At 43.7% G+C, this 72,089-nt stretch overlaps 1 pseudogene; it reads left to right on the top strand.

Annotated features, from left to right (window-relative positions):
* The first annotated feature begins 27,602 nt into the window (after positions 1 to 27,602).
* Positions 27,603 to 28,725, top strand: LOC110194872 (actin-related protein 2/3 complex subunit 1A pseudogene; annotated as a pseudogene).
* The last annotated feature ends 43,364 nt before the right edge of the window (positions 28,726 to 72,089 follow it).

Here is a 72,089-nt window from a genome sequence, read left to right on the forward strand (position 1 = left end):
ACCAGCCCTCAATCTACCTTTCCGGCCTCAGAATTCTTTACTCCTCTACTTGCACTCTGTGGTCCAATGACTGGCTTTTTTGGTCCCTAATACACAGCAACCCATTGCCCAGAATTGTGCCTTTCCCTCAGCTCCTGCTGACCCTTAGAATGTTCTCCTCCCCCACCTCTGCCTCTTAGAAGCCGGAATTTCCTTTAATGATTTCCATCCTTCCCCCTCAGGTGCTAGTGGAAAGGAAGTACACACAAATTTGTTAAGGACCTCCTATGTGCCCTGAATTGTGCTAGGAGCCTTAGCGGCTAGGTGCTCTATAAGCATTATCTCATTTGACCCTGGGAGGTAGGTGCCATTATTATCCACATGTAACAGGTGAGAAAACTGAGGCAAGCAAAGATGAAAGTGACTCACCAGGGTCACATGGGCAGGATGTGTCTGAGGCTCCATTCGAACTTGGGTCTTCCTGACACTAAGCCCTAAGCACTACCTCCTGCACCCCTGGCTATCTTTCCTTGGATCTTTTTTGTAACTCTTTATATATCCCTCTCTCTATGGACATGTTCTCTCCCCACAGAATGTAAGCCACTCAAGGACAGGGACATTTTTTCTCTTTTTCTTCATCTCCCTTCTCCCCTCCTCCAACACTGTGCTTGACACATAATAAGTGCTTAATGGTAAGAGATCTCTTTGGATTTTCTTCCAATATTCACAATGATGATCATGCTAATAATCTGCATCTCAATGGTACTTCAATATGTATGTGTTGCTTTCCTTTTAACTCCATTAAGCATTAATGTACTCATTTTACTGATGAGGAAATTGAGACCCAAAGAGTGGAAATGACTTGTCCAGTGCCACATGTATGGTTAGTGTCGTGACTTAGGATTTGAATCCAGGACTCCTGACTCCAAATCTGGGTACTTTCCCGGTAAAAACACATTTCTCCAACGAGACGCAGGTCTATTTTTAGCACCAAAGACATTCTTAGAAAAGCAGAAAGCCAGGCACATTTTTGAAATTTGACAGCACTGGGCAGCATTTTCCATTCCTATCATAAAACTTTGCCCAATTTTGAGGCTTTGCAAATACCATAGATAAGGCTTTGCTCTGGGCCAGTGGGGAAGGGGTTGAGGCAGTGATCTGGGGAGCATCAAAGTATTGGACACAGAGGCCTTGCCAATGAGTCTACAGTTTTGGGTCCAAGGCCTGAGTTTAGCTTCAGCCAGCCATATCCCAATACCCGAAGGTGGCCATCTCTGACCCAAGGCACATAGCTAGGCTTTTACCAACCTTCCACCTGATGGGGACAGGTTCAGCCAAAGATTTGGAGTGGAGTACTTTCAGTTCTGCCTGGGAACCTGAGTTACATTTGGGTCAATCTGAAATTTCAAAAAATTCTATGCAAATGAAAATTGTCAGAGGATCCTTGTCCTAATGAATTGTATTCACGGGGCTGCTGGAGGCTGTTGGAGCACTGAATAGACTGGGGGACCCTATGATTCTGGACTGGAAGGGCTATTAGGAAGTAGAAAGTGGAATGCTACAGCTGGGAAGGACCTTAGAACAGAGAATATCAGAGCTAGGAGATACCTGAACACATGGAATGTGGAATGCCAGATCTGAGAAGGACCTTAGAACCTAGACCAGATAGTGTCAGAGCTGGGAGAAATCTTAGTACATAGGACATAATGCCATTTTTTTTGCCTTTCTTTGTGTCCCTAGCACTTGGTAGAGAAAATTGAATTGGAGCAAGAGCTGAATAGCTGGGTCACAGGCTCTAGAGATACCCTTGAGATAATATCATTCACCTCCTTCTGTTTAGAGATGAATCTTGCATTGTCATCATCTTCTCCATCCCAGGCACAGGTCCCATCCATTCATGTTCGTCTTCCTTTACACAACTCTGCCTAATATCTTTCTTTCCTTCTGCTTCAGAAACTCAGCTATTTTGGGCTCATTCTGAGTGTTAGGACTCTTGAGACCAGGCAGTCCTTTTATAAAATGAGCCCTCTATAATTGTCATTTTCTATATGTGTCTTTAAACATATCTAAGTTGATCAGGGAGCTCCCTGTGCACCCACATCTATCTCTTCCAACCCTCTTTTTCCTACTTATCTGACTAGTTAACCTTTATGGCATCAGGATCCCATTATTGAGAGCTTTCCCTACTTCTTTTTGATCTTCCCTACTGATGGCTGACCTCTCTCTTGTGAACTTTGCCAGTCTGGGGATGTCAGGGTTCCCTTCTTCTCTGCAAGGTGAGCCCGACATCCAGCCCTTTCCTACACCTTGCCCACAGTTATTCTTCTTTTTGTTTCCAAAGGTCAGGAACCAACATCCTGACAAAGGTTAGGATCCTCCCATCCTCCTTCACACCTTCCTCTTTGTACTCTGAAGCATGTTCGTTCCTATAAACAGGACTTAGTTTCCCCTGACAGTCCAGAAGTTGGGAATGAGATCCTTGCACTGACCATTGTCACCTTTGCCTTGTGGAGCTGGTGCTGGTAGATGGAGTGAGAGGACTGAAAAGCTAGGGCTGGCAGAGGACAGCCAGTCCAACCCCTTACTCTTATAGATGAAGAATGGAAGTACCAAGAGGTGGAGGGACTTACTCAGGCTCCTAAAGCTAGTGAGTGTCAGAGATGGGACTGGCAGCCCGGCCTTCCTGATGTCAAATTCAGCATTCTGCCCACTGTGCCATCTCACTGTTAGGTAGTCTCCAGCCTGCACTTTGGTCAGTGGAAGGATCTGATTCCCAACTTCTGGAAGGGTGGGGGTTGCTGGGTGTTACTCATTCAATCACTGCACCCCCCAATTAGCCCTGATACATTTTCAGGTGAGAACACATCTTGTTTGAATCTGCCAATTAGAGGTATGAACAAGGTCTGAACAACTCTGTAGAATCAATCAAATGTATAAAACCATGAAACTAGAATCAAGGGTACAAGCACCTGGCAGTGGAAAGGGAAGAAAACTGTTTCAGGAAAGCCCCTAAGAAGGATTTGTTGGAGGGGGAGGAGAGAGAAAATCCCCTGCCTTGGCCTCAGTTTCCTACCCCTTTACCAGAAGAGGAGCTTGTGAACTTCAGAGGATCTGGACTTTTAAAGTTGTGCCCTTGTCTGTCCCCAGATGGGCAGTGACTGGCCCCGGGGTTTGCCTTGGGAGATGGGGAGAAACTAGACACTCTCAGGAAAGGTGGCTTCAGGACTTTGCAAGGAATCTAGCAACAAACTTCAACACACCTAGGAGGAACTCCATGAGACCCCAATAAACAGGAGACAAAGGACTTCCAACCATTAGGGGCTGTGGGTTAACTCTTGGCCACATGTGCATTCTAAGCTGGAGCCCACTTTTCCCTGGAGTCTGTATGTACTGGTGGGAGAGAATGTGTTCCAGACTGTGTGTCTTGTACCAACAGATCTTATTACACCTTCATAAATATCCTTTGCTCAGGGCAAATTAGGTCTACTTGACAAGCATGAGTGGAAACACATTGGTAAGGGTTCATACAAGTAAAAAGACACTTCCCACTCCTCTCAGGGTCCTCTAGAAATTTGAGGGGAGAATTAGCAGAACTACTCCAGGCATCTAGCTTAACAGTGATAGTACTAATAATAGTCATTGTAGCAGTAAGAGTTATAATAGCAAGAATAGTAGCAAGAGTAATATTAGCAATAATAGTAATAATAATAATAGTAGTAGTTATAGTCATAGCTAGTACTTATATAATGCTTGAAGGTTTGCAAAATGAATTACAGATATTATCTCATTTCATCCTCACAACCACCCTGGGAGGTAGGAGCTATTGTTATTCCATTTACAGATGAAGACAGTGAGTCTGAGAGAGGTTAAATGTCTTCCCAGAGTCACACAGGTAGTAAGCGTCTGAGATAAGATTCACACTCGAGTGTTTTTGACTTCAGTTCTTGTATTACACACCGATAATTGTTACTCGGCCCCCACATAAAGACAGACATGACACATCCTCAGAGCACAGCTCCATCGTTCCCATTGCCCTCATTACTTGCTGGGAATGAGATGCTTAGTTACCTGTTTAAAAACTTGTCAGTTTGTCAGTGACTTTCCTTGAGACCTCTGTCAGCAATCTGCTGTGGAAGCTGCCTGGGTGGAAACCCTTTCTGCCTAACTGGAGGATATGTCCTAAGTGATTCTATTTTTTAAAAAGAATCTCATTGCCATATTTCTAGAATGCATCTTCACTTCTTTCAGATGTTTTGAAACATCAGCTGGGGTACTTTTAGCATTTGATTGTCTGCAGAGGGGACTTCTCTGCCCTTCAGCTCTGGTCCTGTTGCTTTCTCCTGATTGCCTCCTTAGGCATGGTTCTGCCTTCCTCAAATGGCACCTTGGGTCACGAAAGGGGAGGATCCCAGTGAGATTTCTGTGAATGAGACAGATTCTATAGCGATTCTAGAAGTGCTATGCCATCCTGCCTTCATATGGTATTCTCTTTTCAGCTTTATCTAGAATATTTTTGAGAAGAAGATGGTGTCCATAGCCATAGTGACAATCTCTCTGTAGGTCCCCCTCCCCACCCTTATACAAGGAACTTGCCTGGAAGGGAGAACGGGCACTTTGAACAGATTCATTTTGTCTGGCCCAATTTGCCCCTCCCTAAGCAGTGCCCTCGCCTTCCTCCCCCCTCCCCCCTTCTGCTGCACCCCCAATCCTCCCCCAAGGCTCACCCTTTTGGTTCTAGACAGTGCAGATGCATGATTGGCTTTAACCCATGGAACTCAAGGGATCCCCCAGTTTTAGCCTCCCTGGTAGTGGGCACACAGGCATCCTTATAACATCCAGCTTCGCCCTCTTTCACTCAGGGAGAACAGGAGGTCAGAGAGCTGAAAAGCTAGATCTGATGTGGTCCAGCCCAGCTAGAATCAAGGGCTCAGCTCAAGGTGGCCAACTCCTAGCCTGGTGTCCTTGCTTTGGAGCCCCAAGGCTCCTTTGTTATGGCCAGAGTTGCCCTCTCTAGGTCAAGGGAGCCCTCTTCATAAAGTTATCACTGTAGCCCATTAGCCTTCTGGCTCCCTGACTGGAGACATCCCTCTCCTCACCCAGTGAAATACTATGATGTGAAAGAGAAAGCTCTTGCCTTTCTGTCTGAGTTCTCCTCTCAGGGCCAGACCCCACTGGCTGCCACCCAGCAAGTGGAGCTGGAAAGCTTGAAGACTCCCTTGCTCACATTGGGAAAGTTGTCATTGGGTCTCCATAATGTTTTCTTTCATAATTTGGACCTAATTTCTGGGCGTTTCTCACAGTCTGGGTGAACATTTCTGGTTTGCTGCACGAGCGTCTCCTTGGACTTGTTGGGAATTGTTGAGAATTTCTTTGTGGTGACTTAAGATTAGCACATTGAATCACAGAGAGGGGTTTTTTAAAATCCACACATACATGCACATACCTTAGAACTGGAAGCGATCTTTGAGAACATTGTATCCAACCTCCCAATTTTGTAGAGAAGAAAATCACGGCCTGGGAAGGGGAAGGGGTAGGTACCAAAATCACATACGTGGTTAGGGGCCTTTTCTCCCCCAGATCCACCTCAAGTCAATTATCCAGCCAACTGGGGACCCTTGCACTCACTGGACCCCACCCACCCACCCACCTGGATTCCTGTCCCATGTAATGTCTCACCCAGCACCCACTTCTAGACGTGGAAGGGCCTTAGAGGCCACAGAGTATGGCCCTCTCACTCTACAAATGAGAACTCTGTGGTAGAGAGATGCAAGGGACAGAAACAGAGAGGATTGGGCTCCACATCAATCCCTCTTTCCATTGGACTTCTCGTGCTCCCTCCATGGGTGCTACACTCAACCTTGGCACCTGCCAGCTCTGTGACCTCAGACCACCCTCTTCCCCTCTCTGAGCTCCAGTCTATTCCCCTGTAAAAATGAAGAGGTTGTGCTAGGTGACACCCAATGATCCTTCAGGCTCTTACATGAAATGATCTTTGGCGCCTTTTAGCTCTCACTTTATGGGGTAGCTAGATGGCGCAGCGGATAGAGCACCATCCCCTGAGTTAGGAAGACTTCTCTTCCTGAGTTCAAATTTGGCCTCACACATTGATTAGTTGTGTGACCCTGGGCAAGTCACTTAACCCTGTTTGCCTCAGTTTGTAAAATGAACTGGAGCAGGCAATGGCCAACCACTACAGTATCTTTACCGAGAAAACCCTAAATGGAGTCATAGAGAGCTGGGCATAACTGAACTAAAACAAAAGCTCTCACTTTTAGGAAATTAAAAACCCCACCATATTTCTACATTATCCTGATAATTGAGGGAAAAGGGAAATGGGGGGGATGGGTTCTAGAGATTATTCATTATGTCACCTTAAACTTCAAAGAACTGCATATATAGGAGCTACTTTTTGTTTTGTTATCATTGTGAGATTTATTTTTATTGAATGATTGATTTAGCATTGCTTTGTATGCTTGGTGTTAAGTACAGTGCCTGGCACACAGAAGGCCTTTAATGAATGCTCGTTGGCTGACTGCCAGACTATTAACATCCATCATCTTATTTGTCCTACACAATAACCCTGAGAAGTCAAAGATACTTTTATGTCTATGTCACCGCAGGAGGCCTCTGAGGGTCAGAGAGTTAAGGTGACCTGCCCAGGATCATACAGCTTGTAAGCACCACAGGTGGATTTCGAACCCAGTTCTTCCTGGCTCTCTCTACTACAGATCATTTCTATGCATTTGCCTTGAGATCCATTATAAATGATACCTCTCAGCTGAGGCTAGCAGCTTAGGAAGCGGAAAGTGAAGAGTCTTCCAGACAACCCTTTGAAGATATTCTGAGATGGGGAAAGAGGGTTTGGATGAGAATGATTATCAGACTGGTCCTCATGGCCCATTCCACTTGTGATGGGGCTGCATAAACCTGTCCCTGACAGCCCCCGAGCCTGGGGATATAGCAAGGAGAGGCTGTTGTACATGAAGCCCCCCTAATCCTCCTCCCCTGTGCTGGTGCACAGCTTTGGAACAGGCCAGTCATTCTTAGGAAAGTAGAAAAGCTGAGGGAAAGTCATGTAATGTTTCTGTTTGATTTTGTTGGCAGAAGCAGTGAAAATTCTAGACTGAAATGATATTGTATGAAGTCTGGACCAATTGCCTTGTTAAAATAGAATATGTTTCCTCCATTTTTGTTGTCTGGATCAATTGTTGGAGTCCTTAGTGAGCACGCCGTCTCTAAATGGAGGTAACATCTTGTCCTGATGATGCAGGGAAGCCTCTTTTGGTGTATCACTCTGCCCTTTTTTGGGGGCAAAATATTTGAATTTCCAGGACTCCCAGAAAATAAATAGAACTCCCTTCAGCTTTTGGAAAGCTGTGTAGATTCTATCAACCAAGAAAGCACCATTTAATGCTGTTCTGTAGTAAAATTGTGGAATTTGGAATTCCACCTGTTAAATTATTTTTCCTCCCAAGCAGAAATGACAGGCATATATGCTCAGCATCATTTCTGACCCATTTGAGGTGGCCCCAAACCAAAGTAAACATGTGATCCCTGATGTAATTGTTAGCATTAGCACAGGGACTGGGATGTAGCTGAGGCTGTGGGAAATATCCGATTCAGTCCAATTCTCAGCTGGGCTAGGCAAGGCTAAGGAAAAACTGATTCCCCTCCAAAGTGACCAGGGAGGGGGTGGGGGAGCACAGGACTGATTGGCAGGTGCCCCAGGCTTTATAACTTGTGGTGAGGGGAAAGCTTTTCTTCCTTTACTGTGGATGGATGTGAATGACAAATGGTGCCTGGAGGAGAGAGACCCGGGCACCAAGGTGCAGGCTAGAAGGGGATAAGCTTGGAACTGGAAGATGAGGATTCTGAGCAGGGCGGAATGTCAGTCCAGAGTGAGACTCAAGAGTCTTCCCGAGGCAGAAGAATTGGGGAGCTTCCCTTGCTTGGCTTCACAGAATAAGCATTAAATTTTGAGTCCAAAGATCTGGGTTCAGATTCTGTGTGTTAACCCTCCTTTTAGCTGTGGAGAGGGAAGGGGAACAGTCACTTATTATGCACCTACTATGTGCCAGGCACTGTGCTAAGGGCTTAACAAATCATATCTCATATTAGACGCACAGAAAACCTAAGAGGGGGGTGCTGCTATCCTCATTTTACAGTTGAGGAAACTGAGGGAAACACCGGTGAAGTGAATTGCCAGAGCTACAAAGCTAGTAAGTGTCTGAGGCTGGATTCAAATCCAGGTCTTCCTGATTCCAGGCCCAAGGCATCACCCAGCTGCCTCAATCTGTCTGTGCTACCCTGAGGATGTCCTGGGTTTTGTTTTTCTCATTTGTCAAATGAGGGAGCTGCCTTGGAGCAAGGATAATTAGCCTTGTTTTGTCTCTTGAGACCCTCTGTCAGTGTAGTGAAACCCTTTACTCCCCCCACAAAGAAAGCTGGTGAGCACATAAAATACTTAGGGAAGCCAGATAGATTGAAATACAATTGTGTACACATGTATGTGTTTGTGTGTGTGTGCATGCATGTATGAGTGTGTATGTGCATGTGTGTATGAGTGTATATGTGCATGTGTGTATGTGCGTGTGTGTTTGTGTGTGTATGTGTGTGGGTGTGCATGTGTGTATGTGTGTGTGTATATACATGTTCCCAGGTCACAGGTTAAGACCCCTTGGGTTGGAGGACATCCCAGGGCCCTTCAGACCTGCCCAGAGTCACACAGCCTAAGACTAATGCCTTACCTCTGTTGACTAGCTCTGTTATTTGGGCTTTAGGGAGAAGGAGGGGAATCCAAGAAAAAAGAATAAAGAAAGCTTTTCTTCCATTTCTGTGGGGAGTCCCCTGCATGGGTCACTCTCTTTCTTATCCCCACACAAGGCACCTCAGCCATCTTTACCCTTTCATTCAGCATTCTCGGCCCTTTCTTGATGAAGTCCAGAGACAGGATGAGGCGTGGGCTGTCACACTCTGTAGGTGTCTAAATAACACTCTCTCTTCTTCCCTTGAGCCCCAGCTTAGACCCGGGCTTCTCCAGAGGCTTTCATTGTTGAGAAATGCCTGGGGAGGCTTATTTATTTTTAAGGCAGAATGAATTCATCATCAGGAGACCAAAATTGCAATCCCAGGCTCCCTCCTTTTCTTCCTAGAAGCCCTTGGGTGTTCTCCTCTTTCCTTCCTATTTCCCCAGATATAAAATGAATGATTTTGATCAGCCCATCCTCAAGGTTCTACGCAGCTCTAAAATCGATGCCTTCTTAGCATTGTGTCTTAGTCACCTGCAGGGGCCAGAGTGCTGCGCCTGGTGCAAGGAAGGCTTGGATTCGAATCCCGCCTCAGACACTTGCTGGCTACGTGATCCTGGGCAAGTCCCTACTGCTTCCAGACTCAGTTCCCTCTTCTGTAAAATGGTAATAACAACAGCGCCTCCCTCCCAGGGTTGCTGTGAGGATCAAACGAGATTCACATGCAGAATCCTAAGTGTTTTACAAACAATAAGGTGAAATATCAATGTCAGCTATTGTCATTATTACTATAATTATTATGATTATAGAAACTTACTTCCCCAACACAGACTCTAAGAGCTTGGTGACCTCACCTAGACCACTCCTGCCATTTTCATATGGGGAAACTGAGGTCTGTAATGTGTCATATTCTGGTGGAGATAGTAGCAGACGTTAGGGACTGAGCTGAAACCAGAACCCAAGTGGTCTCCTTACTCTCAATAATGAGTGATTCCCACAAGGCTACCCTCCCAGAGCTTCCCCCTCCCCCATTGTCCTGAGGGGTCTTTGATGGCAGGAGTAACAGGAAGTCCATGGAGAGGAACTCTCCTAGAATAAGGTATTCATGAAACACTGAGTGACTGTGGGGCCAAGGACCCGAAGGCAGACCCGAGGTGGCTCTGGCCCCAGTGGAGACGGCCCGCCCACCCCGTCACTCCCAAAGCCCATTCACATCGGGCGAGGCTTTTCTGGCAGGATTGCATAGGAGCCTTTTGGATCTGGGTTTCTCATGTGGCAGTGGAAAGAGTGCTAGCCCTTTAGGCAGAAGACCTGGGTTCCACCTCTCCTACCTACTCTCTGGGTGACCTTAGTTTTCTCCACTGTAAAATGAGTGAGGAGGCTAGATGACTTCTGGCTTCCCTTCTGGTTCTGAGTCCAATCCTGCAGTTACTATGACCTCCCAACAACCCCAGGAGGTATGCAATCCCCGTTGTGAAGATGGGGAAACTGAGGCCCATGAGGTGAAGTGATTTGGCCAGGGACACTCAGGTAGTAAGCCTTGGAGGTGAGATTTGAACCTACATTTCGTGATGCCTGAGGGGATGTTCCTTCCACTGTCTCAGTAATGACTGGAATGGGCTCCCTCCTCCTCATCCCCTCTTAGATGCTCCCTCTGGCACAAGGACATTCCTGTTCACACTGGCTGTTCCTATTCTCACCCTCCTCAATTCTCAAATTACTTTGTTCATACACATGTGCACATATTGTCTCCTTTCCTAGAGTGTAAGATGTTGAGGGCAGGCGTTGATGAGTTTGTATGTATTCTTAGTGCCTAGTGCTAATAGGTGCAACAATTAAAAAAAACTTAATCAATTAATTAACTGTTGCTGAATTGATCTCAACTTTTCCCAACTTCATTTTCCCTTTCAGTAATTGGAGGGAGCTGGCTTTATTTATCTCCCTAGTCCCTGACACCTCGACATTGTACATTGGACATTCCTCAGTCCTCTTGGCTTTGGAGTTAAGTACTCGGAACTCTAAGGTCTCCCTAGCTCTGACGCTCCTCATTCTGTGTTCCACGTTCTCCACCCACTCTGGCACCCTCAACCGGATGTTCCCTCTAAGCTCTGAATTCAACGTTTCACTTTCTAAGATCTTTGCACCTCTGGAAATCAATGTTCTGAGGTCTCTCTCCTAAGCGCTGACAGTTCAAGTGCAATAAAGTCAAAAAGAGCTTATTAAGTGCCTACTGCGTGAGAGATGTGATGCTAAGCCCAGGGGACCCAAAGGAGGGAAAAGACAGTCACTTTTCTCAAGAAGCACACATCCCCATGGGGGAGACAACAGGCGGAAAACTAAGTATAGACTAGCTCTATAGAGGGAAAAAATGAAATAATCAACAGAGGGAAGGCACTAATTAATTAAGAGGCTTGGGGAAGGCTTCCTGTAGAAGGCAGTATTTAGTCTGGACCTGGAGGAAGCCAAGAGGTCAGAGGAGGGAGAACATTGCAGGCCTGGGGGAGACCCAGAACGAATGCCCAGAGCCCAGAGAGGGAGGGTCTTGTTGGTGGAACAGCCAGGAAGTGGGGGTCACTGGATCACCGAGGACATGTTGGGGATTAAGGTATAAGAAAACTGGAGAGGTAGGAGGGGCCAGGTTGTGAATAGCCTGGGAAGTGCGCGTTCACTCTTGTAGATTCCCTTCCAGCTCAGACATTCTGAGGGTCAGTAAGATGTCCTGACAAACTGGAAGCGATCCCATGCCCTTCCAGTGGCAGAGAAGCCACAGGGGGCTATGGTAAGTAGCCCGGGGTCTCCTGCCCACACTATATGAAAGAAACCCTGGTGGCAGCTGGAATGACTTCCCCTCCAGGTCTGCGGAAGGAGCTGCCTGGAGCCTGGGCTCTCTCCCCCAGAACCCCTCTTCAGCTATGTACTTGCAGTTTTTCAATTACTTCGAGGAAAAACAAAACTTTGGGGAGGCCTGAAGTTCAAAGCCAGCTCAGCTCTGTTTTCCTTAACGGGACACAGGTGGCTCATTCATTGGAAACACCTTACCTCGCTTGCTCACTTCCCAGAAAAACAAACATCGCTGACCTCTGGCCTACTCAGGAAAAAGCAACCTTGAAATTTGTATGCTTTCTGTTTTACTTACCCATTTCAATCAAATCCTCCTGTGGGCCACGGAGTGCCTTCATTCATCACGATGAAGACAACACAGACATCTGGGCAGGGCTCATCGCTGTGCAAATGAATACCAGCCACTCCAGCACCAGGGCCCATCCTATAAGGCTCCTGAAGCACCCTCAGCCTACTGGGGGCGAGACTGTAACATGGCAGCCTCAAGGAAACTGGGCTCAGCTTCATGGGGCAGGGAGGGGGTTCAGTGAGACAGACCCAGAATAAGCCACATCCAAGCATGCAGAGCTCCCCAGGTCAAGCCTGCTTGCTCCATCTGTCCTCCTTCCTCTGACATATCCTAGGGACACCCCAGGAATGGACCTCAGTTACCCCAAAGAGTTTCTAGACTTCACAGCTTCCAAGGAAATCTGCTTATCTTTCCTCCTCCAATTCCAATTGTGAATTTATTTGGCCACAATGTATTAAGCCCCCACTATGTGTAGAGTCCAGACCTGGGCACTGGATGAGATACAAAGTATGGACAAGGCACAGTCCCTGCCCTCATGGACATTACCATCTGGTCAAGGGTAAGACACAAGCACAGATAACTATGATGTGTATCAGGTTCTAAAAAGCTTGTTCACCTTCTTTGCACCCTCTCTTCTCCGTTCCCTTTTGATATTCTTTTATGAGGTGTCCTTCAGGTAATTTGAATATCTTTACCCTTTTGCTCTAGAGGAAGATGGGGCATAAAAAAAAATGTCAGTATACTAACACATCCCTTTGCCCTGGGGTGGGGGGTGAGAGGCAGCAAAGGGGCTGTGCTTTGGCTGTTCTTTGGGTCCCCAGCATTTAGTATGGCACATAGTAGGTACTGGATAAATGATTGTTTAATTGGCTGATTACAGGTTCCATGAGCATGCTATTCATGGGGAAACACAAATTTACTGGAGGAGTGGAAGAAGATCATGTTCCCCATGACACCCTAAGAGTCCTCTGCTGTAAGACTTGGAAATTGAGAGGACGCCATCAGTTGGGAGAATGGCTGAACAAGCTGATTGGGATAGAATACTATGGCGCTATAAGAAATGACGAGCAGGGTAGTTTCAGAAAAACCTGGGAAGACTTAGATGAACTGATGCAAAGTGAAGTGAACAGAACCAGGAGAACATGTCCACAGTAACAATATGATGATCACCTGTGAGAGACTTGGCTGCCTCTGATCAAGACCATGATCTGAGGCAATTTCAAAGGACCCATGTCAGAAAATGCTGTCCATCTCCAGAGACAACTGATGGAGGCTGAATGCAGATGGAAGCCTGCTTTGGTCACTTTATTTTTCTTGCTTTTTTTCTTCCAGCATGGCTAATATGGAAATACGTTTTACACAACTTCATACATATAATTGATATCATATTGCTTACCTTCTCAGTGAGTGGGGAGTGGTGGGAGGAAGGAAGAGAATTTGGAACTCAAAATTTTTAAAAATGAGTGTTAAAAACTTAAAGCATTTTTATAAAGAGAGTCCTTTGCCATGAAAGGACTAAGGCTGTGTCACCCAGGGAAACACATGATCATCAAAGGAATAGAGTTTCTCTGGCCCTGAAGCTAAACCTAAGGTGTATTTATAGTTTGAACCCTAGCTAGACCAGACAGAGCCTAGACAGAGTCTAGAGCCACCATTCATGGGGGTCCATAGCTAGATCTAGGTCCCTGAAGAGGGTGATAAGTGCCCCCTGCTGGAGAGTGACAGAGCTAGGGACATAAGCCTTGTTATGAAGACGAGGGAATCAGAAAGCTGATGGTGTCAGGGAGCAGTGACTTCTGCTCCTTGACGAGATTTGTTGAGGGGAACACCAGGTGGAACAGACCAAAGGCACCTGGGAGTTTATGTGTGCAGCATTCCATGAGGAAAGTCTAAAGGAGATGCAAATAAAATACTCTCCGAGGTTAGAGGGGTAAGTCCCAGTCAATCAAGGCAATTGGGGAGGCTTTCTGGGTAAAGTAGAATTGGAGTTGGAATGTTACAGGTGGATCACAAGAAGTGCAAAGAAGATGAAAGGATGTTTCATGCCTAGACAACAACATAAGCAAAGCCATGGAGGAGTAGGCTCATGGGACGTGTCTGGTGCACAAAAAAGAGGCCAGATCTACTGGAGCATTAAGGAGACTAATATGCAATAAGGCTGAATGTTATGGTGGTGCCAGATTGCAGAAGGCCTTGAACGCCAAGCAAAAGAGTTTGAATCTGACACCTAAAAGAGGAAAGATCTCTTTGTAAGCTGTCTGAGTTAATGGACCTTTCTAAATACAGCTTCCCTTTAAAATCACACAAAATCAAGAACTACCCCCGATTAGGGAAAAGGATACAGATCATCCAAATGAAAGGCAAGAATGGAAATCCTCACAAGAGACAAATCTCAGAAACAAACAAACAAAAAACCAGGAGAAAGGGAGAAGAAAAGAGAAAATAAAAGAAGCCTTCATACAAGGATGAAACACCATCGGGTAAAAGAAAGTGAGGGGAAATCTCCAGGAGAAGGAATATCACTGCAATAGAAGTGTTAACGTAAGCTTCCCTCCTCACCAAAACAAGAATGAAGAACTTCAGAACTCTCCAGAGTAGACTAAACATTTAAGAAAAATGTAAAGGGAGAGAATTAATTTTTATTCTGAGCTGGGATTTCATCAGTGTAGGAAGATTTCTAGTGAGGAACTCATTTTACTAATGCAAAATGTTATTCAACTTATAGTCATTTCCCATACTCTTCCTTTTTCTTTATTTAAAGTAAATTTTGTTTTTTAATGAACATTTATTTTTTCTTCCTCCTACCTCCCCCCAGTGAGAAAGAAAGAAAAAAACAAATCCCTTGTAAAAATATGCATAATAAAACAAAACAAATTCCCAGATTGACTATGTTCAAAACCAGATGTCTCATTTTGTGCCCTGAGTCCATCACTTTTCTCTGAGCAGGTAGGCAGCATGTTTACTCCTCAGCCCTCTGGAATCATGTTTGGTGATTGCATCAATCAGAGTTCGGAAGGCTTTCAAGGTTGTTGGTTTTTACAGTGATATTGTTATGGTATAAACTTTTCTTCTGATTCTGCTTGCTTCACTCTGCATCATTTCATATGCATCTTTCCAGGTTTTTCTGAAATTTCCTCTTTTGTAGTTTCATATAGAACAATAATATTCCATTCCATCCATATACCATACTGTGTTCAGCTATCCTTCAACTGATGGGCACTCACTTAATGTCCAATTCCTTACCAACTCCAAATGAGCTGCTATAAATATTTTTAATATATGTATCTTTTTCTTCTTTCTTTGATCATATTGGCATAGGCCAACAGGCAGTACCCCTGGATCAAAGGCTATGCACAGTTTAATAACACATTTCTAAATTATTTTGCAGCATGGTTGGGCCAATTCAAAGCTCAACCAACAGTACATTAATGATAGAGTTTCAATTCTTAAAGAGTTACCTAAAACCTTAATACATTAAGTGACTCGTCCAGAGTCTCACAGTTGATATGTATCAGAGGTGGGAATTAAAACCATGTTTTCCAGACTACAAGGTAAACTCTTTATCCGCTAGGTAACGGTATCAGCAAGAGGAGATAAAGGAGATAAAAACAACAAAGAATAGAGAAAGGGGATAATATTGTCACTACCACCACCACCACTTTACTCTTCCTCCTCCTCCTCCTCCTGATGATGATGGTGATGATTGTTAACATTTATAAATCACTTTAAGGTTTGCGAAGCACTTTATATGTATTATCTCGATCGATTCTCACAATTCCATAAATTGGTGCTATTACTACTCCCATTTTACATATGAGCAAACAGGCTGAGAGAGGCTAAGTGACTTGCTCAGGATCATATAGATACGAAAATAAGAATTAGAAAAGACAAAGAAAGATCATTCACTGCTTAAAAAAGAGAGTGGAGGATAATAATAAAGCAGTGGACATTCTGAAAGAGAGAAGATGGACTACAACAAGTCAGCAATACATCCACAAATATCAGCGCAATTAAAAAAATGAAAGACAATGTAAGGTCTTTACCAATCAAATTCTTAGATATTTAGCTTGGTGGAAAAAAAAAAGACTTATTATCTGTCCAGAAAAACAAGATGAAGCAAAGCACCTGCCTAGCATGCTTCTGGAAATTATATAAACTTAGCAAGAAATATTGGGGGAAGAAAGAGGACAGAAATCAAGAGAGAGAATCTATAGTACACCATCACAGAGGGCTTTCAAGTTGCTTTTTCCCAGTTACATTATACCAAGGTGTCCGAGGTGGAGATTTAACAGAAAAAACATTCAGGCATCCATAAGGTACATACATTCATAAACATCAGTAGCAATTGCATAGGATTAAACATTTATGAGAAATTAAAGAATTTCCTACAACGTGTTACATGGACAATAATAATTGCCTATATTTATTTAATGCTTTAATACCTGTAAAGGGCTTTGTATCCAATCACTTTTGATTTTTCACAACAACTTGTGAGGCAGATGCTGTAATTAACCCTGTTTTGCACAAGAAGACACTGAGGATGTGCAGGAAGCGATTTGCCTTGGATTCTACCCAGGTGTTACACAGCTAGTAAGCACAAATATCAGATTTGATCTCAGGCCTTTCTGTGTGAAGGTCCAGCACTTCTAGCCACTGGCTATGCCAAACCAGCTCGCATTCTTAAATAACATTTTGCAAAGTTTGCATAATCTCAATGAGAAAAATGCATTTTGGCAAGCAGTTAGATGGTGCAGTGGATACAGTGGTGAGGCTAGAATCCGGAAGACCTGAGTTTGAATTAGTCCGAGCAGGATGCTTTCAGAAAGACTTGGGAAGTCATTTCCTTGAATGACTTCATGCAAAGTGAAGTGAGCAGAACCAAGAAAACATTTTACACAGTAACGGCAATATATACGTACGTGTGTGTTGTTCAATTGTTTCAGTCATGTCCGACTCTTAAAGACCCCATTTGGGGTATTCTTGGCAAAGATACCAGAGTGATTTGCCGTTTCTTTCTTTCTTTCTTTTTTTTTTTTTGGTGAGGCAATCGAGGTTAAGTGACTTGCCCAGCTAGTAAGTATCATGTGTTTGGTCTGAGGCCAGATTTGAACTCAGGTCCTCCTGACTTCATGGCCAGTGCTCTATCCTCTTCACCACCTAGCTGCCCCGCCATTTCTTTCTCCAGTTCATTTTATATTTGAGGAAATTAAGGCAAATAGGGTTAAGTGACTTGCCCAGGGTCACACAGCTGTCTAAAGCCAGGTTTGAACTAGGTCTTTCTGAATCCAGGCCCAGCATTGTATCCACTGCAACACCGAGCTGTCCAACACCAATAGTATATATGTATATGTGTGTGAGTGTGTGTTTGTACACACATGTGTGCATATATGCACACATGTGTGTAAAGGGAAGTTGGCATGCTGTCTCCCTCATTGGCCTGTGAGTTTCTTGAGAGCAAGGACTATTTTTCCTTTCTTTATGTCCCTGGTGTTTAGCACAGTGCCTGGCACGTTGTGGGCACTTAATAAATGTTAACTGACTACACATGGAAGGTTGTAAGCCTGGACAGGACGGGAAGTGAACATAAGGATCTAGGAACACAGAACGTTAGAGCTAGGGGAGACCCCAGAGATCGTCTAGCCTTGCTCACCCCTTTACCAGGCAGACATGCTGAGGTGCATGTAGAGACAGGGACCTGTCTGAGGTCACAGAGTGAGTCCCTGCCTCCTGACTGCCAGTCCCGCACCTCTCCCAAAGCCCTGGAGTTCTGTTAGCTCAATAAGAACATAATGTAATGCCTGCCTCCTGGAGCCTCAGTCACAGAGCAGGGATGAGGCACCTTGGATCACATCACAGCATCTGCAGCTGCAAGGGATGAGAGCCTTTGCGGCTCCTCCAGGGGAAAGCTTGGTGAGCAGAAGCTCGGGGGGGGGGGCAGAGATGTGTGGTTAGTGACACCCTGAGCCCGAGGAATGAGGAATACTTTTGGCATGCACATGGTTTCCTGTTTTGGCTTCCTCTCTCTGTGGAAACAGACGAACCTTGGAGACTTCTGTGGACTAGGAAGCGACTTCCAGATGTTACCTAGCCCACCTCTCCTACTTATTAGTTGGGCGAACTTAGTAAATCACTTTATTTCAAGATCCCTCCATTTCCCCAACTATAATGTGAAGCTTAGAAAGATTGCCATGCCTGCCACACAGGGCAGCAGAGAGGGTCCAGTGACATCCTGTTGCTAAATGTGTGGCCTTAAACAAGTTCCTTTCGCTCTCCGGGCCTCAGTTTCCTCATCTGTAAACTTGGGATCACAGGATCATAAATTTAGAGCTGGAAGAGACATCAGGGGTCACTTAGTCCTACCCACTCATTTTATACTTGGGGAAGCTGAGGCCATGGGGTGAAGGTCATGGAGCTGGAACTTGAATACAAGCCCTTTGATTTCAGAAGCTGTCCCATGGGCTGGGGGAGGGGATTTGAAAAACTGTCAAGGGGCTGACAGTCAGTGATTCTGAAAGGGGCAGAGAGCTGCCGAGATGGGAGATGCTGTCATTATTGGGTTCACAAATGGAGCCTCATTGAAGAGTTCTTCTTTCTTCATCTTTATTGCCTTCCTATTTTAATGCTTATTGAGCCTTAAATTCAAGACTGTAGGTCTTCCTCACAACGACCCTAAATCCCTCAGGCTGAGAAGAAAGTCAAATCCATTTATAGAAATCATTCATTAAGGGTCTGCTATGTGCCAGGCACACTGCTGAGCATTTAGGATAGAAAGACAAAAAGTAAACATCCCCTGCCCACTAGGAGCATGCATTCTACTGAAGTGATGTGAGGTGCACACAAGTAAGGGAAGGTAGCCTATGTACAGAGCAATGAAAAGAATTTCAAGTGGGAGAGAGTTTACCCAACTCCTGTCCTCCCTGGTTTCCTTTAAGCCTCAAATAAAACCCCGCTTTGTCCAGGAAGCCTTATCCAAGCTCTCTTAACTCTGGTGCTTTCCCTCTGTTCATTATTTTCTATCGATCCTGCATAGAGCTTCTGTGTATGTATGTGTTGTCTCCTCCAATTAGATTGTAAGCTCCTTGAGGGCAGGGGCTCTCTTTTGCCTCTTTCCGTATCCCCAACACTTAGCACAGTGCCTGGCACATAGTAAATGCTTCATAAATGTTTATTAATTGACTGATTGATCATCCATGGAGATTAAGGCTGAGACTTGTGGGAACAGCCCTGGACAGTCGGCCTGTGGCAGCCTCTGTAAGCGGCTTAGACACTTAGCTACTTAGCTCGACTGCTAGGAGCTCAGGGAAGTTGATGGAAGTGATGATAATCACCTGCTAGTGGTATTGTGCATTTACCCATCACTTTAAAATGCAAGGTGGATAGAAATCACTAATTGAAACATTTCTGAGGCTCTTTGTTGTTGTGACAGTCAAAGAATATAATAATTCCAAAAAGGGCTTAGGACAATGCCTGGCACAGAGGAAGCACTACAGCAAGGCTTCTCCCTTTCTTTGTCATTTGCAAAGGTGACAGAAAAGGAAAGTGACAAATGCTGGAGGGGCTGCAGGACAACAGAAGCGCCAAATGATGATTAGTGGATCTGGTAACTGGTCCAGGTATTCTGGAAGGCCAATGAGAACTATGCCCCCGAAGTCAAACATGCCCTTTGATTCCCTCTGAACCAAGCAGAGACAGTGATCGTGACTCCAGAGCAGCTCTTCCTGGGGAAAATAGGCAGAAACCAACCAATCAGTTGGGCGCCATGGATGGCCAATTCCCCCATTGCCCTGGTTCTTCCCTTTAGCGCCAAACAGAATGAGTCCAGTCTCTCTTTTATGTGGCAGCCTTCAGACACTAGAAGATGGCTCTCAGGTCCCCATTTAACCTTCTGTTCTTCAAGTTAGAGGCTATCCCAGTTTGTTCAACTAATCTTTGAGAGTCATGGACTAGAGGACTTCCTAATTCTTTGAATGATTTCCAGCTCATCAGTATCTTCCATAAAACTCAGCTCTGAGAAGTGAATGTGATACTCCAGATGAGGTCTGAGTGGGGTTGCGGCCAGTGGGAGGACCATCTGCTTTTGAATGAAGCCCCAGATCATGTGAGCTTTGCTGGATGCTGCATCACACTGTTGACTTGTGGAAAGCTCTCGCAATCCCGTGTCACTTCTAGGGTTAAAGGCACAGCATCCAAAGTCCTTCAGATAGCCTGCCACCAGCCCCACGTTTCAAGCACGCTGCCCTCCATTCCCCTTTGTGCACTCTGTGGTTCAGAATCAAGTCTTCTTTCTGTTTTTCCATCTCCCTTCTTCTTGCCTTTGCACAGATTATTCCCTCATGCCTGGAATGCCCCGTCTCCTGGAATCCTGAGCTTTCCTGAAGTTTTAACTAAAGCAAAACTGACTTCATGAGGCATCTTTTGGTCCCCCAGGATGCCAGGGCCACCCTCCCGACCTTTTATTCATGGACCGAGACTCTGGACTTACTCTTACAATTTAAGTGTGAGCCAGTAGGCTTGGTCTTCAGAGCTTGGCTCTCTCTGTCAGGTTCTAAAGGTGCCTCCCAGAGGTATGCAAAATCCCTATTGCTCACATATAAATTTTGAATGTTGAAATCCAGCAAGTTATCTTGGGGTTTGTGGGCTAGATTTCTTTTTTTATGGACCACTGCTTAAACTGAAATCACTCTGGCTTTCATGGATTGGCCAACAATAGGTCCCAGCCCAAGCCTCACTTGGACATTTTTTGGGCTCTGATGGCTTAGACTGAGTATAAATAGTAATTGTTTCCACTGGGCCAGAAACCCCGAGGGTCTTCCCCTCCCAGATGGATTGTTTTTGACTAAGTAAAAGAGGGCATTCTTTGCCTCATTTCTTACCTAGCCTTAATCACTGAATGGGCATTGCCTCTCTCAGAGTGAGAACTTGAAAAGACCTTAGCTTAAAAAGGCCAAGGTCTCCCACCGCATCCTGATCTATATCTTGCTGCTGGACCCAGCTGGCTGTGGAGGAGAAAGCAAGGCTGGTGACTTTGCACAGCCCTGCCTCCCTTAAATCTAATTCACTTCCATGTCATGGCATCACCTTCCTGATGTCACGGTCCTCTTTGAGCATGAAGGCCAAACAGCAACTGCTCGTGTGAATCTCAATATCAATATTGCAAGGGATTAGAGAAAACAGAAAGTATCATTAAGAAGAGCAGGAAGGAAACCAGCATGTATGAAGCACCTATTCTGAACAAGACACTGTGCTTTCAAGTATTATCTCCTTTGATCCTCCCAACAGCCCTAAGAGGGATCTACTATTAGTATCATAGTCTTACAGTTGAGGAAACTGAGGCAGAGGGTAAGTGACCTCCCAGGGCCACACAGCTAGTAATTTTCTCAGGTGGGATTTGAACTCGGGTGCTCTTGACTTCAGCCCTTTGTTCTCTATCAATAAATAAAGTACAGAAATAATTTAAGTGTCAATGTTTAAACAGGGAAATGTATGGATGTCACCCCCAGAGTGACTCAATCTGACCTGTAAAGGAAACATTCTGGAAGACTTCTATCTAGTGGCAGCCAACGTCAAGAGAAAAAAATGCCAATGAGTTTCTAGTGGTTTCCCCCAGACTAGGAAATCCAGTGGAATCCTGGGTGGAGAAACTGTCCAGTGGGTCCCTTCAAAGACCACAGGTCCAGTGTTGATTCCAGGAGCCCCACCGGAAGTGAGCCTCTGGATTCACTCTCCCAACCTACTGGCAGGCTCACATCCCAATGTGGTGACTCCTTAACTGGCTTCTCATCCCCTCCAGCTGTTGGGGATCGCCCATCACATTTGTTTGCCTGATACTTGTATCTGTGCATGCTTTCTCACAGTGTAGATGATAAATTCCCAGAGGACAAGGACTGATGTGTTTTTCTTTTTGTATAACTAATGCCCAACATAATACATGGTGTAGAGTAGGAGCCCAGTAAATTGTGGTTGATTGATTGCTTACCCCCTAATGAGGATTTCACTTGGAGACCTCTGATTGTTGGAAAGTCCTCATACTGAGCTGATAACCTGTGTTCATTGCTCCTAGCTCTGCAGTTGTTCCAAGTCATAGAATTAGTTTTCCAGACGCCCATGAAATTTGGGAGCATAGAAGCCATGTTTTGGGGAGCTGGATTGGTGTTCAGGATGAATTGAGAGGGAAGGAATCCTAGAGGCCAGAGGTGAACTCAGGCCATCAGGGTCCTTTGTCTGCATGGGGGCCTTTGCCGCATGAGCTCCTGGGTCTAAGTGGATGTTCCAGCAGACTGACTGAGATGCTGGAAGCTGGGGTGCTGGAGCCTGGCCTGGCATGCTGAGGATGGCCAGGCAGATGGTGATGTGGAGGTAGCCCAGGGGGATTATCTGAGTTTGGGAGCTTCAGCCACGCTCCGTGATCCTTCCCTGGAAGCCATCCGGGAGCCCTGTGTGTGGAAACACAGGTTGTTCTTAATGATTGCCACATGAGCATCAAACCACAGCATTTTTTCCCAGTTTGCTGATGTCTGTGGCACAAGAGTCTTGGGCCTTGGCTCCAAAGAGCTCTCATGCTGAGTAACCACATCCCATCACAGAATCTCAGAGCTGGCAGGGGCTGGAGAAGTTGCCCTGGCTGGGCCATACCTGACCAGGAATCCCATCTGCACCATACCTGAACAAGACCATTCAGCCTCTGTGGGACAGTCTCCAGGGAGGCGGAATCCACTACCCCCAAAGCAGACTCTTCTGCACTGGGAGAACTACTGGGGAGGAAGTTCTGCCTCTCTGTAACTTTGACCCATTGTTCTTGGTTTGATCTCTGGGGCCAGGCAGGGCAAAGGTAACATTTCCTCCTATTAGAGATGGTGCAGTGGATAGGGCACCAGACCTGGAGTGAGGAAGACTCATCTTCTTGAGTTCAAATCTAGCCTCAGACAAATACTAGCTGTGTGACCCTGGGCACGTCACTTAACTGTTTGCCTCAGTTTCCTCATCTGTAAAATGGGGACAATGACAGCACCCACCTCCCAGAAGTGATGTGAGGATCCAATGAAGCAATATTTGTATAACACTATGTGAATGCTGGCTATTATTCAATTTGACAACCCTTCTAATACTTGAAGACATCTATCTTCTTCCCCTAAATTTTGCCTTCTCCACTGACAATTCCTTCCACTGATTTCCATGGTTCATGAACTGGACACTGTCTACCACCCTGGCTGTCTCCCTTACAGAAACATTATGATAGAGGGCAGAAAGTGCTGGTCAGGAGTCAGAGGGCTTTAGTTAAAATCCTGGCTCTGCCTTTGAATGCCCTTGGGACCTTGGGCAAGTCACTCATGGATTTCTGTAGCTCAGTTTCCTCATCTGCGGGATGGAGATGAACTGGCAATAGCTGGCATTTCCATAGTCCTGTAAGGCTTGCTAACAACTTTACATCTGTCCTTTCCTCCTTCTGGGGTCCCTTCCAAGTCCAAATCCAGGATCATGTGGACGCTCTCCAGCTGATCAATGTTACCTCTAAAATGTGACTCTACCAAGACAGGTTAAAGGAACTGGAATGTTTAGTTTTGAGAAGACAAGCCTTGGGGAGAGAGGGAGGATGACAAAGTGTGAGCCCTCAAAGACTTCTCACCAGTTAGTCATATTCACACTTTATATTTTTTATTATATTAGACTGTGCACTTTATTAAGTATATACTATGGACCAGACTTGGTGCTAGCTGCTACAGGTATAAGGAGAAAGAACAAAATTATCTTTGCTTTAGTAGCTGCCATTCTTTTTTAATTAAATTTAATTTTTTTAATTAAAAAGCATTTATTTTTTTTTCTCCTTTTACCACCTCCTTTTAAGAAAGTCACACAAAAGGATGGAGCCAAGATGGCAGAACACCAGGCAGCAATCTAGCCAAACTCTCCTAACATTTCCATCCAAACAACTTTAAAATAATGCCTCAAGTCGAATTCTGGAGCAGCAGAGCCAATGAAAGGTCAAGGTGGGACATTTTTGCAGCCTAAGGCAACTGAGGATTTGGCAGGACAAGTCCGTGACCCTGGGGTGGGAACCCACCAGAACATGGCAAGAGCACCAGAAGTAGCCTTGGAGGCAGCCACAGCAGTAGCATCAGCTTCGGAAACTCTCAGCCCGGAGACAATAAAGGATTCAGAAAGAGATTACAGGGGATCCTTTGCTGGCACTGGGTGTAGCTGGTGCTGGTTGGCAGCTCTATTGCCCATATTAAGCTCTGGGTTGCAGTTCCAGGGTGCTTGTGGGAGCAAAAGTGAGCAAGGGACTTAGTAACAATTCCAAGGGCCAAGAGAAGTCCTAGTTCTTGCAGCTACAGGGGAGCTGGGTAGAGACGAGAGCACAGACCAGAACAGCAGTGACCACATCTGCCCCCAGATCATACCACCTTGGAAATACTGAAAACTATATCAGAACTGTATCTGAAAACAGCAGCACGAAGCTTGGGACAGTGCCTCTACACCCCAAGGTGACTTCAAAGTCAAGAAATAGACTGGAAAAGTGAGAAAACAACAACAACAAAAAGAACATGACAACACAAAACCATGATGGTGGCAGGGGAAGATGAAGGCATGAACTCATAAGAAGGCAACTATGTGAAAACAACTACAAGTAAAGCTTCAAAGGAAAATGCCAGTTAGATCCAAGCCTAATAATGATTCCTGGAAGAGCTAAAGAAAGCCATAAGAATGGTAGAGGGAAATTGGAAAAAGAAATGAGACTGATGCAAGAAAACTAAGAAAAAAAGAATTAACAGCTTGGTAAAAGTGGCACAAAAATATTGAAGAAAACAGCACCTTAAAAATAGAAATGGCCAAATAGAAAAATAGGTACAAAAGATCACTGAAGAAAGTAATTCCTTAAAAATTAGAATTGGGTAAGTGGAAACTAATGACTACATGAGACATCAAGAAACAGTAAAACAAAGTCAAAAGAATGAAAAATTAGAAAAAAATGTGAAATATCTCATTGGAGAAATAGCTGACCTGGAAAATAGATCAAGGAAAGATAATTTAAGAATCATTGGACTACTTAAAAGCCATGATCAAAAAAAGAACCAAGGCATCATATTTCAAAAAATTACAAAGGAAAACTCTCTTGATATCTTAGTTCCAGAGGGTAAAATAGAAATTGAAAAAATCCACCAATCACCTCTCAAAAGAGATCCATAAATGAGAACTCTCAGTAATATTACAGCCAAATTCCAAAGCTCCCAGGTCAAGGAGAAAATACTGAAAGCAGCCAGAAAGAAACAATTCAAGTATCACAGAGGCACAGTCAGGATCCCATAAAATTTAGCAGCTTCTATGTTAAAGGAGCAGAAGGCTTGCAATGTAGTGTTTGTGAGGGGAATGGAGCTGAGATTGCACCCAAGAATAACCTACCCAGCAAAACTGAGTATAATTCTTCAGGGGGGAAAAAATGGATATTTAATGAAATAGAAGACTTCCAAGAATTCCTGATGAAAAGACCAGAGCTGAATAGAAAATCTGGCATCCAAACACAAGATTTAAGAGAAACATGGAAAGGTAAACAAAAGAGAAATCATAAGGGATTTAATAAGGTTAAACTGTTTACATTCCTAAATGGGAAGATGACACTTGTAACTCCTAAGAACTTAATCATTATTGGGGAAATTAGAAGGCATGTACAAACACAGAAGGCATGAATATGAGTCGATTATGTTAGGATAATCTCTTCAAAAGAAGAAATGAAAGGATGAGAAAGAGAGGTGCACTCGGAAAAGGGAAAAGGGAGAGGTAGAATGGGAAAAATTTTCTCACATAAAAGAGACATGCAAGGAAGAGCTTTGATATTGGAGAGAGAAATGGGGGAGTGGTGGGCAATGCCTGAACCACACTCTCATTGGAATTTGTTCAAAGAGGGAAGAATTATATATCTCTATCTATCCATCCATTTACCTCTCTCTCTCTCTCTCTCTCTCTCTCTCTCTCTCTCTCTCTTTCTCACACACACACACACACACACACACACACACACACACACATTGAGTTGGGTATAGAAATCTTTCTTATCCAATACAGAAATAGGAGGGGAAAGAAATAAGTAGTACGCAGAACAATACAATGATCCAAAATAATTCCAAAGGATTCATGATTTAAAAAGTGCTATCCATCTCCAGAAAGAAAACTGATGAACTCTGAGGGCATATTGAAGCATAATTTTCTTGCTGTTTTTTGCAATATGGTTAATATGGAAATGTGTTTTGAATGATTTCAAATGTACAACTGATTTCATTTTGCTTGCCATCTCCATGAGTGGAGGAAGGATAGAAGGCATAGAGAGAATGTAGAAATACAAATTTAAAAAGAAAAGAATGCTAAAAAGAAATATTTGAAAAAGAATAAAATAACACAACCTTTGTAATGCATATTCAAAGCAAAATATATTCCACTTTGGCCATTGTCCAGAAATGTGTGTCTCATTCTTCACCTTGAGTCTTCATTAGAAGATGAGCAGTGTGTTTCATCATCAGATCCATGGAATCATAGTTGGTCACTGCAGTAGTCAGAATTCTTTAGTTTTCAAGGTGGTTGATTTTTACAATGCTATTATCGTACACATTGTTCTCCTGGCTCTGCTCACCTCATTCTCCATCAATTATTACAAGTCTTCCTAGGTTTCCCTGCCTTTAATCATTTCTTACATACAACCACATTCCATTATATTCATATATCATAATTTGCTCTGCCATTCCCCAGTTGATAGGAACCCTCTTTGTTCCCAGTTCTTTGTCTCAACAAAAATAGATGCTATAATTTTTTTGTGCAAATGGGTTTGTTTATTTTTTCTTCAGCCTCTTTGGATTATACATTTAGTGGTGGTATAGTTGGGCTAAAGGGGTATGCACAATTTAGTGCATAGTTCCAAATTGCATTCAAGAATAGATGTCCAACAGTAATAGCAATATTGTAAGGATGATCAACCGTGAAAGACTTAGCTACTCTGATCAAAATAATAATACAGGACAATTACAAAAGATCCATGATGAAAAACGTGTCCACTTTCAGAGAGAGAGAGAGAGAACTGATAAACTCTGAGTACAGATTTAAGCATGTTTTTTTGTTTTCTTTATTTTTCTTGTTTTTTTTTTTTTGGTATATTTTCCTTTGCAACATGAATAGTATAGAAATACATTTTGCGTGACTTCCTATGTGTAATTGATATATTACTTGCCTTCACAAGGGGTATGGAAGGGGTAGAATGGAGGAAGACAATTTAGAACTCAAAATTAAAGAAAAAAAAGAATGCTAAAATGTTTTTATATGTAATTGGGAAATACTTAATGAAATAAAGAAAAATATATTGAAAGAGAATAATTGTACTAATTTACAATTCCACCACCAGTGAGTTAGTGTGCCTATTTCCCCAAGGCCCTACCAATATTTGTCATTTTCTTTTTTTTGTCAGTTTCACTAATCTGATGGGCATGAAGTGAACCTCAAAATTACTTTAATTGCATTTTATTAATTTGGTGATTTTGATCATCTTTTCACATGGATAGAGAGGGCTTTGATTTCTTCCTTTGAGGATGGCCTATCCATGAGGGAGCTTACATTCTAATGGTGGAAAAAAAAAGAAGTCCATATAGTTTACTCTCTCTGTGGAGCGGAACTTATTCGTGTGAATTGACCAGAGTCTGTGAATACTCCGCTCTGGAGTCATCTGCACTTTCCTTATCCCTGCTTTTTCTCTTTTGAAAACGCTAAGAATAATGTCCTTACATCAATTTTTACCGGAGCCAATCACCTGCCATGCTTGGAACAGAGACCTTACTCAGATTGCCTTTAGCCCTGATAATCATGAAGCCCACATTAACAAGAAGAATGGGAACCAATGGGTTGAAAGCCCATGAAGTGAAGGAATGCAATGGACATATTACAAGCATGGACTGGGCTCCCAAGAGCCCATCAAATTGTCACTTGTGATGTAGATCATAATGCCTGTGTCTGGAGTCAGACGGCAGCTGTAAACCAGCGCTGGTGATCTTGAGGATGAACCAAGCAGCCACCTTTGTGAAACGGTCTGCCTTGGAGAATAAATTTACCCTAAGCAGTGGAGCTCAACTGATCTCTGTGTGCTCCTCTGAGTCTGAAAATGACTGCCAGGTGAGCATATACATAAGAAAAGCCAATTTGTTCTACTGTCCTTAGTTTGGACTAGTGTCCCAACAATGTTTTCCTGGCTGCTGGATCTTGTGACTTCAAAAGCAGAGTTTTTTCTGCCTACATTAAAGAAGTTGATGAAAAGCCAGCCAGTGCTCCATGGGGTACCAAGACGCCTTTTGGTTAACTGACGTCCGAGTTTGGGGGTACCAGAAGTTGTGTTTGGGTCCACAGGATTAGTTTCTCTGCCAGTGGGAACTGCCTTGCTTGGGTCACCATGATAGTACTGTATCAGTTGCTTATGCCTCCAAAAACATGATGGTTTCGCAGCTGAAAACAGAGTTCCTCCCACTCCTGAGTGTGTCGTTTGTCTCTGGTTGCTGCTGGCCATGACTGATACCCAATGCTATTTAATTATGATGATTATGGCTCATTGACCTTCATCTCCAAGTTAGACATTCCAGAACAGAGCATCCAGCACAACATCTCTGCCAGGGAACACTTCTGTAACATGGACAACAGAGCTACTGCCGAGGATCTCAACACTGCTCTGGACGTGCCACACCAAACAGTATCGCCCGAGTGTCTATTCATGAAGCGAACAAGCAAGACTGCCACGACTTTTGCCCCGCTGGCATTGATGGAGCAATGGCAACTTGGGATTCCGAGACTTTAGAGTCTTTGATCCAGGGACTACAAAGCATGCGAAGCTGTATTTGCATTCTCTAGCATGACAGACATTTGACAGAATGCAGCTCTAGCATTTGCATGAAGACGGGAGAGACCTTACCACAAGTCAACACTGAGAAAACATCCCTTGCAGATTTTTTTTAACATAATTGGTGAATGTATTAGTTTAAAAAAAAATCAGCAGTGATTTTGTTTTGATTGCTATTTCATTCCATTCTTAACCAAAGCTGCTCTTTAAGTAGTTTATCGTGGGAAGTTGTCACACTAAATTAAAGGAGGGTTTTATGTAAATTGTCTGCTAGGAAAATTTAAAAAAAAATACAGGAAAAAAAAGAAGTACATATAGAAATGTATCCAGAATAAATATGATGAAACGAAAAGGATTAGGGGAAAGTCACTTAATATTTCCATTTCCTCACAAGTAAACTAGGGATAATAATAGAAACTACCTCTCAGAGTTGCTGTGAGGATCAAATATGGAAGCTTGTGTAAATTCTTTTGTAAATTTTAAAGCACTATAAAATATTATCACTATTATTTTATTTTTTTCTTTTTCTATTCTACTCTCCAGCCATCTTCATGCCATATCACCTTATTCCACTTTCTGGCCCCCAACTTATTGGCATGCAGCTCCTTCCCTGTGATCCACAGACTCCTGACTGGTGAGTGTCCAGACTGATCCAGACCCAGAATATTCCTTTCTGGCCATCTTCATACTATGCTTTCAAATGAGTGTATTCTATTCCCTCCTTTCCACTTCTAGCTCTGAAATCAATGCTACCATCCATTTAAGGATGGATCAAGCAATTACCTTTTAGCTCCATCTACCATCCCAGTGACTCCCAGACAAAAACACCCATCCATGACTAGCTGCCATTTATCTAGCTCTTGTGGCTTGCTAAGCATTTTACGATTACTATTTAATTTGATCCTCACAACAACCTTGGGAAGTAAGTGACATTGTTATGCCCATTTTACAGATGAGATAAATGAGGTGGACAGAGAGTAAGTGACTTGCCCAGCATCACAGAAGCTGATAAGTGTCTGGAGCAAGATCTGAAGTCAAGCCTTCTGGACTCCAGGCCTGGTACTCTGTCCACTGATGACTTTTATATTTCCATTTGTAATTCATCAATATAAGTTTCCACTCATTGAAATTTCCTTTGTAATAATGAAAAACAGTGCCTTGGTCTTGAATTATTGACCTTTTTGCCTTCCCTTAACAGATGTTGCTGTTAAAGTTCAGCACTCAATATGCCAGCAAATTTGGAAAACTCAACAGTAGCCACTGGATTGGAAAACATAAGTTTATGTCCCCATTTTAAAGAAGAACAATGCCAGGGAATGTTCAAATTGTCAAACAATTGCACTTATTTCCCGCACCAGCAAGGTTTTGCTTAATAAGATTCTGTGAGCTAGGCTCCAGCAAAACATGAACTAAGAATTAGCAGAAGAGCAGGCTGGTTTTTGAAGAGGCAGAGGAGCTAGAGACCAAATTGCCAACACTGGCTGGATTATGGAGAAAGCAAGAAAGTTCCAGAAAAAAAAAAGTCTATTTCTGCTTTGTTGCCTACCCTGAAGCCTTGGACTGTGCAGATCGCAACAAAATATAGCAAGTGTTCAAAGCCATGAGAGCGCCAGATTATCTTACTTGTCTCCTGAGGACTCATATGCGAGTCAAGAAGCAACAATTATCTTAACATGGATCAAGTGATTGGTTTAAGATTGGAAAAGAAGTACGACAAGATTGTACATTGTCAACTTATTTATTTAACTGATAGGCAGAGTACTTCATGGGACGCACCAGGCTGGATGAATCAAAAGCCAGAATTCAGGCTGCCAGGAGAAAGATCAACACTCTCAGACATGCAGATAATATCATTCTGATGGCTGAAAGTGAAGAAGAATTAAGAAGCTTCTTGATGAGGGTGAAAGAGGAGAGTGTGAAAGCTGGCTTCATATCAAAGGACTAAGAATATAGCAATTGTCCCGTCACTTCCTAGGAAATAGAGGGAGAAGAAATGGAAGCTCATCAGATTTTCTATTCTTGTGTCCAAGAATAGAACTGCAGACAGTGACTGTAGCCATGAAATTAAAAGCATTCACTCCTTGGAAGAAAAGCTCTGGCAAATCTGGACAACAGACTACAAAGCAGAGACTTCACCTTGCCAACAAAGGTCCACATAGTCAAAGCTATGGTTTTTTTCCAGTAGTAACACATGTGGCCATGAGAGTTGGACTCTTAAGGAATGCTGAGTACTGCAGAATCAACACTATAGAATTGTGGTGCTAGAGAAAACTTTTGAGAATCCTTTGGACAGCAGGTAAATCAAATCAGTCAGTACTTAGAGGAATTAATTCAGGCTATTCACTGGAAGATGAAGTACTGAAATGGAAACTCAAATACCTTGAACACATAATGAGAGGATGGAACTCATTGGAAAAGACCATGATGTTGGCAAAGATTGAAGGAAAAAGGAAAAGGAGAGGAAATGGATAGACAGTATCATGGAAGCAATGGACATGACCTCAGACAGACTTCAGGAGATGGTGGAGGATAGACTAGCATACAATGGTCCATGGGGTGATGAAGAGTGGGACACAACTGAACGACTGAACCACAACCTTCTCTAGCTCAGTCTTTGGCCTGCTGTGCAGATATCCCCAAGCAATGCCATTAGGATCCTAGCCACTGACTGTGTCCATTCTGCTTTCCTCCATAGCTCTCCTTCATGAGTTATCTTCTTCATTAGAATCTAAGCTTCTTGAAGGCAGGGCCTTTGGGCTTGTTTTTGTATCACCTTTGCTTAGCACAGCGCCTGGCACATGATCAATATTTAATAAATGCTTTCCCGTAGATCCTTTCAAAAGCTGACACCAAAGGGGGCAGCTAGGTGGTGCAGTGGATAGAGCACCAGGCCTTAAATCAGGAGGGCCTGAGTTCAAATCCGGCCTTAGGCCAAACACTTGACACTTACTGGCTGTGTGACCCTGTGCAAGTCACTTAACCCCAATTGCCTAAAAAAAAAAAGCTGACCCCAAAGTAACTGCATCTTACAGTGTCTGTGAGGTTGTGCCTCCATAATCCACTATCTTTCTACCCAAGGGAGAGAAATATATGACCTGGTTTCCAGGACTAAAGATGATCATCGAAGTCCATTCAGTCCATTCGAATGATTTCTCCTTTTTTATTGTGCTCATTTAGTAAACTGTCCTCCTGCTTGTACTTGCTTAGCTTTGCATAAATGCCCACTAATCTTCCCAAGCTTTTCTGAATGCCTCATATTTCTCATATTATCCCTTTACATCTACACTTGTCTGGCTATTTCCCAATCAAAGGACACCCACTTTGGTTATAAGACTTTTTTTTCTTTTACTACGAAAAAATTCTGCTACAAATCTTTTATATGTGTGTATGTATGCATACATGTGTGTACATATACATATGCATGTATATATGTGTGTATGTGTACACACATATATGTATGTATATGATTTATTTCTCTATCTTTGATCTCCTTAGTCAAATGCTTCATGGTAGAATTACTAGGTCAAAAGGTATGAAGAGTTACCTGACTTTTCTTGTGTAACTTGAAATTGTTTTCCAGAATAGTGGATCAATTCACAACTCCACTAACATTGTATATTCCCACATCAAGCTTGTCTTCCCACAACTCCACCAACAGAGGATGTATGACAGACAGTCTTTCTAAAGCTCCACTAACAAAGCAAATGCATTTTTTCAAATGACAGTGCCTTTGTTAACGTTGAGGACAATCAAATACTGAATTTGTTAAAAGGAAAACATGAAAAGACAGCTGTTTTAAGGAAGAACTTGAAACACATCCCTTTGTCAGATTTTCTTTCTTTTATTTCACACTCACCAGTCCCCTGGTCCTACCTACACCAGCGTCTCTGAACGTGTTATTGTCTCCAATCCACTGGGCCCCTTGAGTCCCGGGGTTTGTTATCTACATGCCGGGTAGATGGCTACTTTTCACACATGACAGCTTGTGCTGTGTTTTCTCCATTGTGGCCCTGATGGATTTAATTTCACATACCGGGAGCAAGAGAAGCCCAGAGATCCAGAGGCCTCTATCTGTCCTTAGGGCATCCTCTGTGGTTGTGTTGGGGGTGTGCTGAACAACCTTCCTCCGAGCCATGAACTTATGAACTGATGATTTTATGAAATCCAATGCTGGCTATTGTTACAACATAATCCTCCCTGACTTCACCACCCAATTTTTCTGTAACAGCCAGCTCTCCCTTCCTTTTCCTGTCAGAGAGATCGAGGTTTCCAGGATTGGGACATCCATCTCCCAAATCCCTGCTTTCTGTGAGCCTGCCAAAGACTGTTCTCAGGCTCCCCATTCATGGGTTGGTCTGGTGGGCGATTGCTGAGCTCCCCTGCCCTGCAGCACCTTCTCCTCCTCCTGTCATCCCCAGCCAGTCTGTAGGGTTAGCTTTGCTCACCTGGTGACCTGCAGGTGGGATTTACAAAGGATTAGAGTCAGAGTCTATTAGCCAGGGAAGGGACCTTGGAGGATGGAGGTAGAACAGCAGGCTCAAAGGGTGGGTTAGTAGCATAATGCAAGTGCACCAGCTGCCGCAGAGACTGAGGCACTATGGGGAAACAGGAAGCAGCCCTGGACAGAGTCAGAAAATCCAGGTTCTGATCCTGGCTCTAACACCTGGGCTTCATGAACTTGGACAGATTACTTCCCTGCTCTGAAGCTCAGCTCCCTTCTCTGTGAAATGGGGATGGTATATACCTCAAAGGATGGTCATGGGGAGAGGTAAAATTCTTCAGAAATGTTAGTGATTATTGTTACAGTTGTTAGCCATGCAATGGGTAATATTCTATTTCTACCATCTGCTTCAGATGACTTATGGGAGGAAAATTCTTTGTGATAAAGAGATGTTAGAGGTTTATAATTTATCATCATCATCAACAACAGCGGCATTACTACTCCTAATATCACTGCTACTACTACTACTACTACTACTACTACTACTATGGTTGGGGATAGGTATAAAGATAGGCACTTGACCTGTGATTCCATTGGTATAACAAATTTCCTGGTGAGGAAATTTGCTCTACCAATGCAGGTCAGTTCTTCTTCTCCTTCTCCTTCTCCTTGTCCTTGTCATTGTCCTTGTCCTTGTCCTTGTCCTTGTCCTTGTCCTTGTCCTTGTCCTTGTCCTTCTCCTCCTCCTTCTCCTCCTCCTCCTTCTCCTCCTCCTCCCCCTCCTCTTCCTCCCCCTCCCCCTCCTCCTTCTCCTTTCTCATTCTCAGTGAGGACACTCCCTCTACCCCTGCACTGTCCCCGGTTCCTATGATTATGGTCTGAGAGTTGCCTGTGTCCCCAGGAGGTTGTTATTTGCCTGAGGTAACATACCCAGTATGTACCAGAGACAGGACTTGACCCCAGGTCTTCCTAATTCTGAGTTGGTCTCTCTGCCCACAATGCAATGCTTCCTCTATTTTTGTTACTATTTTTCTCATTCTTTTCATTTCCTGTTCAATGGAATTTAGGCAGAAAAGGTCCTTGGAACACTTGCTCATCTGCCATTGTTTTTCTATATTTGACACTGGGCAGAATATTGTGTGGGCAAATGAAATATCTGCTTTTAGTAATCCAAGGAAAGCGTTAGGTTCAGAATCCCATCGGCAGCTCATTGGAAACCTCTTTGGGCACCTTCAGGTCAGCAGGCAAGCTGACGGAGATGACACGGACCTGTCACCCTGTTCCCATATGGCTTGATTTTGTTTTATTTTTTGGCAAGGTCTTGGTATTCTAAGAACTTTCCTTTCTACATAGTTTAGTGATTATGAGAATTTGGCGTGGTGGCAGCTATTAAAATCATTGTTCTTAAACATGTATGGGTCAACATCATGTCCAGGAAATTGTCGATACTGTTCTGTGCAATCATCACCCAATTCCCTGACAGTTTACTGGGTGAATCTTCAAATGTATGGGGGGGGGGAGAAAGGTTGGGTCTGCAGCGTGGGCATTTGTTATAGCGTATGAAAAATAAAAAGAAGTGGGAAGCTGGGCGGCACGGTGAATAGAACCCTGGGCCTGGAGTCAGGAAGACTTATCTTCCTGAGTTCAAATCTGACCTCAGACACTTACTAGCTGTGTGACCCTGGGCAAGTTACTTCACCCTATTTACCTCAGTTTCCTCAACTGTAAAATGAGCTAGAGAAGGAAATGGCAAAGCACTCCAGTATCTCTGCCAAGAAAACCCCAATGGGGTCACAGAAAACCAGGCATAACTGAAAAATGACTGATGAAAGATAGACCATGGAATATGAATCTGGCCACTTGAACATGTCTTTTGAGATCCTTGGCTCTGGGACTAAGTTTTTCAACTTACAGTGATGAGTTGCACAGATTCTTTTGTTTCCCTAATAAGGGAAGGCTTAAGCTTAAGCCAGGGTTTTTAAGGGAGACTGCTCTGTGATTTCTGGTGGCAGAGACCTGGCCTTCTACTGCTCTGCTAAAGCCTGGTGTTTCTCTAAACCAAGTTGCATGACTCTGCTGTTTGTCTGATGCTTCTGTGTCCACACAGTACAGCCTGAGGAGCAGCACCCCCCCCCCCTTCATCACCAGTCCCGAGAACCTCTCTGACCCACTTAATGGGTGTTCAGCTGCCATGACTCATTTCCCTCTCTCTGGCCCATTATCATGTCCAGTACCTTCAGACCTGATTTGCCTTCTGACTCTTCCCCTACTTCCTCCTCTCATCTCTGATCCATGGTTCCTACTTTGTCTCTAGTAACTGCAGCTCTGAGTCAGCTTGGACGCAATTTGACTCAAGGCAGTGTCTCCCACAGCAGCTCCACTAGCCTTGGGAGCAAACTTGCCAGCCCATTCATGCTCCCTACCGTCCTCAGTTATCCCAGTCTTGGCTCATTTCAGTTCTACTTTCTCACATATCATGGCAGAAATGATACCTGACTTCTCTCTGGCTCCATGCTGGCTACAGTGGACACTGACTGACCCTCAGTCCATTATGTCATGCATGGACTGAACCTGAGTCAGGAAAATCCAACCTAACTCTTTCATTTTATAGGTAGGAAAATTCATTCCTCTCCCTGGGAAGTCAAGTAACTCCCCCAAGGTCACACAGTGAGTCAGAATTGGTTCCTCATCTACAGCTCCTTCTCCTAAAACATTACGTGGCATAGTGAGCTCTTATTACTTGCCTTTTGGAAGAAAGGATGTACTAATCGGACTCCATTGGAAGTGGCTCCTACATGTGTGGAACTGGAAAGACTGTGGACCCAACTTAATTTTGGAAACCACATTCCCTCCATTCAACAAATCACAGCCCCTACTCCCTGACTTTGGCTAGTAAAGAGGTCATTTAGGGGACTCGATACAGTGGTTGGGTGAGTGGCTATCATCTGGTCAAGTCCATCATGAGAGCGTTGGAGTTCAAATGCATATCTGATGGCAATGGACGCTTTGGCATGAGGCTTCAGTATTGGAGTCAGGCACCTGGGATCAAACTTCAACTTTTATTCCACTTTCAGACTTTTGACTTGAAGTCTGGATTAGGATTTTTCTTTCTTTTTTCCTTTTCAGAATTAAAATTCTATGGATACCTTTTCTTTTATGAATGTATATATATATATATATATTTCCCCTAATTACATGTTAAAACAATTTTTAACATTTGTGTTTTTTTTTTAAATTTTGAGTTCCAAATTCTATTCCTCCTTCCCCCCCTCACCCTGAGATGGTAAGCAACCATAGATTATATGTGTACAATCATGTAAAACATTTCCATATTAGTCATTTTGTTCAAGAAGACTGAAATTAAAAAAAAAAAGAATGAAAAAAAAAATTTTTAAATAGCATACTTCAGTCTGTATTCAAGCAATATCAGTGTCAGTTGTAATTATCTACCTAGTCAGCGAGCCTACCTTTATAATAAAGAACAATAGTTTAACCAAACCAACCAGTAGAGCAAACATATATAGCAGTGTATGTACCATTCTGGACCCATAGTACCCCACCTCTCCAACGAAAAGATAGAGGTAAACAGCAGCTTTTAGTTGTTGTATTCATTGTGTATGTTGTTCTATTTTCTATCATCCCTTGTGCTCAGCATTGTGACTCATCAGCTTATGGTCGGTACTTAATATTTATTATATTTTTGGTTGTTCTAGTATATGCTATTCTACTAGTTTCTGCTTCTTTTACTCTGCATCAGTTCCAGTGCATCTTCCCAAGTTTTTTAAATTCCTTATAATCATCATTTCTTATAGCACCATAAACTCAAGGTGTTAATCAATACCTCAGACCTTCGAGGTTGGGATCTCATCAGTGTGGAGGCTCCAACCACCAGTGAAAATCTTAAGCCCTTTATGACTTAGTAAAAGTCTAACACATTATGATGGCCAAAAATAAATAACCAAACCACCCAGTGACCAGTCTGCTAAGGAGCCTCTCCAGACTGAGCCTGGCTATTCCCTGGATGATTCCTCTACAGATTGTCTGAGGACTGGATATATAGAGGTAGGAGACATCTGTGTAGCTGAGACCGTTGAACTCTTGGGAATAGACGAAATCACCAAATGTGAAAGACAAGTGAGAAGACCCAGGACAGAGTCTTGAGGGTCTCCTGCACCTATTGGGTGGGAATAAGTGGCAATTCAACAAATAGGACTGTGTTAGAAGAATCAAAAAAGAACAGGGCTATTATAGCCAAGGGAAGAGAGAATACCCAGGACAGGATGGTCAGAATGTCAGCACCTACACATGCGTCAGAATTTGCAAAGCAGAAAAGGAGTTTAAGGATTGAGAAAAGATCGGTAGATCACATAGCGAAGAGATTGTTGGTAAACTTGAAGAGAACAGGTTTGGTTGGACAATGGGAGGAAGTCAAACTGCAAAGAGTTGAGGAATGAGTATGGATTGAAAATGTGGAGGCGAAGACTGTTGTCAGGAGTTTGGCTGAGAAAGGAAGTTTAAGCAGAACATTGTTAAGCAGGAGGGGATGGAGAAGGGCTTTGAGACTAAGGCATATGAGTATCAGCTGAAGAAACTAGGAGATTTAGCCTGTAAAAGACAAGATTCATGCGATACATGAGCAGGGCTATGTTGGAGCCAACTCAGCTGGCCCCCAGGAAGCTATTGTTACACTTTCAGAGTGAGCATTATACTTTGGAAATCTGCAATCATTACAAATCAGAGCCCAGTTTATTGTTTTGTTGATTGCTTAGACTTCAGAGAGTGAGGGAAAAAATGTTAATAATTCAGAATACACTTAAAAGTATTTTCTGGTCTCATTATTTTGGTGGTGGGGATGGTGGTGAGAGTCAGTGATTAATCATTTCCAGCACACCTCTGGACACGGTAGCTGTCTTCCAGTGTTTGAAGGAGTCTCATGCAAAAAAGGAATTAGACTTTGTATGTTTGGCCCCAGAGGTTAAAATCAAGCATCATAGGTGGGCATTACAAAGAGCTCTTTCAGCATGGAATAGGCCCTCAGGAGGTGGTGAATTTCTCTTACTTGGAGGGAAGGTTTTCAGGGAAAGGCTGGATGAATACTGGAATTGATTGTGAGACATGGGAGACCCTGGCACAGGACAGCCCAGAATGGTGTGCCCTCTTCAGAGAAGGTGCTGTGCTCTAGGAGCAAGGCAGAATTGTAGCAGCTCAAAAGAAACATGAGATGCATAGATTTAGAGAATTTTACCTTGTAAAATTACCTCGCCTCTAACACAGCAATGTCACCTTACTCCTCTTTGAGAATGAAGGATAACAGCCAAGCAACCAATTCAAGACGTGTTACAGACAGTCATGGCTATGAAGGGAAACCTTCCTTCTTCCTTGGGAGTGAGCCTGGGGGTCACCAGAAGGCAAGTCAGTTCAATTGAACAAGCATTTGTGAGGAGGACCTACTGTGTGCCAGGCTCCATCCTGGGTGCTGGGGTCCAAAGAAGGAATAATAATCAACACTTACATAAAGATTTGATGTTTGCAAAGCTGTCTGCACATACCATCTTACTTGGATTTCCCAACAACCCTATTATAGGTCCATTTTACAGATAGGAAAGTTAGGCTTGGGGATGGGTTTCTCCTAGGGTCACATGGCTAGAGAGTGCCTGGAGTAGAATCCCCAGCCTGGGCTCCAGTGCAGCCCAAGGGTCATGCCCTGCCTGGTTCTCCCAGCTGTTAGCTCCCTAGATATTCTAAGAGCCTGAGGGGAGGAGAGAGAACTTTCCAGGCAGGATCCATGGGCATAGAGGGGCAACAGAAGGTCCTGTGTGCACATTGATAGGGCTGCTTGTCACCAGGTGTCCTGTGCCTGGGAGAGCATCAGGCTTCCAGAAGCACTGTCTGGCCCTGCTCTTAGCTGAGGTCTTGGCCACGAACACAGCTCCCTGAGCTTTGGGAAAGAGGGAGCAAAGGCATCTAAGGAGGGGGCCCTCGGCTCTGAGGACAGCTTGAGCTGTGACTGAAGCCATGATGAGTATTTGACTTTTCAGAAACTGTTTGAGTGAGTGGGTGTCAGTTCTTGGAGCCTGCTTCTTGTGGAGTCCACTCAGGGGGAAGACTCTAGGGTCTTCACAGGCTGGGGTGAGGCTGCCCAGGCCCTGCTTGTTAGAGTACTTTCCAGGGCTGCCTGACCTGCAGCCCTGTAGGGAGTCCCTCAAGGCACCCCAGTTTCCCCTGGCCAGGGCCCTGGAGATGGTGTAAGCTGCAGGTGGCTTGCCAGCTCACCCAACTCCCCTTCTTGAGCTAAGCATGTGTTATCTCTGCTGCCTTCCCTTTGCTGAGGAAAATCTGACTGATCCCTGCAGCCTGGCCTGGGCTGGCGGAGGCTCCCTGTCTCTAGGGCCATCATCCATCCATCCATGCATCCATCCATCCATGCATCCATCCATCCATGCATCCATCCATCCATCCATCCATCCATCTGTCCATCCATCCATCCATCCATCCATCCATCCATCCATCCATCCCTCTGTCTATCCATCCATCCATCCATCCATCCCTCTGTCCGTCTGTCCATCCATCCCTCTGTCCATCCATCCATCCATCCATCCATCCATCCATCAATCCATGGGGGTGGCAGGGGTAAAGCTTGTCTCAGAGATTGGTCTGCAAAAGCACATGCTGGGAGAAGAGGCAATGTGGTGCAATAGAGAGGGTACTGAGTGACTCCAGCCAAGTTACCTTGCCCTGGAGCTCAGGCACCCCATTTGTAAAGCAAGGGGATAGGAGAGGCACCACGGATAATGGGTGGAACCTGGAGGCAGAAAGATCTGATTTCAAAACCCACCTTTGACATTTTATTAGCTGTGTGACCCTGGACAAGTCATTTTTCTCTGAATCCCAGTTTCCCTAAATGTAAGAATTAAGGGGTTGGCCTTTAAGGAATCTTCCACCTCTCACTGTATGGTCCAAGGACACATTTACCACCAAGTCTAATGGACTTCCTGGACAATGCTGTCAGCTTTTGGCCCTGCTGCGCCTTAGACCACTTGGCGGGATTTTGTATGTTATTAAGGGGTTCCATCATTAGCAGTGGAATGGATCAAATAACTCTGAAGTCCCTTCCAGCCCTAAAACCCTGTGACTCAGGTCTCATAGCATTCCCTGGCCCAACCAATAAACATTCATTAAGGGCTTGCTCTGTGCCAGGTACCGTGCTAAGCACCGAGTGATCTTCAGGAATGACCTTTGGGACCCATCCCAATAGCATCAAAGGCAGGGACTGATCTGGAAGTGATGCCACATTGGACACAAACGTGGTGGACCAGCTTAGTGATACTGGGGGAACATGGCTAAGCTTGAGCCTGTTATTAGACTGGGGCTGCATATGGGAGAGTGTGCCCTGAGGCTTTGAGGGAAAGTTTTTTTTCTGCTTTGGTCTTCCCTGTATTAGAGCTAAGGATGCTGAAGGTGTAAATGGAGCTGAGGGGTCTAGGTAGTGCCTCCTAACCTTGAGGGGATACAGCCATCCATGCGGAGCCCTTTGAAAGATTCTCTGGGCACCCTGGTAGCTCCTTCCTTCCTTCCTTCCTTCCTTCCTTCCTTCCTTCCTTCCTTCCTTCCTTCCTTCCTTCCTTCCTTCCTTCCTTTCTTCCTTCCTTCCTTCCTTCCTCCCTCCCTCCCTGCCTTCCTTCCTTTCCCTCCCTGCCTTCCTTCCTTTCCCTCCCTCCTTCCTCCCTCCCTCCCTGCCTTCCTTCCTTTCCCTCCCTCCTTCTTTCCTTCCTCCCTGCCTTCCTTTCCCTCCTCCCTCCTCCTTCCTTCCTTTCCCTCCCTGCCTTCCTTCCTTTCCCTCCCTCCCTCCCTCCCTCCCTCCTTCCTTCCTTCCTTCCTTCCTTCCTTCCTTCCTTCCTCCCTCCCTCCTTCCCTCCCTTCCTTCTTTCTTCCCTTCCTTCCTTTCCCTCCCTCCCTCCCTCTCCTCCCTTACTTCCTTTCCCTCCTCCTTCCTCCCTCCCTCCCTGCCTTCCTTCCTTTCCCTCCCTGCCTTCCTTCCTTTCCCTCCCTGCCTTCCTTCCTTTCCCTCCCTCCTTCCTTTCCCTCCCTCCCCCTCCCTCCCTCCTCCTTCCTTCCTTCCTTCCTTCCTTCCTTCCTTCCTTCCTTCCTTCCTTCCTTCCTTCCTTCCTTTCTTCCTTCTTCCTTCCTTTCCTTCCCCAAGGAGATGCAGATGGGCAGGTCTGGCTCTGGGCCCGAGTCGACTTGCTCCATGAATAGGCTCAGAGACATTCTCTGACATGCCCAAGGCCACAGAGTCAGCAAAGAGAAGGGTCAGCATTCAATGCTGGTACCTGCAGAAGGAGTGTCTTCTTGTCTGGTTCAAATGGTCCTTTCCCTTGTTGGCAGGCGGAGGCTCGTGTTCCCTGGGCCTCTGGCTGCAGAGCTGTGGGGGCCTGTCCACCATCTCCCCCAGCCCCTGTCTCCCCCGCAGGCCCCCCAGCACACACATTCTTGCCCCGAGTTCAGCTGTGAGTGTTATTTTTGTAGCCAGGCCTTGGAAGGTGTGTAACTTGACTCCTGATAGCAGCCGGGCCGATTACATTTGGCCACAAAACAGTTCTGGAGCCTCTTGGCACTCGCTCTGTTATTGCATGTCTGCAGGTGTTTAGTAAGTGGATTAATGGGGAGCCCCAGGAATGCTGGCCCCCTCCTCACCCCCCAGCTGAGCAGTGCTGAGGAGGACGGGACCATTCATTTCCTAGAGTGGTCACGAATGCCGATGACAGGCCTGCCCTCACACACTGGACAGATCTGAGGCGGCTGCAAGCTGGCAATGACCGCAGTGTGTTCGAAGGGGCTCTCCCCTCCCTGGGACAAGTTTATGCAGAGCCACAAGAGGGCCTTGTCATCAGAGCAGACTAGGAGAGGAGGGGTCCTTACACCTCCCCTAATGGGCAACCAGGGCTCCATTAGCTTAAGCAGAAATGTCCTGTGCATGACCTGCTCCCCCCACCCCTCAACCCCCATGAGAATAGGCTTAGGAATGTAGCTGGAAGGGCCCTTGGAGGCATCTGGTCCAGTACCCTCATTTTACAAATGAGGAAACCGAGTCTCAGAGACTCCAAACTCATACTCTGTGTGTGTGTGTGTGTGTGTGTGTGTGTGTGTGTGTGTGTGTGGGTAAGTGGGATCTGAACTCCAGCCTTTCTGTCTCCAAGTCCAGAACCTTCTTTACTAAGCTGCTGGCTCTTCAGTCATTTCTTTAAAATGCCCCTTTAAAAACAGTTTATTTCCTAGTGTGTTTGACATTCAACTTGGAAAAACAGAGTTTGATTTTTTTTTAATCTTGAGGGAGAACATCTTTCTCTCTCTCTCTTCTCTCTCATACACACATACATATACACACATATACCCCCACACATACACATATACCCACATACATGCATACACATATATACATATACACACATACATACACACATATATACAAACACATGTACACTCATATATACATACATACATACACGTGTGTATATACATAAACACACACACGCTTCCTATTTCAAAAGTGTGGCTTTGCTGTGTATTTCAATGCTCACTGATCATGGCTTTCAATTGTGGAGAGGTGTATGTGACCTCATTTGGAAGCTTAAACTCTAGGATCAAAATGATGAGGCTCAGGACCGGTCCTTTTTCTACAGTCAAGTCTGCTTTAGAAAGCAGATTTTTTTCCCTTTGTGTCTCTGCATCCTCAGCCTCTAGCCCAGGGCCTGACACGTAGGAAGTACTGCAAAAATGTTTATTCATTGCTCGGTCTCCCCTGGCTACCCTTGGTCCAGTTCCCTCCCCCGTCCCCTTTTTTACATTTAAAGTTAAATCTCTTCTACTCCTTATGGCTACTAAAATGTGTAGACTTTACTTGAAAACATTTCCTTTCCACCAAACCTACTTTCTTCTTTTTTTCTCCTTCTTGGAGATCTTGGAATCAGGGGCAGAAATGGGGCTTCTTTTTCTTGGAAGGAGGACTCTCCCATGTCCTCTTGACCTGCCATAGTCTACCCTTGAGGGGAAGGGAAAGGAATCTCAATTTCTCTCACCCCCACGATGCACATTCTGTGTCTTTTGAAACCTGGCAGCTTGGAACTCTGCCCTCCCTTGTAACTAATCTCCCTTATACAAGACCCACCTGAAAATTTCCTTCTCTAGGCTGAAGTAATCTCCACAGACACATCTGTTTGCTTTTTTTGTCAACCAATGAGGACTCAACATTACAATGAAAACTACACATTCTGATCTTCTTCCCACCCCCTCCCCTACTCCCTTTGTCTCAAATGCCTGCCTGTCAACTTCTCTGGTGCCCAGCAACATCTACATCACTCTTGCCTTTTAGATGATTTCATCAATTTGTGGGCTATGGAACAGGAAGGAAAGGGGGCTGAGGATACAGAGCCCAGAACATTGGACTGGAGAGAGACATTAGCAGCATCTCACATTTCTCATGCCACCCTCTTCATTGGCATATGTTGCACAAGTGCCATTGTCATCCTGCCAGTGAAGAAACTGAGACTCTGAGAGGGCTCAAAAGAGCTGGAGATGAGATTCAGACCAAGTACTCCTGATTATGTGTCCTGTGCTCTTGGGCTGCTACTGCTGAGAGACTAGTATGGAAATCAACACAACAACATGCCTTTAAAACAAACAAACAGACTACTAAGTGCCAGGTACTGTGCTGGACACTGGGAATACAAAGACGAGAGAGAGAGAGAGAGAGAGAGAGAGAGAGAGAGAGAGAGAGAGAGAGAGACAGAGAGACAGAGACAGAGACAGAGACAGACACAGAGATAGAGACAGAGAAAGAGAGAGTCTTTGATCTCCAGTGTCTTTATAGAGAAAATATTGAGCCCATGCCTCTAGTATCTTTATTGAAGGAAAAGTATAATGAACATTCCCTCTATATAATACAACATGTCATAGTTAGAAGAGTTCTGAATGATTATTCAGCTCCATTCCCCCTTTTCATGGGCATCCCAGAAACTGACACCGAAGAGGGAAGAGGATTGGGCTGGAATGCCACAGGGAGCCAGTGGTAGACTCAGGACTAGTGCCTGCATTTCTTAGCCTCTGGTCCTTGCTCTAATGCCCTCCAATGTAGTCACTGGATGCTTAGCCATGGCTTGGATAGGGCACTGAGTCTTGAAGACTGTCAGGTGAGGGCAAACTCATTTGGGTCTTGCCTAAAGTGGAAAGCCTGTGGGGAGGGCACTAGTGAGGAACTGACTCAGTGTGGCCGGACTAGTTACCCTTGTAAGTCAGCCATCAGGGCATGGATTATCTCACCACAGATACTCATGAGTCTGGTCCACTGAGGCATGATTGGGGAGGGGAGAGATAGCCCTCTGGAATGTCGACATAGATCCTCAGCATGCTGAGGTCTTGCCCTCTTGTGCATTCTGTCTAATTGGCCAACTGTCTTCATCCTTTTGGAAGTGAGGGGCCTCTGTGTTGGAGGGGTGTGTGCCTGTCTCTCCCTCTGTATACAACCCCTCTGTAACCTGGTTGATATTTTCAAGAGTTTCTGGAAATGTCATCCCCCTGCAGCCAGTCTGGGAATGAGTGCCCCTTCACACACATAGCATCACCAAGCCCATGTCTCAAGCCTTTCCTCTAGCCTGGTAGGGTCTGCTACAGTTTGGGCTCCATTGGTGAAGCCATGAATGAGTGAATGATGAATGAATGAATGAATGAAAAAAAGAAGAAGGAAATGAAGAGAAAGAAAGGAAAAGAAGGAAGGAAGGAAGAAGAAGGAAGGAAGGAAAGAAAGAAAGAAAGAAGAACAAAAGAAAGAAAGAAAAAGAAAGAAAACAAAAGAAAGAAAGAAAGAAAAAAAAAGAAAGAAAGAAAGAAAGAAAGAAAGAACAAAAGAAAGAAAGAAAGAAAGAAAGAAAGAAAGATTTATCAAGTGTTTGCTATGTGCTAAGAATTGGGTTGTGTTTTGGTGCTACACGTATGAAAACAGAGACATCCCCTACCCTCACAGAGCTTACCTTTTAATAGGGAGCTGTGGCCATGGAGGGGTGACTTGGTCAGGGAAAATCCAAGAATGATGATTGGCACACTGAGGAAGCAGATCGTCCCTTCTTCCCAGTGGCAATGGCACTTTGATTATGGTCCCAGAGCTGGAGATCCAGGCTGGTGGAGGGTGAACCAAATTTAGAGTCCTCTGTATCCCCAAGGAGCAGTCTGGGTAGGGGCCCTGCAGGAAGGAGCCAGATCACAAGTAAGAAAGTGCTCAGGGCTTCCACTTGGCAACACTCAAGTTCACTGGCTGGACACTGTCCTTCTTTCCACTGTGTGCATGTTTCATTCCCCAATTGTGAAGACTAAGGCATACATATACTTTATAGGCCACACTAAATGCATTATTCCAGCTAGGTGGAACAGTGCCTAGAGTCTGGAAGACCTGAGTTGAAATCTAGCCTCAGATGCTTTCTAGATGTATGACCCTAAGTAAGTCACTTAACCTCTATCTGCCCCAGTTTCCTCAATAGTAAAATAAGGGTGGATGGGTGATAAGCATTAACTAAGTGCTTACTGTGTGCCAGGCACTGGGCTAAGCAAGTATGACCTCATTTGAGTTTCAAAATAACCTTGAAGGCAGGCACTATTTGGGGATAATAATAACACCTACTTTCCAGGGTTGTGTGAATCAATGCAGTAGCATCTGTAAAAGCCCTTACTTAGCACACGTAGTAGGCTTGCAGTGATGCTTGTTACCATCTCCTTGCCCCTGCACCCTCACCCTTCAGAAAACAAGCAACCAGCAGTAAGATTTCCTCTACCTGGAGGCACCCCCTTGGTGGTGGAGGTGGGCTCAGGCTCCCTGGGAAGACCACAGACAGCAGTGAGGAAGCTGAGGGATGGGCTGGGGGCTTTCCATTTTGGGGGAAGGGGGCAGGCCCTGAACCTAACCCTTGTCCTCTGGGTGCCCTTTTCCCATGTGCTCCCTCCTTCAGGAGGATGGGTTTGGTCCAGAAGGGTCCTGGTGTAATCTGAAGGAAAGAAGAGTGGAGATTATGTTCCCTCGGGGACGAGGGCCTCCCTGCTTTGGGCTGAGGGCTGTCCACCCGGGCCATATGGGGTTTAGTCCTTCTCCTGAACAATTGACAAAATCAGGTTGTTTGCCTGGGAGAGCTAGGGAGTTGTTCAGACCTGTAACCCCAGGGCAGATTGCAGGAAACTTCTCAGATCCCATTACATTTCACCACAGAGGGGGAATTTATGCCTTTCAGCCCCAACCTTTGCTCCAACAACCTTCCGGCTCTCAGTTGTTGACTGGAAGATCAGCCCAGGTCATTCACAGAGGCCCAGGGAGGGGGAGGCTGAAACTGGACCCCTCAGGGACCCTTTAGCCTTCACATACAGGACATACCTGGACCTTGGGCCTAACCACATGACTGCTGGCTCAGCTCTGATCCTGGCTGGTGGTATGGCCCTCTGGAAGAACATTGAGGTCTCCTAACCCTCAGTTTGCTCCTCTGTGCATGGGCATAATAATCTTGCACACCTCCACACCCAGGACTCAGAAGGCTGCCAGGGCTACTTGTATCCCTAATATAGTAGGAGCTCAATTACTGCTTGGTGAATGGAATGGGAGAGAATAAAATAAAATGGAACAGAGTAAACACCATCAGTAGGGGAGAGAGAGGCTTTGTCAGAGGGATGCGGGGTCTCCCTTCCTTGCCTTCTCTGTTCTGCAGGAGAAAGAGTTTGCTAAATACTATGTTTTTAAACCACTTTAAGCTCTTTTCAAGCATTTTAAGTATGTTTAGAGAGCACCAGCTCCTGGACCATTCACTGCTAATTGCAGGCCATTTTTAATCTCACAGCTAAAGAAGACATCCAGAAAAGATTCTTCAGCAAGAGCAGGTCTCAAGGATAGGCTCTAGGACAGAACTCTGGAATTAGAGTCAGACACCTGAGCATCAATTTTGACTCTGTTACTTCCTGGAAGACCTTGGAAAAGCTCCTTTCTTCCCTGGCCTCAGTTTCCCCATCTGTAAAAAGAAGAGGTGGCCCTAGATGGCCTCTGAGTCCCTCCTATCTCTACATCTTTGATCCTCTTTCCAGTCATTGCATGGGCTTCAAAAAATTAAGCAGGGGGCTAGACTAGGTGATTGCTAAGGTCCTTTCATAGGCAGTGAGTGGTCATGGGGAGAGACAGTACTATGCAGAGATCTAGGAGACATGGTTGGGTCTCTGCCATGAGTATCCTGAGATCCTGGCAAGACATTTCCTCTTGCTGGGCTTCAATTTCTTCACCATCAAAATGACTGGATGACTCCTAAGACCCTACTGAGTTCTAAGTTCTCAGGTCCTTCTCAGCTGTGCCATTGCATGATCTATGGCAGCTAGGGGGTCCCACATTGGATGGGTCACTAGGCTTGGAGTCAGGAAGATCTGAGTTGAAATCTAGCCCTAGACTGATTTGACCCTGGACAAGTGATTAACTACTGTCTGCCTCAGTTTCCTCAATTGTAACATGGGGATAATAATAGCATTTACTCTCAGGATTGTTATGAGGATCAAATGAGATAATATTTATAAAGCACTTAGCACAGTGTCTGGCACATAGTAGGTGCTTAATAAACACTTATTTCCTTTCTCTAGTGTTCCAAGGCCCCTGTCATCTCTGATGTGTTTTGTGTATGTTCAAAAGTCCCCCCACCAGCTCGAAATTGTGTACTATTATCTAAGGTCTTTTTTCCCAGCTCCAATATTCTATTTCTGTGTTCCAAGGTCCCTCTTAATTTTGATTTCCTTCATTTTAAATTATTTTCAGTAGTAGACATTTTTTAAAAGTGCTGTGTGCCAGGCACATATGAAACGTTTACAATACCAAAAAGAGACAAAAGACAGTTCCTGCTCTCAAGAGTTTACAATCTAATGGAAACACAGCAAACTGTTAAACAACATACATATGGGATACATTGGAAATAATCGAGAAAGAGCGAGTAGAGTTAATGGGTATCAAGAAAATCTTCTTGTAGAAAGGAGGATTTGAGCTTGGAAAAGTAACCAGCAGGCCAGAGATGCGAGCTGAGAACATTCCAGACATTAGAGACACTCAGACAAAATGCCCTGGAGATAGAGCGTCTTGTTAGAGGAACAGTCTCTGATCGCAGAGCATGTGGAGAGAGTAAAGTTAAAAGATTGGAAAGGAGTAGGGCCAAGTTATGAAGAGCTTTGAATGGCAGACAAATTTACATTAAATCCTGGAGGCAATAGGGAGACAATGAGTTTTTGAGTAGGGCAGACTTAGATTTGCTTTAGGAAAATCACTTTGGTGACTTAATGGAGGACAGACAGAAATGGGCAAAGACTGAGCAAGCAGACCTCTCTGCAGCTATTGTAATACTCCAGGTGTGAGGTGATAAGGCCTGCACCAGGGTGGGACAGGGTCAGAGGAGAGAAGGGGGCTATGAGAGAGATGATGCAGAGGTGAAATTGACAGACCTTGCACCATATTGGAACTGGGAGGTGAGAAAGTGAGGAGTCCAGGATGACTGCTAGGTTGGGAGCTTGGGGCTGGGACTGCTGCCCTCTCTAGTAAAAGGGAAGAGTTTGGGAGGGAAAGATGATGACTTTTGGACATACTGAGTTTAAGATGGAAATTAGGATCACTAGCACGTTAAGGTTTTCAAAGTGCTTTACAAATATTATATTATTTGATCCTCTTAACAACCCTGGAGTAGGTGCTGATATTATTCCCATTTCACTGATGAGGAAAAATGAGGCAGATAGATATTAAGCCCAAGGTCACACTCAGCAAGTGTCTTCTCCTCTTGTTCACAGTGCTGTGTAAGGTATCTGCCGGCCCTGTTATATTCAAAGCCCTTTGCAGTCTCCTGTTCTCTCTTCAGAATTTTCCTCCTATAAGCAGTCGCCTTGTGATCCATGCCAATCATAGTGGCTTTACTCCACTAGTATGAAAAGAAAATATTTATGTGATGAAGCCTTGATTTCCCCCAGGGCTGCTTCTTATGTTTGGGAAATGCACTCCCTCCACCAGCATCCTTCTCCTGTCCATCCTACACTCAGCCCCAAGAATCCTTCCTCACACTTAGCTCTGATCTCATCACAGCCCAACCAAAAATCCTTCCCTGCTTTCCCTGTTGACAGCAGCAACTCCCCACTTCTCAGCAGACATTCAAAGCCTTTAACACCCTGAGCTTAAGTAATCTTTCTGGCCTTGGGTGCCAAGTTCATAATGTTTTCCACTAGAAAATTATGGCTCCTCAAAGGCAGAATTCTTGAACTTTTCTCTTTGGGAACCCAGTGTCTAGGACAGTGCCTGATAGATGTAGGGGCATAATCAATGCTTGACTAATTGAATTCAGTATACACGTTGTATACTCTAACCTTTCTCTATCCTTTCTATTCCTCAAAACACTCAGTACCTCTTCCTGAATCTGAGATTTGCTCAGGCTCTTTCTATTCCAGTCTGTACTAAATGGCCTGCCTTCCTGCCACCCTAACCCTACTTTCTGCCTACTCAAACCCTTTGGGTTATTCAAAGGTCAGCTCAAATTCCATTTCCTTCAGGTAGCCTTCTTTGATGACATCAACTCAAAGAGATGTTCTTTTCTCGATACTCTCACATTACTGACAGCTATACTCACTAATCTTGGCTCTATCCTATACTGTATTAGAATGTATGACCTCTCATGTATTTCCTGTGTGTATCTTGTCTCCGCATGGAGACAAGCCTTCTCCTGGGGCAGAGAGGGGCTGGGTTGTCTACTTCCTTGTATTCTGTACACATCTTATTTGCACATAGTGTTTGAATGTTATCTTCCCCTACTTAAGGACGGGACTACTTAAGAACATTACTTAATTAAGAACTGCTTAATTACTACTTAAGAACAGGGACTGTTCTGGAACCTCACTCTCCCCCTACCTTCTTTGTATCTCCAAGACTTAACATAGTGCTTGGGAAAGGGAGAAAAAGGAATAAGCATCTATATAGTGCTTACTACAGGTTCCAGGCACTGTGCTGAGTGTGTGTGTGTGTGTGTGTGTGTGTGTGTGTGTGTGTGTGCACTTTCACAAATATTAAATCATTTGATCTTGGGATATTGTAGACACTTAATAATTGCTTTTTTGATTTGACTCCTCCACAGTACTGAGGACACAGAATCTTCAACCAGCATTTGTGTCTTAGTTCTACATGGTCCCTTCTTCTGATGTTTTATGGAGTTTAAATCAGAGGAAAAATATTTTAATGATCACAATAGCTCAGAGCCCCCAGTTAGGAAATTTCTAACATTCAGGAAGGGTTTGGCTCTCTGTCCTAACTTAAAGTTTTATGTAGTTCTACCTAGCCCTCTTTATGTTTGCAGTAAAATTAAGATGGAGAAAATGCTTAAGTTAAAAAAAAAGAAGCTATCTATAATAGTCTGTAATTGGTCAGGAATAAGGAGGGAAGATGGGAAAGAGCAGACCTTTTGGAAGGTAATTTTCCTCAGTCCTTGCCAAGGTGGGTGCAGCTGATAGCTTTACTTTGAGTCTTTTGTTCCAAGATTCTGTCATGGTCCAAGGCCTCTCCTCAACCTGTTCCACTCCAAAGTTCATCCTTCCTTTCAGCACATCCTTTCTAGTTTCTTCTTTTGGTGGTTGTTCATGTGTCACTTGCTTCCCATGTCTATCTATGTTCTGAGCCTGGCTGGGGATGCTATCTCTCCACTAATACTTCTGCTGCTCAATTCTGGCTGTCCCCACTCCTTTCTCAGTTTGTCTGTCCTGGTCTATATGGTCCCTAGGAGAACTCTCAGTAGAGCAGGGCAGAGTGTGGTCTGGGCAGAAATGGTCATCCTAGCTCCTGGAGAGTCTGAGCTAGCAGATCTCTAGACCTAGGAATTCTCAGCTGGAGTGGGCTAAACCAATGAGGTGTCTGCACTATTTGGCTGAGGAAGTGGGAGTCACCAGGTTGCCTAGATTGGAAAGATCAGGTCAAAGCTCCTCTGTTGATGTGTAGTGAGATGGCATCTGAGAATGGCCCCCTCATTCCCAATCTGGGAAAGATGAGGAGAACAAGTCTTTAAAAAAAGAAGTTTCAGGCACATCTGAAGTCTTCCTTCAGGATCAAAGATGGTAATAGTACTCAGGTAACTCTCAAGGCTGAGAGGAAATTCTTGTCCCTCTCAATTAATCACCATCAAACATTTATTAAGCACCTAAACAATAAATCTCAGTCAATTCTCACAGCTGTATTATTATGCTTTCATTTTCATTCAGGTACTCAGCTACATGATGCAGTGGATGGAGTGATGGTCTGGAGTCAGGAAGACTCATCTTCCTGAGTTCAAATCTGGACATAGACACTTACTAGCTGTGTGACCCTGGGCAAGTCACTTAACCCTGTTTACCTCAGTTTCCTCATCTGTAAAATGAGCTGGAGAAGGAAATGGCAAACCATTCCACTATCTTTGCCAAGAAAGCTCCAAATAGGGTGATGATGAGTCCGATAGGGCTGAAATGATTGAACAATAACAACCCACTAAGTACAGAACTTTCAGTTTGGCCCTGGGCAGTGTGTGTGTGTGTGTGTGTGTGTGTGTGTGTGTGTGTGTGTGTGTGTGTGTTGAAGTTTGGGGAAAACATATCCTAGGGTTTTGTGCAAATCACAATGTAGGAGGAAACTGAAAAGAATACATGGAACTATAATACATATGTACTTACTACTACTATTATAATTACTACTGCTACTATTAGCACCGCTATCCATAGTCACGTGAAAAAAGTTCTAAATCGCTGTTGATTAGAAAAATGCAAATTAAAACAACTGTGAGATACTATTTCATACCTATCAGATTGGCTAATACGACAGAAATGAAAAAAATGACAAATGTGACAGGGGATGTGGAAAAATCAAGACATTAACACATTGTTGGTGGAGTTTTGAACTAGTCTAGCTATTCTGAAGAACAGTTTGGAACTACGTGAAAGAGTTATTAAACTGTGTATACCCTTTCACCTAGCAATACCACTACTAGGTCTGTATCCCAAAGACATCAAAGAAAATGGAAAAGGGTTCATACATGCAAAAATATTTATAGTAGCTTTTTTTGTGGTGTAAAGAATTGGAAATTGAGAAGATACTCTTCAATCAGGAAACGGCTGAACAAATTGTGGTACGTGATTGTGAAGGAATACTATTGTGCTGTAAGAAAGGATAATGGGAATGGTTTCAGAAGAGAAAAAAAAAGACTGGGAAGACCTATATGAATTGATACAAAGTGAAGTGAACAGAACCAGGAGTACATTGTACACAGTGGCTGCAACATTGTAACAATGACCAACTTGGAAGTCTCTGCTACTCTGATCAAGGCTGTGATCCAAGTCTGAACGTAGGCTGAAGCATGCTGGTTTGTTTTCTTCTCTCTTTTTCTTTCCAGTGATTGTTCCCTTTGGTTCTGATCCTTCCTTATACCATGCCTGATGTGGAAATACGTTTAATATGATTGTACATGCATAGCCTATATCAGATTACATGCTGTCTTGAGGGGGGATTTAGAACTCAAAATCTTATAGAGGCAATGTTGAAAACTAAAACTAACTAAATAAAAATTTTAGAAAAAACAACACCGATCCAAGACAATAACAAAGGACTCATGAAGAAAACTACTACCCACCTCCAGAGAGAGAGTTCAGATTGAAGCATAATTTTTTAATTTTATTTTTCTTGCTTTACTTTTTGTCTGCTTTCTTTGCAAGATGCTTAATGTGGAAATATGTGTACACACACACACACACACCACACACACACACACACACAAAATCCCTATCAAATTGTTTGCCTTCTCTAGGAGAGGATAGGGGCAGGAGTAAGGGAGAGAATTTGGAACCCAGAATTAAAAAAAAATAAAAGATTGTTGCAATTTTTACATGTAATTGGGAAATATTTAGAGAAATGAAATATATCTTAAGAAAATAAATAGTCAAGGTTTAAGCACTTACTAAGCTCTTTATGCCAGGTAAAGCCTTACTCATATACCAAAACTTCCTCTTATCTCTCTCAGAGAACTGTGTGCCCAGGGTCTCTCTTTCCTTATATTTCTCATGGAGCTTTGCTGGGAATCACCTCTCTGTACCTATCTCACTCTTAAATCAATAGAGTAACCACAGTTCAGTGATTAAGCACCCACTGTACACCAGGTGCTATGCTAAGTGTTGGAGATATAAAGGCAAAAGCCTGATACTCCCTGACTTCAAGCTTACCTTCTAAGGGGAGACAACACACACATAAAGAGGCAGATGCAGAACACAAACATTGTCATATACAGAACAACATAGATCCAAAACACATATAAAGCAGACCCAAGGCAACCTTGGAAAGGAAGGTACTAAAGGAGGTGAGGAAGGCTCCTATACAAGGTGCCACTGGTGCTGAATTTGGAGGAAAATCAAGGGCGACAAGGCATGGAGAAGTTCTCTCTGTCTCTGCCTCTCTTCCCTTCACACCAATATATGTCTCTGTGGCTTTCCCAACCTGAGAAATAGGAGTCAATTAACAGATATTAATTGAATAATTGATTAAATGAATGCATCCAAAGGGAACATGCCATAGTTTATACTATGTTGATATTGCCTTTTTACAATTAGGGTTATTTTCTAAGTGCTATGATTTTCTTTCAAAATTGCTTAGTTCCATTGGAAAGAAATAAAGAAAAAGAAAGATGAAAGAAAGAGATGGAAGAAGGAAAAAGAGAAGTGAGGAGTGAAGACAAAGGAGGGAGGAAGAAGTAAAGGGAAGAAAGGGAAGAAAGGAAGAAGGAAGACAGGGAGGGAGGAAGGAGGGAAGGAAGGAAAGAAGAAAGGAAGGGAAAGAAGGAAGGAAGAAAAAGGAAGAGAAGGAAGAAGAAAAAGAAAAGAAAAAAACTCAATGGTGTTTTGGGGAAAGGATTCTTCCTGCTGCCTCAGAGCCAAAGTGTCAAGTAGCTTGCTTGCTTTTTCTCCCTGGTTTGGTCTAGACTGTTGGTTCTCTCAAATGGCTTCTCCTTTTATGCCTGTGACCTGGCTGAGTGTCTCTAGGCCACTTCTTTTCAGTCCATGGTTTCAGCCAGTCTCACAACCACAGAGCTCCCCGGATCTCTCCATCCTTAGTTACCTTTCTGCCATAGCTTGTCTGGCTGAAATGGTTGGTCCCTCCATAACCCCGCCCAGTGTGGGTGTAGCAGGGCATATTCCCCTGCCTGCTCCCCTCCAGATCAAGGACAGTGCCTGGGGCAGCGAGGCTCCCCTCCATTGGCCCAGGCAGCTCTTCTTCCCCATGGACAAAAGCCACATTTGTCTTCCCAACCAGTGACAACACGCCAGCAGGAGAACACTTTCCTTTCAATAATGCTTCTTTTTAATGTTCATTCCTTCCTTGTTTCGGGGAGGGAGCACAGTGTTGGAGACTCACCTGGGTCACTGGCTGGAGGGGAGAACAGCCCCAGACCCTCAGCCTTGGAGGTGCAAGGGCTAGATATTAACCAGTTGGCCTTCAGGGACTTTGTCACTGTAAGTCAATGCCAAGACCAGGCTATGGTTTGAGGCCTCCTCAGAGCTGCCCTAGACTACAGGGAGGGTATTTAGTCCAATTCAGGCCACCAGTCCCAATTCTGGGGCTCAGAGGCCATTGAATTTAGAATTGTTGGGGTCATTATTTAGTCAATTCTTCTTATTTTATGGATAAGAAGACTGAGACCCAGAGAGGGAAAGTCCTTTTCAGAGGACCTCTGGGAGCTAAGTAGCAGAAATGAGATTCTGTTCTCATGCTTTGATTTTAGACCCATGTTCTTTCCACAGCATCTTGAGTGATGGAACACCTATGGGATACCCCAGGCCATCGTGGACCTTTGCTAAGTGAGGGACTGGTTAGTTGTTGTCCTTTGCTCTTGAAAAGGACCAACATGACATCACCACGCCAGGGTCAAGTTTCAGTGTGTCCGACTGTGGCTGATCAGGCCAACACAAGCTCGGAATGTTCTACCACAGGCTGGCACAAAAGAGTCCATGTGAATATTTGGAATGGGTTCTCTAACTTTGTAAGTCTCACTTTTTTCTTGAGCTACTTCAATTCTGCCTCGCTCCTAGAGCACAGCACCTTCTCTGATGAGGACACATCATGCTGGGTGGTCCTGTCCCTGGATCTCCCATGTCTCACAATTAATTCCAAAGTTCTATGGAGAGACCTTGAGAATGTACTTGTACCACTTTTTCTGACCTCCCTGTGAGCTCTTGCTCTGTGTGAATTCTCCATAAATTAGTCTTTTAGGGAAATATAGCTTTGTCATTCGAACAACGTGGCCAGCTCATCGGAGTTGCACTCTACAGTGGAGTTCGAATGCTTGCTGGTTCAGCTCGAGAAAGGACCTCAGTGTCTGGTACCTGATCCTGCCGGGTGATCTTCAGAATCTTCCGAAGACATTCAAATGGAAGTGATTCAGTTTCCTGGCCTGGCACTGGCAGACTGTCCAGGTTTCATGGGCATACAATAAGGAGGTCAGCATAACAGCTCTGTAGATCTTCAGTTTTGTAGTCAGTAGACTAGACCAACACAGAAAAACACATTTCTCTGAAACCCCCTGTCATTCAAGGCTGACCTTTCACCAAGGATAACTAGATATGCTAAAACATAGAATACATTTCTGGTAGTAAGTTCCCCATCACTGGGAGTACTCAAGAATAGAAGGAGGAACAAACATTATAAGTGCCTACTATGTGTCAGGCACTGTGTCAAATGTAAATAAGGGCATGTGAAAGCTACCAAAAGGCCCAGAAGGCATTCAGCTGACTCAGTCCTCCCATGCTACCCCTGACCTATGGCCCATCCACAATGGCTGTGTCCACTCAATAGTGTCAGTACTGAATTTTAAGAAGAGATTACTTTTCTTTGTAAGCAAAGACAGTCGCTTTTTGTTGGGTCAGATTCCAGGGAGCTGGCTTTCTCTGGGCCCTCTTCTCTTCTCTCACCATTGCTCTTCCTTGTGACCTCCCTACTTTCCATAGGTTCAGTCATCTTTGTGCAGATGCTCCCAGATCTACTTCTCTAGCATCTCTCCTCAGATCCAGCCCCTCATCAGCAGCGATGCCTATTGGACATAGGATCTTGGCCTCCTGTAGCATTGCCCAGTCTGTGTTCTACAGCAGAACTGATTTTCTCTTTCCCCACCCCCATCCTTCTTCCCAGACTCCCTGCTGTCAAGGGCACAGACATCCTCCTGTTCCTGGCTTAAATCTCAATGGAATTCTCTCTTCCTTCTTCTCCCTCACTCCACAACAACTGGTTCCCAAACCTTGTTCTCACTCTGCTCCCTCCGTCACATCCCTTCCCTTTCACCTTCGAGATCCTCGTGGCCACCCCAGTCAGGCCCTGTGGGGCTCTCACCTGAATGACTACAAGAAGTCTTCAGTGGCCTAAAAGGACCCCCTTCCTCTCCTCTTGCAATCCACATCCATACATCTTCCAAGGTGACACCCCTAAGCAGACTGGCCATGCATTCATTTGCTTAGACTCTGCTCGCTTTCTATACCTCGAGGACCCAGCACAAACATGTTGTCTGAAGTTCAGACCCTTGATAATTTGGCCTCACCTTACCCAGCTTATTGAAAACTTTGGACCCCTTCCCAACCTCTTTGGTTCCTCCATCCTGGCCTTGCTGCTCCTCACACATAGCGTTTCTCTCTACCTGTGTGCCTTTGAAGCTGTTCCCCCGCCTTGAATCCACTTCCTCCTCACCCACAGCTCTTAAAGTTCTCAGCTCAAGGTTCCTCTTCTCCACAAAGCCTTTCCTAGTTTCCCAGCCACTCCCCATTCCCCATGATCTTGTATCTATTCGGTGCTTTTTGTCACATTTATATGCGTGCATTTCCCCTGCTCCATGACCATAAACTCCTCTAGGTCAATGACTGCATCAATTTGTTTGTGCCTAGAGCCTGCCATAGTGACTCATGCACAAGAATGGGGCCTCCTTCTGTCTGTCATCAGCATAGGAGATATCCAGGCAGGAAATGCCTTTCTACCTTCTCCCAGGAATGCCCGAGTCACACTGTCTCTCATTGACTCACTGCCTACCTTAGACTTCTAGATACACCCAGGTCACAGCAGCAGAGGCTAGAGCAGTCTTGTGACTGTGAGATGGCTCTCCATCCACTGAGCCACACTGCCCATTTGGACACAGTAGGGCTTCATCAATACTTGTTATTGAGTGATTGTATTGTACAGGACCAATGATGATGAAGACTTGAGGATGACAATGAGGATGATGAAGAAGAGAAGAGCATAGCTCGACTTCCACAGAGATTGTCCTGGCCAGGGAGGAACAAGGACTCCACTCTACAACACACTGGCAGAGGTCATCCAGGGTTTGCTAGAAGAGCCCTGTGAGGGAGTGCTCCAGCTCCCAAGGAAACCTGTTCCCCTCTGGGACAGCTCTCATGGAATCGAGGCTAAAATACATCGGGCAGAAACTGCCTCTTGGGCACTTCTACCCATTGGTCCTGGTTTCTGTCCTCTGGAGTCAGTGAAACAAATCTAGTCCTTCCTTGCCATGGCATCCCTTCCAGCATGTGAAGGCAGCTGCTGTGTTTCCCCCAGTCTTCTCTTCCCCAGCATAGCATTCCTATATCCTCCAGAGCACGGGTGGGGAACCTGCAGCCTCAAGGCCTCTGCCCCTCCTAGGTCCTGGACACACAAAGTTTTACAGAACAAATCCTTTATGAAGGGGATTTGTTCTGTGAAGTTTGGATTCAGTCAAAGGCCACTCCTGAGGACCTAGGGGCCGCATTGGCTTTGAGGCAGCAGGCTCCCCACCTATACTCTAGAGATCCTTATAGGGCATCCACTTGAGCCTTTCCACCCTGATTAACCCCCCTCTGGACTATCCAGAATATTCATACTCTTCCCAAAATGTGCATCTGTAGCTGAGCCAATACCCCCAATGTCCTCTGACCAAAGCAAAGGGACAGAGACAATCTTTTCCTTAATACTGGGATGTTTTCCTCTCTTAACCCAGCCAAAGACCCCATTTACTCACTTGGCATCCATATCATACAAGAGGACAGCACACCAACACCCTTGGGTTTTGTTCTGGTAAACGCCTGTCTAACCACTCCACTCCCATCTTAAGCACACAATACAAGTGGAATGTTCCGTCTATTCTCGATAAAATGTGCCACCAGTCTATCCATCCATCCATGCACCCTGCAACTGGTCAGGGAATGCCTCCCTTTCTGAGACTTTAGGACTTAGAGATGCAGGTCCAAGGTTTTGCTCTTGACTTTGCAGCTTCTTCCCTGCCTGGGGCAAGTCTACTTCCATAGCTTAAGCCCAATTCCTTGTTCAACAACAAGATTAGGGTCTCTCTTCAGTCCCTTCCCACCCAGTGATCTGATCTGTGACTTGTATCCACAGTCAGAACTGTGATTTCCTGTGAGTTTTTCTTCCCTGTTATCTCCCTTCAAGAGAAGGTGATAAAATGCATAGAGTAATGCACTGGCTGGCCTCAGGAAAACTTGTGTCCCATTCTGCCCCAGGCATTTACTAGCTGTATAACTCTGGGCAAGACACTTAACCTCTCTTTGCCTCAGTTCTCTTATCTGTGAAATGGGGATAATGATAAATCAACCAATAAAATTTTATTGAGCACCTACCATGTTCCAGGCACTGGACTAAGCACTAAGGAGAACTAGAAGAGGCAAAAGACAGTCCTGCCCCCAGGAGTTCACTATCTATCAGCATCTACTCAATCGAGTTGTGTGAGAAAACGTATGTAAAAAGCTTTGTAAATTGTAAAGTAGGATAGACTTCTAGTGATGGCAACAACAACGATGATGATGAGGATGGGTGATGATGATGAGATATGATGTGATGATGATGGTGATGATGATGATGATGATGATGGTGATGATGATTGATGATGATGGGGATGATGGTGATGATGATGATGGTGATGATGATGATGGGGATGATGAGATGATGATGTGGTGATGATGATGATGGTGATGATGATGATGGTGATGATGGTGACGATGATGATGATGATGATGATGGGGATGATGATGATGATGATGATGGTGATGATGATGATGATGATGGTGATGATGGTGATGGGGATGATGGTGATGATGATGATGGTGATGATGATGATGATGATGATGGGAATGATGATGATGATGATTGATGGTGTGATGATGATTGATGATGATGATGATGTATGATGTGATGATGATGATGATGATGATGATGATGATGATGATGATGATGGTGATGATGATGATGATGATGGTGATGATGGTGATGGGGATGATGGTGATGATGATGATGGTGATGATGATGATGATGATGATGATGAATGATGATGATGATGATGATGATGGTGGTGATGATGATGGTGATGATGATGATGATGATGATGATGATGGTACTCAGTGGGGAGCTTGATGCACGGGCTACGTTCTCTATTGGGGTGTTAGTGTAGAGACACTTCACTGCTCTCAGAACACTATGTTATATTTGGCAAAGGATAAAACGGTTATCAACTAAAGTAATGATGGGCATTTACTATGCTTTGAGTGGGAAGGGGAAATGTGTTCACACCCAATTAAAATGCCTTCCCCAAAATAAACAGTTACACATAGGACATTAGAAAGCTTCTCTCTGTGGAGATGATCATAGCGTTCTACACACTGATACAGAACAGAGTCTCAATCACTAATGAGGCTCACCTGTCTTGCAACAGAGCCTGTTGAACCAGAATTGAAAGACTATCAGTCTAAGGAGAAGTTGCCCACGAATCTGAGCCATTTACCAAGGGAAGGTTAACCATTGTGGCACATACTGATTTCTCTTTTTCAGAAGGTACAATGAGAGGCTCTACGTTAGGTGACTTGTCAGGGATGTAGTGGCAGGGTGGCAGCCTGCCCTGGGAAGGAGGGGAGCCTGGCTGGCCTGCAGGCTTCTTCCTGCCCAGGAATCCTTTTTCTGGGAGTCTCAGATTTGACAGTCACAAGAGGACCGTTTGATTTCTTTGTCCACCCTATGGTCAGAGCACTGGAAATGGATTTAGTGGAGTTATGTTCCTCTAATCCAATCCAGATAAAAAAAATGCACACGTTCAATGTGTATCCCATTTCATAGCATGTTACCTGCAGCACGTCAGCCACACATGGTTTTTTGAATTTCCACGGAGGAAGTTGAGAAGGGGCTGGAATCTGGAGGGTTTTTCTTTCTTTCTTTTCTTTCTTTTTTTTTTTTTTTGAAAACAAGGTCTGTCTCATCCAAAACTTATTTAAAAAAAAGACAGAGAGAGAGAGAAGAGAGAGAGAGAGAGAGAGAGAGAGAGAGAGAGAGAGAGAGAGAGAAGATGAGGAGAGGGAAGAAAAAAGAAAAGAAGGAAGGAAGGAGAAAGGGAGGGAAAGATGGAGGGACAAAAGAAAGAAGAAAGGAAAAAAGGAAAGAGAAAGGGAGAGAAGAAAACAGGGAGGAAGAGAAAGAAGGAAGAAGGGAAGCAGGGAGGGAAGGAAGAAAAGAAAGAGAGGAGAGAAGGAAATGAAATAAGGAAAGGAAAGAAGAAAGAGAGGGAGGGTAAGAAGGAAAGAAGGAAGGAAGAAAGGAAGGAAGGAAGGAAGGAAGGAAGGAAGGAAGGAAGAAGGAAGGAAGGAAGGAGGAAGGAAGGAAGGAAGGAAGGAAGGAAGGAAGGAAGGAGGGAGGGAGGAAGGAAGGAAGAGCTTCAGTAACTTCACCCATTGATTTGTACTAACCAACTTCCCTACTCCATTCATTTCATGGGCAGACTTTGTCTCTCCTCTTCCATCCAGACTCTTCCCAGGTCTCCTGGACAGGTCCTATCCACCAGGTTGGACCTGACTCATGACATGATTTGGCCAATAAGTCATTAATGGGAATTTGAACAAAAGGAGTAACCTGAGCCAGCACTGGCCCAGTTGGAGTAGAATGACTTATTCTAAAGTTTGCTTTCATCTTGCTAAACAGATCTCTAAAGTTAGAAAAAAAATGTGATTAATAAATTATCCCCCATAAATCTTATGATAACTATTACAGTCTTTGGAGAATTATGACTGCACATCTGGAAGAAGTATTTTATACGCTACTGCCTGTAAAACAGCAGGCCGGCCTTTTACGAGGGCAGGCGTCACTGAGTCAAAATGCAGGAGAGGTGGGTTTTTTTTTTTTTTGAGATCAATTTTTCTCCAAGCCAAAAAAAGAGTATGAGAGGAGTTTATTTCACAGTAAGTGATTCTAGTAAAGTTTACAAGGATCCGGGCACAAGAGAAGGTTATTCCCTCATGCCTGTGGTTACATACACTGAGCTTCTCATCACCAACCAGGGTTGTTTGATGAATTCATGTACACAGCTCCAAAAACACTATCGTTGCCTTCAGAGAGCTGGTAGGAGCCATGGAGCTATGTCAGAGAATGTAAGAGCTGGAAGGAAAGCATAATGCCAGAGCTGCAAGGAATCTTAAAACATAGAATGCAGAATGTTAGCTCTGGGATGGAGCATGGAACAGAGAACAAAGAACACTGGAACTGGGAAGGAGCTTGAACAGAGGACACAGAATGTTAGAACTATGAAGGAGCCTTGGATAAAGAACATAGAATGGCAGTGCTGGGAGAGAGCTTGGAACAGAGAACACAGTAGCAGAGCTGAGAGAGATCTAAGGATAGAGGACTCAGGATGGGGTGGCCGAACTGGAAGGAACCTCAAAATGGAGAATCTAATCTGCTAGCTAGGAGGGAAATGAGAATGCATAACATACAATGTCAGGTCTGGGAGGGATCCTAGAACATAAAAGGTCAATGCTGGGCTCTGACGCTACATTTTGCCTTCTTGGGTATTACCAGAGCTTAGTGTGAAGCCTGACATTGAGGAAGTGATCAAGAAATGCTTATTGACCAACTAGCTGATAGCTCAGGATGGCCACCTTAGACCACCACACAAATAGTGTTATTGTTGGAAGGGACCTTAAAACACAAAATAGGAGAGTTGAAATCTCCTTTAGCCAAGTGGCAGTAACCTGCAGCTCAATAGTAAAAAGGAAGCTTCTTGAGGGCAGGGACCATCTAATATTTTTGAGCATAGTCAGAACTTAGTTGGTCAACAACAAACATTTACTAAGTACCTACTCAGTGCCAGGCACTGAGGACATAAAGAAAAGAAAAAACCTGATCCTTGCCCTGTGGAAATTCATGTTCTTGTGGTAGAAACAATAGATGAACAACTGTGTACATACAAGAGAGAGAGTAGGGAGGAGATAAGCTCAGAGATGGTGGAAGGAGCTCTTGGTGGGAGGGATGGGAAAAGGCTTAGTGTGGAAGACAAAATTTCGGCTGAGTCTTAACGGAAGCCAGGGAGTTCAGGAGCAGGGAGAGCTTGGGGCACAGTCAGTGCAAAGACACAGAGGTGGGGTGGCCAGTGTCACTGATTTAGAGGGGGAGGGGAGGAGAAGGGTAGACTTCTTTGGAAGGCTAGAAAGGTGGGAAGGGGGCAGATTGTGAAAGGCTTTTGATGCCAAACAGAACATTTTATATTTGACCCTGGGGGTAAGAAAGAGCCACTAGAATGTATTGAGTAGAAGTAAGATAGGCTGGAGTAAGGAAAATCTTGGGACAATTAGAAGAATATTTCAATAGTTCAGATTAGCGGTGGCAATGGCTTGAACCACGGTTGTATTTGTGTGAATGGAGAGATGGGGACAAATATGAGAGATGTCATGGATGCAGAAACAAGAGTTGGCACCAGACTGAACATTTAGGCTGAGTGGGAGAAGAGTCAATCTTGAGGTTGTGAAGCCAGGTGTCAGGGAAGGTGGTGGGGCCAGCAATGTGCATTTCAGTATTGGGAAGAGGGGAAGATTTGAGGAAAATACAGTGAGTTCAGTTTTGGATTGGTGATTTGAGATTACAGGTCAGGAGAGAGATTAGAGTCAGAGAAATAAATTTGGGAATCTTCTGCATGGAGATGATGACCAATCTGTGGGAGTTGATGAGATCACTAAGAGAGCTAGTATAGAGGGAGAAGAGGACCCAGGGCAGAGGTTTGGGTGAAGATCAAGCAAAGGAGGTACAGGAGTGGTCAGAGAGGTAGGAGGAGAACTAGAAAGAAGATGTCTTGAAAACCTAGAGAGAAGAGGGTATCAAAGAGATCAACCATGTCAAAGGCTACCAAGAGGTCAAGTAGAATGAAGACCAAGAAAAGGCCATTGGATTGAATAATGAAGAGATCACTGATCATTGTGCAAAGAGAGGTTTCAGTGAATGATGAGGTCAGAAGACATACCACAGAGGCTTTGGAAGAGAGTGAGAGGAAGGGGAGTGGAGGTATCTATTGTAGATATGGGATCTCAAGGGGATTTAGTCCCTAAAGGAGAAGAGGATAGCTATGATGGCAGGATATCTGGAAGGGACTGGCCAAGTGAGTGAGGGCTTTTTAAGGATGAGAGAGACATGAGTGTGCTTGTAGACAGTCAAGAAAGAGACAGTAGATAAGGAGAAATTGAAGATTATAGAGAGAAGGAATGATGGGAGCGGGGCAGAGAAATCTACTTGAGGGAACAGGATGGAAGGGCATCACTTGGACATGTAGTAGAGTTTGTTTTGGCAAAGAGGAGGGCCACCTCACTAGGAGATGGGAGTGAAGGAAGAGATCATGATGGAAGGCACCTGGGTGACACGAGAGGGGGAGAAGGGAGAAGAGGGAGCTCCCAAAGAAGGGACTCAGTCTTTTTTCTGTCAAACCCACAGCAAGTTTCTCAACTTAGAAGGTCAGCATCCAAGCCTGGGGTTTGGGAAAGGCACCATAAGCACCTGAAGAGCAGAGACTGTCTTCTGACTTTCGTTGTATCCCCAGTGTGTTGACTGACTGAGAAACAGGACACGGGGACAAGGCACTTGGGAGAAGAGGGCCGTGTAGAGTTAACCTGATTTTCCAAGGGGTGGAGCTAAGGAAAGGATGGGAATGTAGCCAGTGCAGGAGTGATGCCTTGGGAAGGAGAGGGGGCTTGAGGGACTGGAGGTCAGGGTGAGGATGAAGTGAGGGTACTTATCAGATCTGACTAAATTAAATCGACCCTCCTGATTTCATGTAGGAGGAAGCAGAGTCTCAGATTTTACCATCATCTGATCAGGAGCTAGACAGTGATCTTAGAGATCACCTATGGAAGGGAAAGCTGAGGCCCAGGAGCAACATCTTTCCTGAAGGTCACATACCAAGTTTGAAGAAGTAGGATCAGGTTCCAGGTGTCCTGGCTTCCAATCCCGCAAGACAAATACTCAGTCTTCTTTTCCCAGTACTTCAAGCTGCATGGCTGGGACAGGTCTGGAATTAACCATTTGACCAAACTTAACCATTTGGTAAATAAAATGAACAACGTGCTCTCTGAGCCCTGTGCATCCCCTGGGAATAGAAAGCCTTATTTATTTATTCATCCATTTTTGTGGTTTATTTCTAAGCAGATGTTTGCAATCAGAACTGGCCGGGATGTCATTAGGGGCACAGAACTTCCCCACCCCGGGTTTTACGGACCTGTGCCCCCATGCGAGGGCCAGTCCTGAGTAATATCATCACAGCCCCTGCTGGGCCTGGCTTTACTTACCTGATCGTCTTGGCTGGCCTGGTTTTCACTCAGGGCCCAGCAGTCACTTAATGACCTCAGAAAAGTGACATTTTAATGCAAATGAAAGGGCCCTTTTTAAGCAACCCTTCTGAAAGGCCGGTTTCCTTGGGGATGATTTAGAATCACCCCGAACCATAAAAATCCCTAAGGGCATTGGGGGAGGGGAGACAGAAAGGGGAGGGCTGTTTCTGGACTAAGAGGCACTTAGTGAGCACCTCAGAACAGATTCCAAGTGGAAGGTGCCCAGCGCCAGGCTCCAGGGGCTTCCAGGAGATGAGCAGCTGTTCTCAGCTGTGTGAGGCGCTGCCATGCAAGAGCTCAGGATTGATGTCTGCCTAAAGATCAGCCCATTTGTTCTTTTAGATCGTTTTGTTTGTAAGACAGGGGAAATACAAAGGATACCTCCCGTCCCATTGATGGATGGGGAACTCTTGGGAAGAATCTGGGTTGATTTGGGGTCCAGTCTGAGAATGGGAGCTTGTGCCTCCCCAGGGTGCCCAGAACAGGGGCACCAAGATGCCAACTGGGTCACACCAGGAAAGAACCCAAAGACCATCGATAAACAAAAAAGCGCCATCTCACCGCTTCAATGTGATCCTGGGCACCCCTGTATCCTGCCCCAGAACATCTTTTCTTCTTTGATTTAAGAACCCAGGACTTGGAGCTGGCAGGTTTGCTCTTGACATAAGGGTACTCAAAGACTGACACCCCTCCCCCCAGGCTGAGCCTCAGATTCGTCATCTGTAGAATATGCTCCCCATCTTCCTGGGTTGTCAGGATAACTTAGTGAAGGGTATGAAAGCACATGTTTACTAACTCTGGAGTCGCCCAGGTTACCGAGCTCCAGAGAAGCAATATTCTCAGCTGCAACCAAGAAGTGAGCACTGAGGCTTTGGGGCTCCAATTTAGAGGGTTCTCACAGAGCTTGTCTGTAAATGTGGGACTTGTGTCTTCAAGCCCACCCTGTCCGCTGCTTCCCTGCCACCTGCAAGCATGCTCTGTCTCCCCTATCCTCAAAAAATCCTCAGGTGATCCATCTGTCCTTACTAGCTGTCATTCCATCTCTCCTTACTTTTGTGGCTAAACTCTTTTGGAAGACCATGTACAGTAAGTGAGAAGAGAAGGGAATAAACACTTATATGGTGCCTACTATGGGCAAGGCATCATGCAAAGAGTCTTACAATTATCTCATTTGATTCTCACAACAACTTGGGGCAAGGTGCTATTATTATTCCCATTGTACATATGAGGAAATTAAGGCAGACAATTATATAGAGGTTAGGTTGGGTAACTTGACTAGGGTCACACAGTAAGTGTCCAAGGACACATTTGAACTCAAGTCTTCCTGACTCCAGGTTCAGAGCTCTATCCACTCTGCCCCCCAGCTGCCTCTGCTTGCTCTGCTCCCACTCTATTCTTAACTCTCTATAATCTGGATTCCTACCTCATCATTCAAGTGAAAGTGCTTTCAACGGTTACCTGGTAGTCAAAACCAATACCTTTTCTCCATCCTCATTCTCATTGACCTCTCTGTGGCCCTGGACACTTTGGATTACTCTTTGATACTCTCTTCTCTCTAGGTTTTCAGGACACCCCTCTGTCTCCTGGTTCTCCTACTCCCTCTCTGACCACTCCTCCTTTGTCTCCTTTGACGGATCCTCCTTCAGATCATGCTCTCTAAGCACAGGAGTCCCTCAGTGTCCTGTCCTGCTCCCTTTTCTCTTCTCCCTCTAGACTACTTCACTTGGTGATCTCATCAGCTCCCATGGATTTAATTACATATTGACAATTCTCAGATCTACCTATCTTGCCACAAACCTCTGATGTCCTTTAATCCCACATTTCCAACTGCCTTTCAGATATCTCAAACTGGATATCAAGTAGGTATCTTACACTCAAGGTATCCAAAACAAAACTCATGATCTTTCTTCTTAACCACCCTGCCTTCTTCTTCCCTATTACTGTTGAGGGCAATACCTTCCTCCCAGTCCTTCAGACTCTCAACCTAGGAGTCATCCTGGGCTTCTCACTCTTTCTCACCCCATATCCAATATCTTTCTATTGTCTTTTGGGAAGACTCTAAGTGCAAAGCATACCTAAGGTTTTGTTAAGTACTTTCTCCTAGGAATCTGGGGTTAGTGAAAATAAATGACAGTGCAACATGAGAAAAGAACCTGTACATACAGAGTTAAAATGGAGGGCTGGAATAGAATTTATTGTGCTTCAGCTGATGCAAAAAAGGCAAGGTAGCAATTATTAGACAAAATTATGGCTAAAATAGATTTAATTGTAAGAGATAAGTAGGGTAACTATATTTTGATAAAATGTACCATAGATAATAAAATAGTATCGCACTGAACCTATACGTACCAAATACCATGGCATGTAAAGTTTTAAAAGAAAAGTTAAATGAATTACAGGGATGTAGATAATAGTGGGAGACCTTAATCTTCTCCTCTAAGAATTAGATAAATCTAACTAAAAGTAAATAAGAAAGAAGTCAAGGAAGTGAATAGAATTTTAGATAATTTAGATATGATAGCTATCTGGAGAGAACTGAATGGAAATAAAAAGGAATATACCTTTTTTTCTGCAGTTCATGGTACCTTTACAAAGATTGACCACATATTAGGACATAATAATTTTATAGTTGAAAGCAGAAAAGCAGATATGTTAAAAGTATCCTTTTTAGATAACAATGCAATAAAAATCATATTTAATAAGGGATCACAGAAACATAGATTAAAAATTAATTGGAAATTAAGCTACCTAATCTTAAAGAATGAATGGGTTAAAGAACAAATCATAGAAACTATAAATAATTTCATTAAAAAGAATGACAAGAATGAGACAACATATCAAAACCTATGGGATACAGCAAAAGCAGCGATCAGAGGTAATTTATACCTACAAATGCTTAAATCAATAAAGTAGAGAAAAAGCAGAGCAATGCATTAGGTATGCAATGAAACACACACACACACACACACACACACACACACACACACACGAAAGAGAGCAAACTAAAAATCCCCAATTAAACACTAAATTGGAAATCCTAAAAATTAAAGGTGAGATTAAGAAAATTGAATTAATAAATAAAACCAGGAGTTGGTTTTATAAAAAAAGAAAGAAAAAAGATAAACCATTGGTTAATTTGAATTTCAAAAAAGATAGAAGAGAAGCAAATCACTAGAATTAAAAATAAAAAAAAACAACAGTGAATATACCACTAATGAAGATGAAATTAAAGCAATTATAGGGAGTTATTTTGCCCACTTATATATCAATAAATGTAACAATTTGAGTGAAATGGAAGAATATTTACAAAAATATAAATTGGCTGGATTAACAGAAAAGGAAATAAAATATCTAAATAGACCTATTTTAGAAAAAAAAAGGAAATTGAACAGGCCATGGATGAACTTCCTAGGAAAAAAGCAACAGGACTATGCAGACTTACAAGTGATAAGGAAAACTCTTAACATGACTCATCATATCAAAAATGAAATTTTAAAAAAATCATATGATTGTATCAATAGACACATAAAAAGCTTCTGATAAGTACAACACTCATTTCTATTAAAACACTTGTTAAGTATAAGTTTAAATGAATTTTTCCTTAAATTGAGAAAAAGCATTTACCTAAAACCATCAGCAAGCATTATTTGTGATGGGGATAAGCTAGAATCCTTCTCAGTAAGATCAGGTATGAAACAAGGATGCCCACTGTCACCAATATTATTCAATATTATATCAGAAATCCTACCAATAAGAGAAGAAAAAAAATTGAAAGAACCAGAATAGGGAATGAGATAATAAAACTATCCTTTTTTGCAGATGATGTAATGATATGCTTGGAAAATCCCAAAGACTGAATTAGAAAAGTTGTTGAAACAATTAATAATTTTAGCAAAGTAGCAGGATATGAAGTAAATCCACATAAATCATCAGCATTATTATTTAACACAAACAAAACCTTATAAGAAGAGATACCCTATTAAAAATAACTGTAGAAAGTATAATATATTGGGAAGGACACCTGCCAAAACAAGCCCAAGAACTATATAAACAAAATTATTTTTAAAAATTTTATACAAATAAATAAGATTTAAACAATTGGAAAAATATTGTTAATGGGTAGGCAGGCCTAATATAATAAAAAATGACAATTTTACCTAAGCTAACCTATATATCCAATGCTGTCCTAATTAAATTACCAAAAACTTATTTTACAGAATTAGGAAAAAAATAAAAAATTTATTTGGAAGAACAAAAAGTCAAAAATATCAAAGGAACTAATAAAAAAAAAAGCAAAGGAGATTTAACGGTACCAGATCTTAAATGATGTTATAAAGCAATGAGTATCAAAAATATCTGGTACTGGAGCAGCTAGGTGGTGCAGTGGATAGGACACTGGCCCCAAAGTCAGGAGGACCTGAGTTCAAATCTGACCTCAGACCAAATACTTGACAATTACTAGCTGTGTGACCCTGGGCAAGTCACTTAACCCCAATTGCCTAAAAAACAAAACAAAACAGAAATAAACTATCTGGTACTGCCTAAGAAAAAGGAAGGTAGATCAATGGAACAGAGTAGACATACCATTTACAGGAGCAAGTACACGCAGCAACCCTGCATTTGAGAAGTGTAAAGACTTAAAGACTTTGGGATAAGGATGCGTATTTAGTGAATTTTTTGGGGGGGAGAAAGTGGAAAGCAGGACGGCAGAAATGAGACGTAGACCAGTATCTTATACAATTTACCAAGATCAGGTCAAAATGGATACATGACCTAGATATAAAGAGAAGTTTCAATAAAATTTGGAGAACATGGACCATATTGCTTATCAGACTTTTAGATAGGTGAATAATTTATGAATAAATGAGACAGAGAATAGAATAAGGTATAAAATGAAGAAAAAGTTCATATAAAACATATGTAGCCAAATCAGAATGAAAGCAAAAAAAGGGGAAAAAATTCTAGATAGTTTTTCAGATAAATGTTTCATATCTCAAACATATAAAGAACTTTGTAAAATCTACAAGAGTATGAATCATTCCCCAATTGATAAATGGTCAAAGGATATAATAGGAAGTTTTCCAATGAATAAATCTAAAAAATTTATAGCCATATAAAAATGATCAAAATCATTATTGATTAGAGAAATGCACATTAAAACAACCATGAGATATCATTTTATACCTATTAGGCTGACTAAAAATGATTAAGGGAAAAATAACAAATGTTGGAGGGGATAATAGAAAAACTGGGAAACTAATTCATTGTCGGTGGAATTGTGAACTGATCCAACCATTTTGGAAAGCAGTCTGGAATTATGCCCAAAGAGTTATTAAACTGCCTATGCTCTTTGACTCAGCCACACCACCACTAGGTATATTTCTGAAGGTGTTTAGGGAAAAAGGAAAAGAACCTACATGTTCTAAAATGTTTATAGAAGCTCTCTTTGTGGTGACAAAGAACTGGAAATTGTGAGGATGCCCATCATTTTGGGAATGGCTGAACAAATTGTTGTGTATGATTGTGATATAATACTACTGTACTCTAAGCAATGAGCTCATTGATTTCAGAAAAAAACATGGACTTTCACAACTTAATGAAGAATGAAATAAGCAGAACTAAGAGAATGTTGTATACAGCAACAACAATATTGTTTTAAGAATGACTTTGAGCGACTAAGTAATTTTGATTATTATAAACACCCAAGTTCACTCCAAAGGTCCTATGAAGGAAGATTCTATCTGCATCCAGAGAAAGAACCAATAAAGAGAAGTGTGTATAGAATGATTTCATGTGTCTGTTTGTATGTGTATGTATGTGTGTATGTGTGTGTTCTAATGGTAGCCATTTCTAGGGGAGGGGGGAGGGAAGAAAAAAAGAAGAAAGACATTTACATGATAATATTATGTATTTAAAAGGAAGAACAAGTTGAATTTAGTAGATTTGCAGTTTCATGTGTAATCATAATTTTGTATTGATCTTTGTAATGCAAATGCTTGTTTTATTCAACACATTAAAAATAAAAATACTTTTTTTTTTTTGAAGAAAAGAGCTTGTCTTCTCTCTTTAGTGAAGACGCTCACCTGGGACTAAACAAACTACTCGAGTGAGCAAAGAGCTGGGGACTTGGAGAGGAAGCTCTTTAGTGGGAGAGCAGGAGAGTCCCAGCTTGTCCCATGGGTCCAGTGCGGCTGCTGTTCCACAAAGAGAATAAATGACTGGTCAGACAAGGAATGTGCCTAACCAAGGCAGACAAGAATGCATTTGTCAGATTTCTTGTTAACTAATCAAAAGGAATTTGTGCTCAAAAGGACATGAGGGGAGTGAGGATTCCTATGTGTGTCCTCCAAAGAAGGCACCATAGAGAATTACTATAATACAAAAAAAGAGTAATAAAAGCCAAGGCGGAAACACCCAAAAGTTCACAGGAGACAAAATCCAAGAAAGAGCCAGTAGTGAAAGCCATCTCATCCAATGGCTATACACAGATGCTCAACATTCAGTCAATAAACAAGCAAACAGAAGAGATTCTAGCCCAAGGAGGTGAATTTCACCCCAGGGATTACTGGTACTTGGGTGGATAAAATCCACGACTGGATTCTGGATACCTTACTCAAAAGAAACAGCTTGGGTAAAAGGATCATTTTTATATTATGAAGGCAAGGAAATCCAGGAACCTGAGGAGGGAAACAAGATGGGGAGTACTGGGAGAAAGGTCAAAGGAAAGCAAAACTGAAAAGATTTTGTCATTTGAGTATGCTACAGACCACCTAAACAGAAAAAGGAAAGAAATGAGGAATTTGGGAAATGCATCACAAGCCTAGCACAGGGGATTTTTATATCGGTGATGGGGGACTTCACTTATCCATACATATCTCTCTCTATTCCCAAAGCAAAACAAAGACTTTTTTTTGGTCAGTCAATTAGCAATTATTTTTATTAATTAATTTTGATTTAACAACACTCACTTCCATAAGCTTTTGAGTTTAAAATTTTTTCCTCCTCCCTCCCCCCTCCCTCCCCAAGACAGCATACAATCTGATATAGGCTTTACATATACATTCCTATTAAACATATTTTCACATTAGTCATGTTGTAAGGAAGAATTAAAACCAACAGGAGGAACCACAAGAAAGAGGAAACAAAATGAAACAGAAGGAAAAAAATAGTAAATAGTCTGCTTCCATCTGCATTCAAACTTCATAGTTCTTTAGATGTGGATAGCCTTTTCCATCATGAGACTTTTGCAGATGT

This window comes from Phascolarctos cinereus, unplaced genomic scaffold, assembly GCF_003287225.1.
Source record: "Phascolarctos cinereus isolate Bilbo 61053 unplaced genomic scaffold, phaCin_HiC Scaffold_2;HRSCAF=192, whole genome shotgun sequence".
NCBI classification, from domain to species: Eukaryota; Metazoa; Chordata; class Mammalia; order Diprotodontia; family Phascolarctidae; genus Phascolarctos; species Phascolarctos cinereus.